Below are 72,089 nucleotides of genomic sequence, written 5' to 3' on the forward strand. Positions count from 1 at the left end.
GTTTTTTAAGCAAGTACTGAGGAATCTGCTGGGAGATGATGAGTAGGATGTGAAATTCAGCAGCCATATCAATTTTTGGAAGGTGCATACGCACATTCCCCTGCAGTAATTAGTGACTATGCTTTCTCAGGCAGAAATGACTCAGTCTGAACCATTTGATAAGGGGAGGATTTTTTTGTTTTAATTATTCTTTTTGACTCCTCAACAAACCAGTGCTGTTAGCTTGTCAGAAACATTTGTATTTAAATCACTGACTGACCCTGCTTGGCCCCTGGGTGCTCAAAGCATCCAACACTGCTCAGCATTTCAGTTCTGCTGCTGGAAGATGCAGAGGCCATAGGAACTGCTCCTGTCATCAGGAGGCATTAAATAAATGAGCTTGTTGTGATGCTGGCCCTTCCTGTGCCTTTGATTTTAGCCCATGGAAACAATTCCCAACCTTGTGTGAGGAGTTACAAGCCACAAGGGTTTGAGTAGAATGATAGTGAATTTGTTGCAGGGTGAAAAAGTAGAATTTTGGGGTTTTTAGAATGGGGGTTTAAGAGGCAAGGTGGAGGAATATGGGCAACAGATTTTGAACTGAAAAAGCTTTGAATAATTGGAAATTTTCTAAATGGCTATTAAATATGTTTGGGGAATATTTTAAAATATAAAGAATGGAAGTTTTAATTATTTTTAATATTTTAATATTTTAATTTTTTTATCAATTTATTATTTTATTTTTATTTTTTATATTTTTATTTTATTTTTTATATTTTTAAGTTTGATTTTATTTTTAATTATTTTTGTTATCATCAAAGACAAAAAGATTACTGCTTCCTGCAATTCTCAGTCCTTCATCTTGTTCTGCAAGACTGAGTTCCCAGTTACCACACTCAGATACGTGTGAGAGTTGTTGTGTGACCACAGTATCAGACAGATTATATTGTGAATAATAATAATAATAATAATAATAATAATAATAATAATAATAATAATAATAATAATAATTTTATATGTATATATACTATAACCTGTTCAGATTACCTAGAGAATGGATTTTTTGGGGTTACTTACTTTCCAGCCATTCAGTTTGGGGATATGCATTTATTTCAGAGCTTTGATTGTTTGTCACCATGATATTTTCTGAAAAATCCCTTTGCCAGGATTTCCTCTCCTGGCAAGATGAGAAGCCTCAGCTCCTCCATGTTTTGCTGCTCTGAATGTGGGCTGGAAATTGTTTATCCAAACATGTGAATTGGTTTTGATTAATGACCAATCAGCATCAGCTGTGTTGGACTCTCTGTGTCAGTAACGAGTTTTTATTATTCATTCTTGTTAAACATTCTGATGCCTCCTTTCTCTTTCTTTAGTATAGTTTTAGTATAGCATTCTTATAATACAATTAAATATAATGAAATATAATATAATATAATATAACATAACATAACATAACATAATAAAATATAATATAATATATCAGCCTTCTGAGAACTTGGAGTCAATTCTCATCTCTCACCTCGTCCTGGGGACCCTCACAAACACCACAATTATTACATGATTATTCCTAACAGAAAGCCATGAAATATTAAGGCTGTTGTTGTAAAGGCACTAAATCCATCCTTTGTAATTCTTTTGATGTGTTCAGCACTTCAGGAGCCAGAACATATCCACAAAAAAAAAAAAAGAGAAATATATAACATCGTGGTAGGTGTGAATGGTGCATGAATTGGCAGTCTCAGACCAATTACTAGACATCAAAACAAAACAAAACTAGGGAAAACTAGTACCTAAAATTCAGTCTGTCATGATAAGGAGAAAAAAAATGATGTGTACAAAAAACCATTCAAATCACTGTAATGAATTTTGGGTTCTTTGTTCTGAAATAGCAGCGGTGATTTTATTGGAGTTATGTACAAAGTAAGACATAGAGTGTGGAAACACAGGAAAATATTGAGAGAAGAAGAAAACAAACAGTTAAACGTAACAGCCTGGGTGTTGCAGACATTAATTACCTGGCTGCAGCCCCTGGGGTGTGAGCTCTGGACATCTGGCAAACAGCAACAAATCTGTGCTTGCAGCCTCCCTTTCCTTACACATTTATTCATATCTCATGTTCATCTTTGCCTGGCTGTGGCATGATGGACATTTTCCATGGGTAAAGCAGGTTTAACATCCAAGGAACACCCCAACAGGGCTTCAGAACAAACAAATGGTGAGACAATTTTTTGAGGAACAAACAAGCAAACAAATGGTGAGTCAATTCTTTGAGGAACCGGCATTACTTCTGAAAGGAGAGCATAGAGGATGTGAAAATCCTGTGGAGTCTTTCTCAGCTGGTAGAATGCCCTGGGCACATTTAAATTAGCTCCTTTGCATATTATTCCTTTGCATGTTCCTCTGGATATTATGCAGAGACGTGCCTCTTGCTCTCCTGGGTAGGAACACAGCCCAAGTTTTGGCATTTGTCTCTCTCCTCCTTGCAGCTGTTATTTTTCTGATAGATTGAGAAGTTTCTGCGGCACTGGGACAGAACAAATAGCATTGTCTTGTCAGAGCTTTCTGTCTGCACTTTAGTATTTGGCTTTGGCAAACAGAGGGGGATCCCTGGATCACACACACTGATGGAAATCCTGATCACTCCCCAGGCACTCAGGGACTGCACAGGAGCTGCTGCTGAGCTCCTCCTGCTCTGCAAAGAGAAAAACCAGGGAGGAACTGCCCATAAAATAGATTCCCTTGGGTAGAAAAGGGCAAAACAGCAAATCTCTGGCCCAAGAGGAGTCACAAAGGGACTCAAGTGCAGAATGAGCTGTAATAATCAGACATAATTCAATAAAAGTCCATGGAAAGGCCCAGCAGATGTCAACTACTAAGACATCTATTAAGGCTGTTGGGAAGAAAACCAAAAGCCAGAAATGCTTGTCCTGGATGAAAATGTTAGCATTCAAAAACACATAATCATGTAGGGATTATATGTGGTGCTTTTTATTAAAGAGCTCTGGGAACCGGGGTATATTCAACCCAAATCTGACTCCGACCATACATCTGAAATGATCATGTTTTATACTCTATCGTTACATGACTTTCATGTTAATTATTAAACTTATATTGTTCTATTGTATACATAAATTTAGCCCCCCTCTGAATTTCCTACATAGTTTCTCATTATTCTTCTTATGGTTATATACTAATTACATTTACTTACTAAACAATCATCACATCTAACAATTATATAATTTATCATACTGCTTACGCAGGTGCAGTTGATCTGGGAAAGCACAAAGCCCAACATTTTAGATTCTACCTTTAACTTTTTCCAGGGCTCCACTGTCAAAAACAGCAGCTTAGACAGACAAGGAAACCTTGGGCCTGGTGAGGGATGAGGGTTCAGCACAAGCCCCTTGAGCTGTTTGAACTTCCAAGTCCTGCAAGCAGGGCCCAGAATAGGTAATTAAAATTCACCTCCCCCACAGAGGAAACACTGGAATAGCTAAAAATGTCTAAAGTGGTCACACAGAGGCTGAGTCACACAAAAATCAGCAGACCTTCTCCAGGGGAATCACTGAGTTGATCTACCAGGTCTGTGATGATTTATTTATAACAAACACGAAGAAAAAAATAGATGGAAAATATTTACACTTAAACACCAGATTATAAAATGGAATGTGTATGAAATCTGAGCTCAATGCTGACATTTAGAAAAGATGTCTGAATCGAGAACATGATATTTTTAGCCACATTTAGGTATTTTTAAATGGATGGGTTGAGTGCTTTGGTCTGAAGTAATCTGTCTATGTGACATCCTCATCTTCCCTCCTCCCTCAATGCAACCACCAATGAGGTCATTAGCAGGGCCCTAAAATAAAGCAGATATTTTCCTGTCCTCTTAATTTATTGCTGCTCTAACATTTCTGGGGGAGAAGGAACACCTTCAGTATTCCACATATCAACAAGAACAGCATTTATGTCCTTAAAATCTTCTATAGTCTTTGGTTTTCCTTTGCAAGAACAACACTTGGACATTTCTACCTTCATGGCCATGCTCTCCAAAGAAGATTTCTAGCACTTCTGAAGTATTTATGGAAGAGGTAAGACCTTGTGGTTTAGAGAAGACACACTCATTGTCCCTCAAAAGAATCAGCAAAATCAAAGATAGTTTCTGCCATTAATGAAACATTAGATCAACACAGCAGCATCTAACACTGATGGGTTCAGTCCTGTTTCCTAACAAAATGAGACATTTCCTTTTCTGTGTGTGTTCATTTCCTTTCATAATCACTGTTGAACCCATTTTGGTCCCATTCGGCAGAAATATGAAGATGCCAGCACTACAAGCTCCCTACAATTAAAAAGAAATAATTTACCAAAAGTAGAATTCTAAAGGAAAATAAGAGAGGCACAATAAGGAAGAAGGAAAAGGGATGCTGATGAGATGACAGAAAATAAGTTTGCTGGCAAGGAGGCATTGGAGACCATGCAGGGGAGCATTGAGATCTCCCAGATCCTGGCCAGGGTTTCTGAGCACAGGAGCCTCAGAGACTAAGATGCATCCATTAACATTCATTATCTCTCTCAATTACCTTAGAGGTCTTTTCCAACCTTGATGATTCCATGATTCCATGATTCTGTGCTAATATCTGATTTTATATTATGAATACAATGATGGGAGTATGTTTATTACAGTATTACTCACTTGAAGACATGCTGGAACTGTTAACCTTGGTTAATGTTATCTAATGCAGATGCAAGTGTATGACATTATAAATCTGCACACATTCCATGTTCTCTTTTGGATCCATACTGGAGACAATAATTTTATGCTAATTCCAAGAAAATTCAAGTGAATAAATTAATTACATTCAGTCTTGAGTTTGTGTGATGGTTGTCAGCCTGTCAAGAAATGAAACCAAAGAAGAAAATATGGGATGGATGAAAGTATCCCTGAGATTTCTTTCTTGGGATAGCATGACAATTGCTTTCTACAGACTCCACTAACCCAAACATCCACTAAACACATCCTCACTTACTTTCTGCTACAATGAGCTCTGCTCGTTGTCTCAATATCATAGAGAAAAGTTGTGGCTTAGCACATGAAAATACACAATTGTCCACTAGTAAATGATTTTGTGGGTATAGATTCTGACATGTATGTCTTTCTCCTTAGGGAAACAACTCTATATGTAAAAGAATCTACATGCAGTCTTCCTACGCAGCATTTACTGCATTTTGTAAATGTATTTTAGTCTATTGAAAAAGCAATATTTATCCTAAAGTAGAATAATCCCCCCCAAAACTGAGGCATATTAAAGCTGAGTGACAAATTTGGGTTACAATATCAGTCTCAGACCCAACATGGGAGTTCAGAACCTGCTCCACCACCCCAGGCGTCAGTCTGCTGTTGTACTAAGCACAGTTATTTCCCAAATATCTATTGTGAGTTTTCTTGGGTTGTTTTCCCCCACCAGGAATAGTTTCTTGATCAAATGATCCATCTGATGCTGCTTTTGGTATCTCTTTCAGTGCTCTAGCAAATGAAAGCATATTCATTTATTTAAGCCCTGTTCAGATCAGGGCAACTTGTGATCTGAATCAATGGAAATTCCCCCCCAAACTTTTCTTAATTCATTTAAAAATAATGCTAAGAAACAAGTCAACAGAAAATGAAGGGCTACTCCAGCCTTATAATATCTGCTTCTGATTTTCTAACTCTTGCAATAAAAAGCCACCATAACAGTCTTCAACTTCTGCATTTCTCACAAGGTTTCTCATGCAGTGAAAAGAGACCTGACCAAGCTGACCCTTGCATAAAAGCTGTTAAACAATCCAGTGATGGTTATCCTGGAATAATAATGTAATGACAGATTAATGACATTAACCATTAATCATCATGGTGATAAAAGACAGGACAACGTGCTGCAGTCACCAATCCTTGGCTGAGTTTGGTGATGGGTGATTGCCTCCCACTCCCCAAGTGTTGCACGTTGGTGCTGGGCACTGGAGAGCTGTGCCTGAGCCCCAGGGCTGGGGGCGTTTCTGCATTTCTGCATTTCTGCTTTTCTGCATTTCTGCATTTCTGCGTTTCTGCATTTCTGCGTTTCTCCATTTCTGCATTTCTCCATTTCTGCATTTCTGCATTTCTCCATTTCTGCGTTTCTGCATTTCTGCATTTCTGCATTTCTGCGTTTCTGCATTTCTGGCTGTGCAGGGGGACAGATGGCTCCCAGCCCTCTGGGATGCTCTGCGTGCACCCCATGGAGCAGCTCTGGAATGCAGGGGAACAGATGTTCCTCTAATGTGTGGGAAGAATATAAGCATCTCCATTTACTTTTAAGAGAAATGTATTTCAATGCTGTTAAATTTGTCCACAGATATACCAGAAAAAATAATTTAAAAAAAATTATTATCGTTACTTTTATGATTTAACAGGCATTAGCTGTTGGGTGGATTTTTATCAGTTTGTTGGGGTGTTTTTCACAATAAAAATACTGATACTAAAAATGAACTAGATTTTAGACGGGAAAGGCAGGATGGAGGAAATAAATGAATCTTTTTTGTAACACAAGAGAAAAATTTCCAGCCGTGGAGTAGTCCTATGTAGTAACTGCAAATCATCTGGTGATTTTTTTATTTTTTTCCACAGTGAAATCTGCAACACCAATAGAACATAGAAACTGACTATTTGCAATTCTAGTCATTTACCTAAGTGCTTTTACCACTAGAGGGCTGAAGGAACAGATTAAACACGAGCTAGAGTATCTGATCATTAGGCGCTATTAGAATGAGCACTGAGAATTTACATGCCTAGAAACAAGATATTCCTAAATTTAAAAAACAAAAACAAAACCTATAAAAAAATCCAAAAAAATCCAAAAGAGGAGAACAAGCTGCTTTGCTTGACCAAGCCCACAGCCACTCTCACGTTGCCTCTGTGGACAAATTCCTGCTGGATTTTCCCATTTTTCCCTGTGATGGTGGCATGGAGTTCCAGATTTTTATTTCAGAAACGCACAACCTGGTCGAGAGGGAGCATGTGGATGTGTGAGTCCTTTACAGCTTGGCATGCGAAATTCGGCACAGACACATCTTTATTATGTCAGCTCATGGACACTACATCTAAATCCTCAAATGGTGTATTCTGCAGTATTTTCTAAATCCTCAAATATTGTATTGTGCATTTTTTCTAAATCCTCAAATTTATGCATTGTGCACTTTTTTCTAAATCCTCAAATGATGCATCGCGCACTTTTTTCTAAATCCTCAAATTTATGTATTGTGCAATTTTTTCTAAACCCTCAAATGATGCATCGCGCACTTTTTTCTAAATCCTCAAATTTATGTATTGTGCACTTTTTCAAGGGATTTGTCCAGCAGTGAGTCGTCCTGACTGAGGAGAATAAGAGAAATCCCACCAAAGGTGTTCAGGAAGTGATCCTCGCAAATCTGGAGGGAGAAAGAGAAAATTCCTGGTTTAAACCAATCTTTTGGACACATTTTTCTGCCTCTTAAGTCAAGATTTGGCACAAGATTTTATTTCACTCATTTCTTTTAATGATAGATATTTTTTTCAATAAACAGTTGACTGAAATAAGAGTTTACAAAGCTCTTGCTTCAACCAGAAAACCTTCTTTCTGGTGGCCTGGCAAGTATGATTATTATTTTGGCATTGCTGTGCGATTTTGCAGTTCCATAGTCCCAAGGAAGGTAAAAAATTGCTTTGTTGTTCAGCTGACATCAAATCCCATTGGATTTAGTGGACAGCTACTGTAAACAGGAGTAATAATTAGACCATAACTCATATTTTTGAGGCATGTTTATGCTGTCCTCAGTACCAGAGGGCTGTGTTACACACAGGGGTTGAATGGCATAACTAAGATTTTGATTTTTTTCCCTGAAGATGACTCTGTATTATTGAGAGCAGTATTCTGTCACCTTTCTGTCAACAGGAATAACAAAATGTCTCAGACTTTGTGTGTATGATCGTATTGAGTTAAAGTAACACAGCTCTGCTTATTTTTCAAAATGAATCATAAAATGAATGTCCATTTATAAATTCTGCTTGCGTGACACTTGGGAAAGGGAAAATTTATTTTGCAGTGAATCAACAGCACAGATAAGGTCAAAAATAGAATTTAAATAATTACTGGTTTTAAATCACTGGTAGGTACCATGATGAAAATTTTAACTCACTGTGTAGTTTTCTTCAGAAAGGCTAAAACTTAAAGAGAAGGGATTTATATTGGAGTATTGGCTTTGAACTTCTCTAAGACAGCTTTACAATATTTAGGCACTATTCTGAGGGTTATCGTAGAAAATTTTGAGATTAGATACATAACAATAAGAAAAAATTAGCTAAGAACCACATCTGAAAGATATTAAATTCTTGCAATAATTCAGTTCAAGTTTTGCAAAAATATCTATTTATAGAAATAAAAAAACAGGTAAATTTTCAATCCTTCAGCCTTCACATGAGCAAGAGTTAAAGAAAATCCAAGGACATGAAGAAAATTGTATTTAATTGCTGTATTTCAGATGAAACAATAAGTTTTCTGTTCTGTGTGAAAAACACAGACATCTGCAGCATCTTGGATTGCACCATGTCATCCCCCAGACATTGTCAGAGCCATTTCAGAGCCACAGTTTTTGCTCAGCAACTTTTGGCTGAATTTCTTTCCTCCTGGTCAATATGGGAACATTCAGCAGTGACCACCTGGGCTAGAACATTCTGCACAACTTCCTAATTTTATAAATATAATTTTAAAATCTATATTTAAATATATTCTGCATAAATTCCTGTTTCCCTTTACCACTGACACCCGTGGAAGGAGCTCACTGTGATCTCACTGAAGCTTGAGTGCACTTTTGTGAGTGGTCTCTCTGTGACAGGTGTTAGCTATAAAAATAAGTATCAATAACAATTTTGATTAATGTTATGTGCTGTTTCTTCTAGAAATGGCTTGTTCTACCAAGGTTAAACACTCAATATATTATGTTTAAAAAGCTGAGAAGACTGTACAAGTTATGTAGAACTAATGAGATAAGTTCACTGCTCTCACTTGAAGCCAAACCAGCTGGGATTGATCAGGACATGACTCAGTAATATCTGAATGTACAAAAAATTTCATTTTCAGACAGCTACAGCAGCAGAGCCTGGTCACTATAGGGTTTCACTGTATCAGGGTTGCTTTACATATTTTATGCCATTAAGGACTGTCTAATTCTCCTCTAGCAAGAGAAACAAGCAGGAATGTGCCATCAGGGTTCTCCATTTTGGTGTGATATGATAAATTATTTATCCTTCTCAAATCAATCATCATTTATTTATTAAATGCCATCGTTTTGCTAATACTCAGTAGCCATAGCATCAGAGCCATGCCAGGGATGAGCTTTCTAAAAAAAAGGGCCAGAACTCCTTGCACAGCATAAATAAACAAAGCCCTGCAGGCTTGAGAGCCTCAAATTCCAGCTCAGGAAAGGACTCAGTGCCTTTCTGAAAGGCTAGAATTTCAGAATCCAACCCCATTTAATGCATCCCTGCAAAACAACTCTCTGTTCCTGCTGCCTCCCAGGGAAATCTATTAATCTGGGTTTCCTTTGAGCATCTGCAGTGGCACAGAGGAGCCGTGAGGCGCTGGGAAGAAGGGCTTATGTAACTGTGCAGCTTTTCCTCTTCTGGGAAAAACCTCCCAGGTTTGCCTTTCCAGCCTGTGACAGTGCTGCAAACCACATCCCAAAGCTGCTGTGACGCACAAATCCGGGCTGCGCTGTGATGGTAATTAGCAACGTTTCCATTTCCCATGGTCTACTTATAATTTCTATTCTAGTGCTTTGTAATTCTTTTTACGGTTTTGAAAGGAATTATTGAAATTCTACGTGGGTCAGCCATTATGGGAATTTCAATATTAAAATAATTGCTCTTGTACACATTTATATGCGCTGTAAAACTTCATTCACCCTCCAGCAGAGGGCAACATCTGAAAGAAATATTTCTATAAACCCAAAGAGCAGCTCCCTTTCGGATATTGCAACGACAAGATCTGTTTTCATCAGGGAATATTCCTTTGAAAATACAGTTTGCATTTGGCTACCCACTGGGCAAGGGAAGGAGCTTAACATTATTAGAAGGACTTGCTTAAAACACAAATTTTAATTGTTTTTCATGTAGCACACTAAAGAAACTTCAAAATGAAATAAAAGAAATATAATGGCTACGACTTAGAAATACTGATTTTTGCATCTTCCGTTTTATTCAAGCAGATGAAAGTTTGTTATTATTAGATTCTGAAAGGAAAAATAATTCTCTTCAGAATACACTCGGTTCATTCCAGTGCTGCAAACACCACAAACCAAGATTGAGTGTTGCAGTGGCCTACTCAGAGGCATGAAAACAGAGGACCAAAAAAGAGGTAGAAAACATTAAATTGCTTTCCAGAAAGCAGTCCCTGATGGATTCCTAACATGACCTTAAAGAGGCTGCGTGAGTAAACGTGGGTTTAGAGGTAAATATACCCATATAAACCTGTATCTATTTACCTATATAAACCTATACCTGAACCTATATACCTGTATAAACCTATACCAATATCGATATTAACCTATACCTGTATCTATATAAACCTATACCTATATAAACCTATACCAATATCTATATACACCTATACCTGTATATAAACCTATATAAACCTTTATATACCTGTATAAACCTATACCTATATTAACCTATACCTTTATCTATATGTCTGTATAAACCTATACCAATATACCTATATAAACTTATACCAATATCTATATAAACCTATACCTATACACCTAAACCTATATCTATATAAACCTATACCAGTATTTATATACCTATATAAACCTATACCTATATACCTGTATAAACCTATACCTATACGCCTATATAAACCTATACCTGTATCTATATACCCATATACCTCTATAAACCTATTCCAATATCTATATAAATCTATACCTATATCTGTATACCCATATAACACTATACCTGTATCTATATACTGATATAAACCTACACCTATAGGAATCTACACCTATATCTATATGAACCTATACATATATCTATATACCTATATAAACCTATACCTATATACCTATATAAACCTATACCTACACACCTATATAAACCTATACACCTATATAAACCGATACCTATATCTATATAAACCTATACCTATATCTACCTATATAAACCTATACTTATATCTATATAAACCTATACCTGTACCTATATACCCATATACCTATATAAACCTATACAATATCTATATAAATCCATACCTATATCTGTAAATCTATATAAACCCATACCTAGAGGAACCTATACCCATATAAACCCATACCTATAGGAACCTATATCTATATAAACCTAGACCTGTATCTATGTACCTATATAAACCTATATCTATATCTATATGAACCTATACCAATACCAATATAAGCCTATACCTATATCTATATAAACCTAGACCTATATAAACCTATACCTGTATACAAACCTATACCTGTATCTATAAACCCATACCTTTACAAGCCTATCCGTGTGTCTGTGTAAGCAGACAGCGGGTGTTATCTGTTCACGGCACCACAGCAGCGTTATTGCGGCAGTGCCCGAGTAAGGCCTGTCCGAGGGCACCGAGGGCACTGTGCGGGGTTTACCCGCAGTTGTGTGCGGGGCTGTGTGCGGGGCTGTGCGCGGGGCTGTGCGCTGTCCGAGGGCACCGAGGGCACTGTGCGGGCTTTACTCGCGGTTGTGCGCGGGGCTGTGCGCGGAGCCGGGCGGGCGCGGCGCTGTCCGCGGTGCTGAAGGGCCGGAGCGCTGGGCGAGCGGAGCCGCGGCCGCGCCGGGAGCAGCGCTGAGCGGACGGACGGACGGACGGACGGGCAGAGGGAGGGGTGGCGGGCGGGGGCCGCGGGCTCGGCTCGGCTCGGCTCGGCTCGACTCGGCTCGGCTCGGCTCGGCTCGGCTCGGCTCGGCTCCGGGGAGTTGGCAGCGCCTGCCCAGGGCGGCGAGCGCACCCCGCCCCCGCCGGGCGCACGCAGCGCCCGCACCGCCTCGAACGCTCCGTGCCGGGCATGGCTCTGCCCGCGGCCGCCGCTGCCCAGCGCCGCCAGGCCCCGGAGGGTCTGTGACCGAGCCCGGCAGCTCCGCACCGGCGGAGGATCCCCGGGCCGCCCGCAGCGCGCCCTCCCCGCCGCCCCTGCCGCTGCCGCACACAGGCGCGCTCCTCGCCCTCCCCCCGGCTCCGCACGCCGTCCCCACCTCGCTCACTCACACACACACTCGCACACACGCGCACTCTCCTCTCGCTCTGCCTTGAGCCGCAGGTGAGCCGATAGCCATCGGATGAGGACGAAAAGTTAAGAGGTTAAAGCAATATGAACCATCGTTGCTCGTAGCGGTGCCGTATCCAGAGCAGAGCATTATCCGGCGAGCATCCCCAAAGGAATGGAGTCCGTAAAACAAAGGATTTTGACTCCCGGCAAGGAGGGATTGAAGAATTTTGCTGGAAAATCGCTTGGTCAACTCTACAGGTAAGAGCGATATCTCCTATAGGATTCTACTTGCCAGAAAAATTCGGAAGCTCTCCGTAAGCGCCCGTTGCTGCAGGAGGTGGAAAGCTTTGGGATTAGCGGTGGCAGGGCTGGGAGCCGTTCTGGTTCTGCTGGATATAATCTAGATGCTGGAAACTAGTGCTGAAGCTGCTCAATATGGCACCCTCGTAACTTCCCTGTCTGACTCGTAGATGGTGTCAGGAAAGATGCAGCAAAAGATTACCCCACCTTTCTTCCACAAAAACGGGATCCCATCTTGAAATCCTAATCAGGAGAGAGCAGCAACCTGTATTTTTGTTCCATCTTAATTTCCCAATGCACCCACAGGATCTTGCCCCCTGCCCTTAACAAATATATTTTAAAAAAATATGGTTTTGATTAGTCTTGTCCTTTGTGTAATTCGTCGTCAGATGAAGGAAAACATGGAGATGTATAAATAATTGATATCCGAACGATTTTTTTTTTCTCCTGAAGCTGAAACATATAGAGGAATGTGTTTAATTATTTATCCCTCTGCCTTTAGAAACATCTGCTTGTCCTATAAATTATATACAGCTGCAATTGCTAAACTCAAAAGCATCGCTTCTCTGTATTTATGCGTGCAAAGAACATTTCTACCGTAGTCTAGCCCTGTAATAATAAACCCAGATTCTTGCATACCCATGAAGTGCATGCTCTAAAGTTCACACATCGTTCTCCATCCAATCTGGTGACTTTAGTGACCTCCACAACGTTTGAGAATAGTCTGTGAAATTCCAACAATTTTCGATTGTTCCGCCTGCTGGAAATTACCCCGAAATATTTGGCTTGGGCTGTTTGGTTCGGTTTTGGTTGTTTGTTTGGGTTTTTTGTTTTGTTTTGGTTCAGTTTTGGTTCTTTACGTTTGTTTGGTTTTTTAGTTTTGGGTTTTTTTTTTTTTTTTTTTTTTATTTCCCGAATTGCAGCTCTAAGGCAACTGCGGATTTGCCTGCCCAGGGTAGGTCACGTAAAAATCTTTTTTCCATACCTATGCGGCAGTGCTGGGCACAGACACCAGGCTGTTCCTCAGCATGAGTCACAACTTCTGCTGCCATTTTAAGGGAAGGGGACATATCAGTGAAGTGATACAGACAAAATTGAGGCTTCCATTTTCGTGGGAAGTGTACCATTGAGAAAAGCCAAAAGCGAAATTAAAGTCATCACAGATGCAATTAATTTCCTACGCTTTTTGGTTATATTTCAGTCATTTTCAATAGCTGAAAATTAATAATAATAAAAAAGGAAAATCCAGAATAACTGCTTAAAATGTAATTTAGGAAATACACCCTTTTTTTCGTTCTTATAGGGTCTACAACATTTGAATAAAACTATTATCTCTACTACTTGCAGTTACACAGTGAATAATGGAGAAACGGTGTTTGTATTTTCCAGCAAAACTCCGTTTGAATTCACACCTCGAGTAACAAACGCGTGATTTGCTAATCTTTTTCAGATCACGGCAATTAAGTACTTTGTTTATTTTTCTTAGAATCTAAACCATTTTCTTGCCTCTTCCACATTGATTTCCAGTCTATTTCCTAAGACAAAACGCCCATTCAGGGGGAAAACACTCCTACCCTTTACCCTCACGAACGAATTTCGAACAGAAACCCACGGTAGTTTATTTTATTCACCACTTTAACACATTTCTCAATGCCGCGATCTTTAAGCATGGAAATAACACGCCCAAAAATGAGAAAAATCAGGAGAATTTCAGCTGAGTAGTTTTTGGAGAAAATAGAGGGATTTTCTCCAGAACACGGATAACCTTTTAAGCCTTATTCTGCTAATTGTTACTGCCCTATCAGCCGGATGAGTTAACCTGAAAGAGATGCTCCTCCGAGTGAGAAAACACTTTACAGCAGAGTCGGGAGGCAGTGGTTGTAGAGTCCAGAGCGTCACGTATTTGCTTCTCAAGTCGGCAAAATTGGTTAATTGGTTTTCTTTTCTAAATTTTAAATATCTCAGTGATTTCGGAAGAAGATTAAGGGATTCAGTATGGGATACTTGCTCTATAAACCTGATTTTTCATGCTACCGACGCAGCATTTAAAAAGATTTTTAAAAAAATAAAATCTGGATGTTCTAAATCACCTTCCCTGGTATTTTCCAGCTGATTGGAAACAGCTGCAAACAGCCTTCAGATTCCTTCAGATCGTTCTCTAGGAGACACAATTTCCAAGTGAAACCGAGGGATTTGGGACAAGGCTGCTCTGGGCAGGTTGAACCTGCAGAGCGCTCCCAGCGTGCAGATCCTTGGGGAAGCCTTCTCCGGCGATCCCAGCTCTTATTCCTGGCTTTTTTTTTTTTTTCCACTGACAGCCATTTTGCAAATGTAAAATAAATAGCAATATCGCCCTCTCCTCCTCGCTCCTCCCCCCCGTCTTTCCCTCTTAACATTTCTTTTGTTCGCAGACCTGGTGCGAGGCGCGCACCGGGATCACCCCCTCGGTGTTTCTGGCACAGAGAGGGGGCAACAAAACCCCCCAGGAGGCAACAAAAACCTCCAAGAGGCAACGAAATCTCCTTTTTTCTGTGTCTGTGCCCCTGGCTGCCCAACATGGCGCCTCTGCAGTGGTTCCAGATGCTGCCTGCTTGGTGCGCCCTACATATCCCAGCACAAGTCTTTAATGATAGATGAGCAATTCCCAGGCAGAGCTCCTCCCTGGGCCGCTGCGGAGGGCCGGGGGAGCCGGGCATGACTAATCCTCACTCCCACAGGTCACTGCTAAAGAACAGCTGAAGGTGAATGGGAAGCGAGGAGCAAATCCTCGAATCGATCTCCGAGCCGGAGAGGAGCGAGGGGTGCGGTGAATTTTAAGCCTCCAAGTCGCTGTGCCTTCAGGCCATGACTTTCCCTTCTTGTGTCGGGCAGAGTGCTAGAGAAGAGGCAGAAGCCCGGGGACACCATCGAGCTGACGGAGGATGGGAAGCCCATGGAAGTGCCCGAGAAGAAGGCGCCGCTGTGCGACTGCACCTGCTTCGGGCTGCCGCGGCGCTACATCATCGCCATCATGAGCGGCCTGGGCTTCTGCATCTCCTTCGGCATCCGCTGCAACCTGGGGGTGGCCATCGTGGATATGGTCAACAACAGCACCATTCACCGAGGAGGAAAAATTATAAAAGAGGTGGGCACCGCTTCCCTCGGGAATGCCACGTCCTGCCCAGCGCAGCTCGCAGTGCGACACCTGGGCACAGGCGGGACGGGGCCCGGTGCTCCCGCTCCATCCCCCTGCCCCTCCAAGGACGGGAATCCCGTTCCTGACGCAGAAACAACTTCTACCGATTATTTCTACTTTTCCATTGAGTTCCTAGCCCCGGTTTGTGCTGTTAGTGCCCGGACAATTCGCCCCACGCCGTGTCTATCCCACACAGCCTTGAAAACCGCAGATATCTCCTAAAATAAACGCAGGGGATGGGAGAAGGAGGGCATCGAATAAGGGGCTGTTGGCGGTCCTAAAGGAGGCGGGGAGGTTCAGCAGGAATGTTTGATAACACCGGGGCTAATTGGCTTTGACAAAAGGCGTTGAATGATAAGAGAAACGATAAGGTTTAAAGCGAGTTAAAGAGCGGTGAGAAAGATGCGGCAAACGGGGGATGAGGCTTAAACACGCAAATCCCTCAGGGCTGGCAGGAGGTGGGTGCGGGCTGTGCCAGCGCTGCCCAGCCGTGCCCAGCAATGCCCAGCCATTCCCAGCCGTGCCAATCCGTGCCGAGCCGTGCCCATCCGAGCGGCTCCGGGCTCTGCTGCTTCCATCGCTGCCCTGGGTTTGTTTGCTGACCTGCCATGGGGGGCTCGGACCGAGGGGCACAATTTCAGCTTTCCTCTCGTCTTTCTCTCCCTCTGCCCCGCTGCCGCGCGTGGGAAGAAAGCGAAGTTTAACTGGGATCCTGAAACGGTGGGCATGATCCACGGCTCGTTTTTCTGGGGCTACATCATCACGCAGATCCCCGGAGGGTACATCTCATCCCGGCTGGCAGCCAACAGGTAACAGCAAATAAATGGTGCCCAAAGGGGATGCACCCCAAATTTAACCCCGCACAGCCGGGGCTCCCCTGCACCCCAATTTAACCCCACCAAAATCTCGGCTTAGGGAGGCAAGGACAGCCTGCAAGCTATCCCGGAGCTCTGCAGAGATGGTGTAATACTTCACTTTTCACCAATATTGCTCATTTCATCAATATTGCCCAATATTCCTTCCTGCAACCCCCCCCGAGCTTGCGGGGGATATTCTCATATTGGTTTCCTTTTCCTTTAGAAGGTCACTTAAGGAGGTTGTGGCAACGATATTCAAACAGCACGTATTCAGAGGCAAATTCAAAGATTCATTATTTCATCAAAGCTTGAGAGGTTTTTTTGTTGGTTTTTTTCCCCCCGTGACTGAATTAAAGAATTTTATGATTTTTTGTTTTAATGAAAAGGAAAACCGTCAGCGGGAATTTTTCATTAAAGCATAAATGAATTTAGAATGGCCGAAAAACATGCCTAAATGAGACTTCCACAATGAAAAGAAAGTGCAGATGGTCCGGGGACTTAAGGACTCGTTTCTATGGTGTCTGGCATTTTTTCAAGCACCCAGGGTGCGATTCTACCTGTTAATTAGATCCACTGAGTATTGGAGGCACATGAGGCTTTCACATCCCCGCTTAATGCCACGGGCTCATGGCTTGCAAAGGTCCTAGCGCCACTCTGCAAACCAGCACCGAGTGCGAATGGATGCGAAACTCAGCCGTAAATAGCTTTAACTCTTGCCAGGAGTGGGCAGCGTGAGGGGTGGGCTGCACGGGCACCCACAGGATGAGCAAGATGGTCTGTGTGTGCTTGAGACTGAGAGGAAGGAGAGAGAGTGGCTAAAGCAAAAACACGGTCTCCTAAATAAATAATTAAATAGCTTTTAGACAGACCTACAGTAGAAAGGAGTGTTTACAGACAGAGAGATGCTCTGCAACTGAGGAAACGCCAGTATCCTACCCTTAAAAACAAATAATTCAAAGCCATGGGCAGAGGGGCTCAGCCTGGTGAGCAGGATGGTTTGGGTGTGCTTGAGACTGAGAGAAGGAGAGAGTGTGGCTAGAGCAAAACATGGTCTCCTAAATAAATAAATAAATAAATAGATAAATAGCTTTTAGACATACCTACAGTAGAAACGATCATTTACAAACAGAGAGATGCTCTGTAACTGAGGAAACAATAATATCCTACCCTTAAAAACAAATAAATCAAAGCCATGGGCAGAGGGGCTCAGCCTGGTGAGCAGGATGGTTTGGGTGGGCTTGACTCTGAGAGGAAGGAGAGAGTGTGGCTAAAGCAAAAAAATAGTCTCCTAAATAAATAAATAAATAAACAAATAAATAAATAAATAGCTTTTAGACAGTAGAAACGAGTGTTTACAAACAGAGAGATGCTCTGCAACTGAGGAAACACCAGTATCCTACCCTTAAAAACAAATAATTCAAAGGCATGGTCAGAGGGGCTCAGCCTGGTGAGCAGGATGGTTTGGGTGTGCTTCAGACTGAGAGGAGGAGAGAGTGTGGCTAGAGCAAAACATGGTCTCCTAAATAAATAAACAAATAAATAAATAAATAGCTTTTAGACAGTAGAAACGAGTGTTTACAGACAGATATATGCTCTGCAACTGAGGAAACACCAGTATCCTACCATTAAAAACAAATAATTCAAAGCCATGGGCAGAGGGGCTCAGCCTGGTGAGTAGGATGGTTTGGGTGTGCTTGAGACTGAGAGAAGGAGAGAGTGTGGCTAGAGCAAAACATGGTCTCCTAAATAAATAATTAAATAGCTTTTAGAGAGACCTACAGTAGAAACGAGTGTTTACATACAGAGAGATGCTCTGTAACTGAGGGAACACCAGTATCCTACCCTTAAAAACAAATAATTCAAAGCCATGGGCAGAGGGGCTCAGCCTGGTGAGTAGGATGGTTTGGGTGTGCTTGAGACTGAGAGAAGGAGAGAGTGTGGCTAGAGCAAAACATGGTCTCCTAAATAAATAAATAAATAAATAAATAAATAGCTTTTAGACATACCTACAGTAGAAACGATCATTTACAAACAGAGAGATGCTCTGTAACTGAGGAAACAATAATATCTTACCCTTAAAAACAAATAATTCAAAGCCATGGGCAGAGGGGCTCAGCCTGGTGAACAGGATGGTTTGGGTGTGCTTGACTCTGAGAGGAAGGAGTGTGGCCAAAGCAAAAAAATAGTCTGCTAAATAAATAAATAAATAAATAAATAGCTTTTAGACAGTAGAAACGAGTGTTTACATACAGAGAGGTGCTCTGTAACTGAGGGAACACCAGTATCCTACCCTTAAAAACAAATAATTCAAATCCATGGTCAGAGGGGCTCAGCCTGGTGAGCAGGATGGTTTGGGTGTGCTTGAGACTGAGAGAAGGAGAGAGTGTGGCTAGAGCAAAACATGGTCTCCTAAATAAATAAATAAATAAATAGATAAATAGCTTTTAGACATGCCTACAGTAGAAAGGATCATTTACAAACAGAGAGATGCTCTGTAACTGAGGAAACAATAATATCCTACCCTTAAAAACAAATAAATCAAAGCCATGGGCAGAGGGGCTCAGCCTGGTGAGCAGGATGGTTTGGGTGTGCTTCAGACTGAGAGGAAGGAGAGAGAGTGGCTAAAGCAAAACATGGCCTCCTAAATAATTAAATAAATCAATTAAATAAATAAATAAATAGCTTTCGGACAGATCTACAGCAGAAATGAGTGTTTACAAACAGAGAGATGCTCTGTAACTGAGGAAACAATAATATCCTACCCTTAAAAACAAATAAATCAAAACGTATAGTTTTTAAACTGGGGTGTCCATTGCCTTTCTGTTTACAAGATAATGGTTCAAAAATCTAAAAGACTCTCTCAATTAGCCATTAACAGCCATTTAAAGGGTTATTTACCTCTTCTTCCTCCTTTAATCATTTTCGCATCTTTACACAGTCTGTAAGTACTCAGGGTTAATTGGAGTTTTGGTTGAGTAAAGGCTGCAGAATCCGACCCAGAGAATCAAAAGCTGTCTCCATTCACTCAAACAACAGCAGAAAAGCCGTTTGAACCAATTCAGATGTAAAGGCATGCAACTCCAGAGATTTGCAAGGCAATGGCGGGGACACTGCCAGGCAAAGTCAGTAGCAGAAGCACACAGGTTGTCATATCGAGTCAGATCTTTCTCCTTTTCACAAACATTCACATTAATGACAGTAGCTGAGGACTACTCCAGTTAGGGTGGGTGTATTTTATCTAGTTGGGTGTTATTGCTGTGGAAGCCCTTCAGGTGTGTTTTATCATTCCCAGACATCTCATTGCCCGTGTGTCCTGTAGGGAGCCCAGGTTCATTAACCCAGCGGTGGTGTGATGAACACTTTCTCTTCTTTTTGTGCTTTCCACAGCCAAGTCGGTGACTGTCACTGGGCCAGTGATGTTTTTCCCCTTGGGGGACTGATAATTATATGATTATCTAGAGTTTATGAACCTCTCGAAGATTCAGACACCATCAGGATACTGCTGATTCTCACTGTGGTCTTCACATTTCATCAGTCATTTGGGGAATATGCAGAAGTGCTGATAAACTTGTGGGTACCACAGGATCCAGTCGATCAGATGATGTATTTACTTTTTGGTTGACTGAATTCTGCTCAATGGATGACACTTGAGGGCAAGGTAACATCAGAGAGGGAAGGACCCCTCTGAAAAGGAGCCTCACTGAGTGGGGTCTTGAGCCATGTGGGACTAGAAACACATCACAAGCTTCCAGCTCTACTAAAGTAATGCTAATGCTCTACTAAAGCAATCAGTGCCATCCCAGAATGTTTATTTGTCTTTATTCAGTGCAATGAGTGTGTTTAAGTCAATGATTTTGACCTCGGATTTTTTGTGGGTAGTTTGGACACATTGATACCAGTATGGGTGTGGAAAAATTAGAGATTGCTTTAGGGATCTTTAATTGCTTAAAAAAATGGCTCATGTGTGCTTGAGACTGAGAGGAAGGAGAGAGTGTGGCTGAAGCATAAAATGGTCTCTAGATAAATAGCTTTTAGACAGATCTACAGCAGAAACAGTGTACAGCAGTCGTATGGGCGTGGAAAAATTAGAGATTGCTTTAGAGATCTTTAATTGCTTCAAAAATGACAATATAAAGAGATGCCTAGTGAAATAAACAGCAAGAACTGTGTATTCAGGATACATGTATATAAAAGCATTACTAGGAGATAATCTGATAATCTGATAATAATTCCACTGGAAGAATTGCTTGGTATAAGTGTATGCTTTAGTCCTCTGACAAGAATCAGCAATTGACAGCCATACAAATGAAAAAAAAGCTTAAATAGTAACAATAATGACTACCCACCACTGGTCCAAGCAGAGAAATTATGTTGTAGTCTTTTTCATTGGGTTTTAAATTCCTATAATGGAGGTTATGTTTTAGCTATTGTGAAATGTTTGCAGTAGAGAGATAAATAAACAAAATACAAGAGATAAACAAGTGTTAAGGGCTGTTGCCATAGTGAATTTTAGGCTACATGGTCCCATCAGTAAGCACATGTTTTGTTTATAATCTAAAAATTTAATAAATGGAAATTATTATTCCCCATTTCACATTCATGCTATTGCAGCTGTCTGTGAATAAATTATCTGCTGTGCTGTCACACACATATGGGAAGGTGTGAAACTGTGCTCAGCTTCATCACCTCATCTCATAATAATTTGAGTATTATTGTATTTTAAACTTCTGATACCCCCTTTAAATATCCTTTATGTTGGAAATCTGTAACAAACCCCAAAAGCAGTACTGAAATGCTGTGGCAGTATTTCCTCACTGATTTCCTAAGTGAACTGTTTAAAGATTTGCTGTAAATCAGGAAAGATTATTTGAAATTAATGGGGCATTGTTAGGCTATGCAATAGAGAGTAAATTCCCAAAGCAGTTACACATTTAAAATAGAAATATCAGTTTTGACTGTACATGCCAAGCATTTTTTCAAAAGTAGATCTGCAATAATCACAGGGTATTTTTTATACAATGAAGCTGAGTAAGGGTTTTAGCTCATTTGTGTCTACTCAAACATGAGAACATTCTGACACAAAGAGACCCAAAGGGCAGAATAGAATGCCAATTTTTTAAAAATTCAAATCACCTGTGGTAATGACATATATTTCCTATCATCTGTCAAAGCTCAAATCCTGGCAGTATTCACATTAAAAATGTAACTACATGACTATACTGCATTTCTCCACAATGTAATTATCTCTCATCTATGCCGAACTCTTTATCATTGTCATTCTAATCTGAATGAAATTATGCAAATTAGCATTTCACTTCAAATTAATCTTTGTTTCTCAAGTGCCATTCTTCTTCTTGTTATTAAAGGCTAAGTCCTTCTTCCCAGCAAGTAATCTGCTAGGATTATTTGTGTGAATAAAATGAATGATATTTCAGACAACTGTCAGTGCACCTTGTCTCAGTCCCACAGATTTTCACTGAAACTGTCATTGGCATGTCTGTGAAATCAGAATCTCCCTAACTCTGCCTTAATTAGGACAAGCATAAACATTTAAGGTCAAGTATTGGTTTAGAAATACAATGGAAAGATGTCCAGAAGCTGACATTTACATTTCCCTATTTTAAAAAGAGAAATTATTCCATTCTTTTAGCAGGCAGGCACGTTGTGTGTTTTCTGCTTTGCAAACAATGATTAATTCACAGCACGAGCAGGGGATTAGAGGCTGATTAACCAAGTGCCAACTTCTGAACTCCTGAGGCCTTGAGCTGACCCTGCACTGTGAGGGAGCCCCAGAGCTGCCCTTGCAGCCCCACATTTCACATCCAGCCCCAAATCCTGCAGGCCTGGCTGCTCTCTACCCTGGCATTGCTCTGGGCTCATCTGCTCCAGGCAAAGGAGCCAAAACTGCACAAAACCCCCCAGGATGGCTCTGTCACCCTGCTCAGTGCAGATCCTTTGAGTCCCAGTGTGACCAGGAAGGGCACTGGGGAGACTGGTGCCCCACATTTCACATCCAGCCCCAAATCCTGCAGGCCTGGCTGCTCTCTACCCTGGCATTGCTCTGGGCTCATCTGCTCCAGGCAAAGGAGCCAAAACTGCACAAAACCCCCCAGGATGGCTCTGTCACCCTGCTCAGTGCAGATCCCTTGAGTCCCAGTGTGACCAGGAAGGGCACTGGGGAGACTGGTGCTGCCTCTGCCATATGGTTCAGGGCCTTCCATTTCTCTGTCATGAGTGATGAAGCTGTTTCCACAATTTAATGATGCAACAAGGGATTTGGGTGGGGGTTTTGCTTGATAAAAGGGGGCCTCAGATGTGTGACAAAAATTAATAATGTATCCAAGCCCTTATTAAACTGGATTAGGTGGCGGGAGGTCGGCTCTTACATATTAATGCTTCATGAAGGGCTCCTAATAGGATTTAGTGTGAGGAGCACAGAGACACATCCCCCTCCTCCCATACACACATAGCAATGAAAATAACCTGCTTTATCTTGATTTAAGAAAGCCAAATAAAGCTGTTGTACATGGCTTCTGGCCACAGACTCAGTTCAGTTTTAAGCAATTCTCCTATGAAGCACGTTCAGCCTAAGGAACAAGTGTTCCTCTCTAATGGCAAAGGTGGATTATTGTCTCTGGTTTTTGGGTGGCTGAGCTCATCTACCACTCCAATATTCATGGCACAATCCCAGTTTTGTTAGCCCTGTGCTGTTTCATGCAAATTAAAGGCCCAATTCAGAACAGAACACTGCATTCTGTCTATCATTTAGGAAAACATAAATTGTCAGGTTGAGCGTTTCACAGGGGGATGTTTACAGGAGATGGGTCAAGAGTCATTGGGAAAGAGCCTGTACTAGAAGTAAATCAGAATGACTGTGTGTGCCACAGAATAGCCAAAAAGTGTCTCCCCATGATGGCTTCAGTTCTGCTTAGTTAATTTGAAATACATAAATATAAGTTAAAGTTAACAAAAGCAGGGTTATTACCACCAAAGGGGTACTGGGGACAGCCAAAGGTGACACAGAAACTCCATCATCAGGAGGCATGAAAAGGCACTTTATTATTAGAAATCTACAGTTCTTATGGAAACAATGGTGGCCCTAAGACCTGATTGGCCTTCAGGAATCTTCTGTCATGCTAGTGGTGAACTATGAATAGCACAATCTGGAGAAACATGTCACAGACATATTTTCTGAAAAATCCGTTTGCCAGGATTTTTTCTCCTGAGAAGCTGAGAGGCCTCAAAGTAAAAGAAAAACAATAATTATCTGCTGCTGTGAAATGCAACAGGTGCATCTGTGATTGGTCCATGTTGGTCCTTTCTAATTAATGGCCAATCACAGTCAGCTGTGTTGGGACTGTTGTCAGTCACAAGATTTTATTATCATTCCATTCCTTTCTTTTCCAACCTTCTGATGTCTCCTTTCTCTTTCTTTACTATAGTTTTAATATACCATTTTCTTTTAATATAATATATATCATAAAATAATAAATCGTGTTTCCTTCTGAAACATGGAGTCAGGATTCTCATCTCTTCCCTCATCCTGGGACCCCTGTGAACACCACCAGAGAATCATATCTGTAAACAACAGTTACAGAAAGAGAGATAATAATTGGTTTTTTTAATTCTTTCTCTGAGCTTTTTCCCAACTTCCCAGGAAATCCTGAGACAGCTATGTCTCTCTCTGTTCAGAGGGTATGTGATTACCACAGGGTTATCAGAGTGATTACAGACTGAAAAAGATGACTAGACTAAGACAAATATTATCAGGAGTATTTAGGTTACAAAGGAAATGATCAAGTGAGATGATAGGTATATATTTTTTAAAAAAATCAATACAGGTAGTGTAACCAAATCTTCCATTTATCCTTGACTAATTTTTTCAGGACTAAATCTAAAATTTTCCAAATTTAGCCCTCCTTGTTGAGATATAACTACAGGAGTAGGGTTATGTTTGAAATTTGAGCTTATTTTTTACATTCCTTCCTCCATTGATGAAAATCCTTTGAAATCTTTATCTGTATAAAATCCACTACACAGCTTTCCTAAAATTACACCAGATAACTTCAGAAAATCCTAGAATGGTTTGGTTTGGAAGGGACCTTAAAAAACTCCCAATTCCAACCCCCATGTCAGGACACCCCTTTCAGAACGAGCTGATAAAGAAACTTCTTATTTATTAGGATTATATCATCCCAATATGTCAATGCTGTCAAATAACTTTGCCCACAATTCTCTTCTAATCCTGAGTTTCCGCAAATCCATACTGCATTAACAGTGATATCTAAGAAATAATTAAATAATTAAATAACAATAATTAAATAATGATAATGATAGTAGTAGTAGTAGTAGTAGTAGTAGCAATAATAATAATAATAATAATAATAATAATAATAATAAACAACTGTCTCTGAAACAAAACCCAGGGATGCTTCTGAGCATTAATAGCACACACTCTGTGCAACAGGTATCCTTAATCACCTCTACTTGCTTTGTTACTTCAGTCCAAAACAATTTGTACACTGGGTTTGATGCAGCAAAATGTTATTTAGGTTGTTTTCATTGCATAAAACCACTAATGTCACTGTCATTGTGCTCTGAAGGAATCTGCCTTTGCTCTGAGCAGTCATAACACAATCAGCTGTAACCTGTGCCCCATAAATCAGAAAACACCCCAAAAAGCAGTACAGATACCCAGCTTTTGAGTCCAGCACATAGTAGTTATCCTCCCAAAAAACTCCAGAAAACATTTTAAAATTAAACCTACAGGTGATTGCTGTGATAAGTGTGTTATATATCTCTAAATCAGTTGATCCACAGCATGTTGGTAAGGTGATTTGAGTGAGACAGCCCTGATTTGAAAGATTATTTAGCAGGTTACATATTTAAAGAGCAAGCTGTCCCAAAGCTAATGAGCTAGAAGGAATGAGTCAGAGCTTTATCTAGACATATATAGAAATAATGAGCTGTAAAACAAAACCACAGGTTGAGAGATTCCCCTGCTGAATTCAGTCAGGAAAGAGGGAGGATTGGTAGGGTGAGCACAGGAATGAAGGAAAAAAGCAAGACAAGGTGTAGAGCACCTGATTTGCTTAGTGGCGCAAAAGAAAATAGGATTGAGGTTGTGGAAACTGAAGTGATTAAAACCATTAAAATAAAACAACATGGGTAGAAGACATATACTGGATATATGTCATATATATATATATATATATATGTATGTCTTCTATATATAGAAGTTATATACTGGATATATGAAGCAAAAAGTTGAAAAAGGAAAACTACTAAGTAGGCCAAATGCTGGTTTCTGAAAATCTGTTTCTGAAAGGATAATGTAATGCACTTGCTGGTAAGAACAACAATTTGAATTTAATGACCCAGGGTTCTTTTACATTTAGCACCCATTCCAATGATGCTGTCATCCAGCAGTGCTCAAGTTTTTATAAAATGCACACTGACATATCAAAAACCAGGTCTGTGGACAGGCAATGAAAAACACAGCCTGAACACTGTTTGTGGGCTTGGTGGAATCAGTGGCATCAGTGGGGTTTGAAGAAGGCAGAAATGTAGAGGACTTCTTCTTCTGGCTTGCTGATTCACGTGGGTTTAATCTTTGCATGGCGTTTCACACCAGTGCTTGATGCAGCCCCTTGAATCCTCTGTTTTGCCAAAAGTCTCGTGAATATTTTGGGGTTTTTTCATCTTCCAACCTGGCAGATCGAACCATTGCAAATTCAGGCCACCAAAATGCACATGTTCTGTATCAAACTCTGAGAAGGCCCTGATCATCACACCTGGTACAGGTAGAAATGTGCTTTGTAAGGAGGGAAATGTGTCAGTTAGGCCCTGAAATTTCCATATATTCAAAGAAAAATCCAAGTTGAGGAGTGGATCACATACTGTCATTAACAGAAGAAAACATTCTGAAAAGCTGCTGTAAGCCCACAGACATTCCAGCTAGGTCCTCTCTTGCTTCTTTCCAGACATTGTGTTTCACTGGAACAAAATGAAGTAATTTAATTCAGCCTTGAGCCTTGCAGCTCCTCTCAGACAAAACATTGTTTGGATTGTGTGAAAATACAGCAGAACCATGTCTGTGTTGTGTACAAGGACTCTCCCAAAAATCACTGTTCAATAAAGAACAGCAAAGGAGAGGCAAAATCCAGCCTAGGTTTTTATACATATTTCATAAAATAAGTCTTTCTTCAATGTATTTAATGTGATTTCTGTAAGGAAAATGGCAAACCAACTCACCAGCTTGAATCCAAATAAATTAAATTTATTTTATAATGGCAGGTTTTTTCATCTAGTCTTTAAACTGTGTTGGGAAGACTTCAGAAGAAAGCTTGTGTTTTCAATCCTCTTTGTTTTCTACATTATTTACCTAACAAATTTACCTAATGAATTTACCTAATGAATTTGTAACTGTGACTTATTTACAAATCAAGTATTTGATCAATACGCATACTTCATCCAATGAAAATAATGTCCTCTAGAATATGATCAATATTCATGTGAAATTGTCAAATCAGAGGTTGTTCAGAAACAACCAGAGTTTACATTTCCTATAGGTTCCTGTTTACAGACAGAGTAGACCAATTTATAATATTTTGAATTTAATTTATTGTAGTGGTGCAAAATGCTTTCACACACATCCCCACACACCCACCCACACCCTATGATTCCCTAGAAAATGAACAAAATAATCAAACTTTCCTACTCAGCAGATAGATGTTCCATGAAATTATGATCAGTGGCACTTTGGAGGGAAAAACTATTCAGTTCCACTCCTGAATTAATTTTCTATGGAAGCCATTGAATGCTTTCTATACTTTTGTATTTTTGAATCCAAATCTGTTCAAATACATGCAATGGTGTTTTGTAGTTGTAAGTGACCAAGGCTTACTGTTCTTTAATTATTTTGAATTTTAATGAAATTATGTTAATAATTCACTGATAGAGCCTATATTTACACTTCTTAAAACTACAGCATTTTCTTGTTTAAAGGAATGTTTAAAAATTCATTTTAAATATACAGAGTTACTTTTCAATCTTTTTTAAAGGACAAATTTAGTTAAGGTACTTCATATGCCTTAGAAAAGATTCATTCTATTTCTATTTCTAGACTGAGTAGACTCAGTCCCAAAAATCAGAATCTAACATTGATCTTCAGTGTTTTGTTATTATCCAGAGAATAGAGACGTCAATATTGTGGAACTCATCAAATATATTAAAAATTGACACAAATGAAAATGCAGGAGGCTCAGATGAGGAATTGATCCCACCACATACACACCTAAAAGGGCCTTTAGTTTTATGTTCCATGAATCCTTTGCAGCAATTTTCATTGCCAGTCCCGGGGGTAGAGGATGCCTCTGATGAGGGCTCCTCGCTTCCAGCTGTCCTGTGTGTAACTGGATATTCCATCCATCTGCCTGTGCCCTGTGCCCGGCTCGCTTTGGGAGCTGACTCTGCTTCCAGCTGCGTAACTAAATCTGTAAAACTCTGCAGAATATCTGTAACACTGCAGAGCGCCCGGGGAATGTGAATTTCCTGACAAAGGAGGATGGCAACAGGGCTGCTGCACAGATGCAGAGGTTAGAAATCCAAAATTACACTTGTTTTTCTTTTGTTTAAAAGAGAAAAATGAGCCAGTTGACTAGGAACCCAAACAGATTAATTCCCCCTGCAACCTCATTCCATTTTAAACCCTTCTCCTGAGCTGTCAAAGTAATTTCCTTTCTCTTCTCCTATCCCAAATGTCTCATATTCAAATATTATTTTGCTGTTATTACTCCTTATATTGCAGGAGGATTAAGTCACAGTTCATGACCTTTGAGGCCAGGGTCAGCAAAACACTGAAGATCAATGTTAGAGTCTGATTTTTGGGACTGAGTCTGCTCAGTCTCAGAGTAGAAATACTTCTACTCTAGAGCAGAAGTAGAAATAGAAATAGAGTAGAAATACTTCTACTCTACTCAGAAATAGAAAAATAAAGCATAATTTTCTGTTTAAGGACTGCTTGTGGTCACTTATGAGGACCAGAATTTATTGGGGTTTTCCCCCTCTCTTTGACACACTACTACCGTATTTATTGTGTTCTTCTGTATGTGTTTATTTTCTTCCAGGTGTAGTTGCACAGTTGCTGATTTTGAGTCAGAAAGGAATTTTTTTGCAAGGCTAGGGGCTGCTGCAGACATGTCATGGCATTTTAATTCCATCCTAATGCAATGGCCAAGAATTATGGCAGGGCCATTGCTCTATCTCTGTGCTATAACTCCAATTTCCCAGAGTTTACCCTCAGTCTGGTAAAGGTTTTGCTTTGTGCCATGGCATTGAAACCTTCTGTGGGGTTTGGAGCGTGCCCAGGATGAAATGGATTTCCAAGGGTGCCTCGGGATGGAAGTGCAGCCTTGGCTGAGCTCAGCCCGGGGACTCCAGAGCCCAGCTGTGCAAACACATCTGGACGAGGCACCGAGGGCACAGCAGCTCTAAAAATGTGTGTCCAGCAAGGGCCACAGCTCCTCACTCAGTGTGACACCAGAACGCCAGGAGGGCAAAGTGGCGCTTGTACAAAATTGTACAAAATGGTACAAAACCGTACAAAAATGTACAGATTGTACAAAACTGCAGTGGAACAAACACTCCTAAACAAACTGGAAACGACACTGGAACCACACACACACTTAATTTGCCATGGCAACATCAGAAATCTAAACTTGCTAACCCACTGCTGGAGTTAGCCTCATAGGAAAATTGAGCAAGGTGCTCTCATTAAACATAAAGCATCACAAATGACTAGCTTAATAGAAGAAAAAAATGTAAGCAAAAAAGAAAAAAAAATAGCACAATTTGAGGGTTTGATGTGTGAGTCAGCAAAATGGTTTAGAAATGCCCTAGGAACAATCAGAATGTTCCATTTCCCAACTAAATATATTAAAATGTGAGCTGCATTCAAATATATTTTGATTGACTGTAGCCCAAAATAAGTTTTATTTGATCTAAATAATAATAATAAATATTGCTAAGTGAGATATTTAAAGCAATAAAAGAGTAAGGCTTTACAAAAAACAGCACTGTATATTGTTAGGTAGTATTTAGTATTTATGGAAATAAAGCTAAGAAGATTAAGGGGCCTTAAGGAGAAATGCTTATGATATTTATGATTGTGTGCTGAGAGATACAAAGCAAATATAGGAAGATTTATTTGCTCTTGATTAAGAGTTATAGAGGAAATGGACTCACTAAAATTGCCATGCATGACATTACTTCTAATAGGGACTCACAAAAAGCATCAAAAAGCCATTTCTTGCAAGAATCATAATTTAACTCTAACTTATTCTGCTTTCAAATCATTAGATTTTTGGGGAGAGAGGGGAAGTCATTGTTATAAAGCATAGTTCAGAGAGAGAATTGGCTCCCAAGTGATGCTGCAGAATTATTTCATCACCCACACCCTGGTGTAAGCGAATATTCACCAGTGCTTGTGTGTCTAAATGCAGGCAGGATTTCAATGTGGAGGAAGCATGTCTCTGACCATTCCTTCAGTCACTTTTTCCTGGTCTTGAGAAGGAGCAGACTCAAGGAAAGATCTTCTCTTCAGTGAACATGAGGACAGAGGCAGCTCTGGGAAAATCAGCTTTCAGCTGTGTGCAAGTAGAAGCTGATTTCTGATACAGGATTAAAAAACTTGAGGGAATTTCCTTGAAGAAGCATTACCTACTGCAACAAATCTCATCCTTGTAAAGAGATGGCATTTTTAAATATTCTATTTTCACGTGGTTTTACCAGGACAAGACACCACTGGAGTTTATGTGAACATAAGGAGGTGTTAAATTCTAAGGAAATGAAGTGCATGTAGATTTGGAGTAGAAATTACACATTAAGAAATCAAGAGTAGAAGACAATTTAGGTCAGAATGGTCCTCACAGTGCAACACAATCAGGTACCAGCAAATGTATGGAAGATGCTGACAAGCAGAGCCAGAAATATTCTGTACAGACAGGTAAATATTGTTTTATTGACCTAGAGATCAAAGGGAGCACAATGAGGAGAGGAGATTTAGGGCTCTTTAGCCCTAAAGATTCCTTACCATGCCCTTTAATATGGTCAAATAAAAGTGGATATACTCAGCTTGCTATTTGAAGATTTGTTTCAGACTGTGATTCTGCATACATGTGAAAAATGCCAATAACTTGTTTTTAAAGTTTTAAAAGTTTAATAGTAATAAAATGGTTATAAAAAATAGTAATACAATTAGAGTAATAATAATTTGGACAATTTGGACTAGGACAATATGAGACAATAGAGAAAAAGAGTTACGGATGTCCAGGTACCTCTTTCTGGGCAAAAGAAGCCCAAAAAAGGACACACATTAACAGAGGATTAACCCTTAAAAGCAGCAGCCTGTTGCATATTCATACACCTCATACATGATGCATAAATTCCATTCAAACACAGGATTCTGTCTGGGCAGTGTCAGCTTCTTCCTCCAAATCTTAGCAGCGTCTTCAAGTTGGGAAGAAGTTCGTTTCTTCTGAAAAGGGAGCAATAAATTCTCTTTCTCTAAAAGATTCAGGTGTCCTGTGCCTGCTATCTCAGTGCGAGTCCTTTCTTTAAAAAAGCACCCTACATAACATCGTTTCTATTTTACCATTTTTTATAACCTACAACTATATTTAACACACTACTTAAGAGAATTAATGCAGCATCACTTTCTAACACAGCACATATAATGTTCATTTCAATATTTGCAAAAAAAGCCAGTCATAAAATAAATGCATTTTTCACAATGCAGAATGTGGAATATTGTGCCTTTGAGGAGGATTTTCATCCTGCATCTTTAGCCCAAGGTCTGTTTCTCAGTGACTCATGGCACTGCACCAGTTTCTGAAGAACACAAGTGGAGGTCAAAGGTTTCTGTCAAATCAGTTCCACATCAGATACTCTGATGTCATATGTCATCAGATTTATATTTGCATTATGTAGCTTTAGACAAAAAAAAAAAAGACACAATAATGCTGGGGAAAAGGTTTCCTCCTACAAGAGGTGGATATTAATAGAATCAAATAAAAATTCAATCAAATCAGTGGAATTGAAAATTAATCACCACGTCATGCATTTATTTAGACTTTGTAAGGTGCTTTATTTCAAATTAGGGTGCTGTGGAATCAAATTGAGAAATTTTCAGTGAGTAACCCCTGAAAAAACAGCTGTCAGAATTATCTGGTTTCTATAGATATATGTTTCCAGATTGATTATCCCTTGTGTGTAAGAAAATCCCAGCTCTAAAATTCTTCCCCATGCTTTTGGCCTGTGTGAAAGTGAATTCTGTTCTGCTTTATAAGGAGTGAATGTATGGTGTCACTTTCTTTCAATTAAAGCACACGAGAAAATCTTTGCTGACCATCTGTTTCAGCACACCCTTTGGAGACAAATTCTAACTTTGTTTCCAGAGGGTGGTGAATTCAACCAGATTTGGTTGAAATTAGTGTGAAAATTAAAGAGAATGTATAGGGAAATTAATAGGGAATATATAGGGAAATTAGAAATAGAGAATATATAGGGAAATTTATAGGGAAATTGATATCTATACCTGTGATTGTATAAGATATATTTCTTTAGGAAATGATGCTAAATAGATGAACACATCCATGTTTGGTCTTACAAAACAGATAATTGCACTAGATGGAAGCAGGCATTTTTCCAGTGCAGTCAGTATATTCCCCATATAAAGAACAGTATCATATCTATATCTGTGATTCTATAAGATATATTTCCTTAGGAAATGATGCTAAATAGATGAAAACATCCATGTTTGGTCCAACAAAACAGATTATTACACTAGATGGAAGCAGACACTTTTCCAGTGCAGCCAGTATATTCCCCATATAAAGAACAGAATAATATCTATACCTGTGATTGCATAAGATATATTTCTTTAGGAAATGATGCTAAATAGATGAAAACATCCATGTTTGGTCTTACAGACAGATAATTACACTAGATGGAAGCAGACATTTTTCCAGTGCAGTCAGTATATTCCTCATATAAAGAACAGTATAACATCTCTACCTGTGATTGTATAAGATATATTTCCTTAGGAAATTATGCTAAATAGATGAAAACATCCATGTTTGGTCTTACAAAACAGATTATTACACTAGATGGAAGCAGACATTTTTCCAGCGCAGTCAGTGTATTCCCCATACAAAGAACACATGTAGGAAACACCCATACTGATACATGAGCATATGTGTGTAGAACAAATCAGTGGGGAGAGCACAGAAGTCACTTCCTTTCCCCTTTCTGCTGCCTTTGCAGGGTGTTTGGTGCTGCTATACTGCTGACATCTTCCCTGAACATGCTGATCCCATCTGCAGCCAGGGTGCACTATGGATGTGTCATCTTCGTGAGGATCCTGCAGGGCCTTGTGGAGGTATGGAGACCTGTAAAACCAGTAAATGTAATAGCGTTTGTTAGCCTTTAACTGGCAGCTGTGGCTCTGCAAGGAAGATAGAAATGGTTGTAAATTTATTACTGATGGTGAGTGTAAAGGATTTCAATGTATGAATTACTGCTGTTTGGTTTTCCTTCAGCTATGAAATGTCATGGGAAAATGAGAAGCCAGTGAGATATGCATTTAGCACTGATGTTTCACTGAACTCCTACACTGCATAAGGCTGATACTGGTGTAATTCTCAACAGTTACTTGTTGGTCAGCATCACAGAGTAAATATTTAACAAAAACCTAAGGTTATATTTTAAGTCCTGGCCATGACATGCTTTTGTTGGAATGAATAAGAGATTTACCATAATTTAAAAGAGGGAAAAAATAATTGAGCCTTTCCCCTTTTTCCATTCGCCTTTTTCCTTTCCCCCTTTTCCTTTCCCCTTTTTCCTTTCCCCTTTTTCCTTTCCCCTTTTTCCTTTCCCCTTTTTCCTTTCCTTTCCTTTCCTTTCCTTTCCTTTCCTTTCCTTTCCTTTCCTTTCCTTTCCTTTCCTTTTTATATAACTTTTATATAGGTTATTTTATATAACCTATATTAAATATATATAGATATGGTGTATATGCATATACCATAATTTGCATATACCATAAATAATCACAAATTTGTGTACATTTGTACATCTTAATCAGGAATTACTGTACATTCCATATAATATCTTCTAAAATTTCAACACCGCTGGTTTAATTTTTCCACTGCTAAGTTAAAGGCTGGTTTTGAAGAGAGACCTAAAAGGTAGCTGGTTTAAAATCAAGTCATATAATATCATTCAAATACTTACTTTATATGCTCAAGTAGGTTTATTAAAGACAGAGGGAAAAAACTTCTCTTAAGGGTATATTTCTAAATGTTTATAGATCTTGTTTTCTAGTTGTAGAGCAGTGTCACTTTAATCAGTATTTCCTAAATTTTTCTTTAAATGTTAGGTAAAGAAAATAAGGGTTGGATAAATGGGTCCTGCATTAGAAAGACTTCAGAGAATCTGTGTTGCCATCCTTCCCTTGACTCTGGTTCTTGTGCACTAATGCTCTTTAATTATTTGGAATTCTTTCCTGGAAGGGGGAGAGCATGTTTTATATTTGTTTAATTCAGTCTCTTTAATGATTTGAAAAGGAAACATGGTTTATATTTGTTTCATACGGTCTCTGTAATGATTTGAAGTGACGCACAAAACCCAGCTTGAACAGATACTGACGCTTTTCTGTGGCTGCGCTCAGATTTTGCTGTAAAGGTGCAAAAAAAGCATTCTCAACCTCTTGCTGATAGCGATTAGAGACAAAAGCTCATGCAAAGACAAGCGAGTGAGTGCCTGACCAGCTTTAGCTAACCTGTGGCACCCCATTTCCCAGGGGGTCACCTACCCTGCCTGCCACGGCATTTGGAGCAAGTGGGCCCCCCCATTAGAGAGGAGTAGGTTAGCAACCACCTCCTTTTGTGGTGAGTAACTCTGCCTTCCTGCCCTCCCTCCATCTGTAGTGCATGAGTGTGTTGAAACTGATTTTTCCCCCCCTGCTGACCCACGTGTGTTGTTTTGCAGGTTCCTATGCAGGAGCTGTGATTGCAATGCCTTTGGCTGGGATTCTGGTGCAATACACTGGGTGGTCTTCTGTGTTCTATGTGTATGGTATGCATTTCTGCTCCTCTCACCCCAGGATCGTGGCACCTTCCTCTACCCTTTCCAAAAATGTAACGGCTACTGTTAAGAGGACAAAAAACCCCTGAGAAGTGGGACTTTTAATCTAAAAATACAGCCTAGAGAAAAGAGCAATGAGAGAACAGAATTTAAAGAGAGGAGTATGTGAGGAAGCAAGACAATGAAATAAGAAAAGCTAGCTCACCTTGAAACCTCCATCACTTTTAGCACAAGCAGTGCAAACTTCTGGGCAGATCTGTAGTATCTCTGCTCACATTAACACCTCTCACACTGACAAAACTGCACATTTAGAGTGCCTGCCCTGAATAAGTTGTCCTGATTTTTATCTGAAGACCTACATAACTTTATCCACACCAGTTATGTTAACCGACACTGACAGAAAAGAATGCCCCAAGGGAATTCAGTCTGTGTTTGTGTGAATTAAGTGGAAGCATTATAGGAATTTAATAAACTACTCAGGAAGTGCATTGCTATGTTGAAAACGTTGGCAGAGTCTTCTATTCTGTAGGTAAAAATTTAGTGCAGTAATCAAACATCCCATGAAGCTGGATGGGCCTTCATTTACAGCTTGGTGAAATGAAATGGAAGCTGTTTCATTGTACCAATTGATATTAAGATCAGTGAATATTCACTTACAGTGAAATAATCCTGTAAACAAAGCAAAGACTACTTCACTGTGCTATAGTTCTACATGGATTTTGCACAAGTATTATTCACAGGACCAAACTCTCTGTTGTAGAGTTATCTCTGCTGAGAGAACTCAGTGAAGAAGCACTGACAAAAATCAAAAATTGCCATTTAAATTTGTTGTAATTCTTCACAGATTTTTCTTCCTTGTTTGCTGCTTTATTGTGCATTTCTTTTTCAAGTCTTTCTTTCTGTTCCCAAGGGAGCTTTGGTATAGTCTGGTACATGTTTTGGCTTTTGGTTTCATATGAGAGTCCTGCAAAGCATCCCACAATCACAGATGAAGAAAGGAGATACATAGAAGAAAGCATTGGAGAGAGTGCCAACCTCCTAGGTGCAATGGAAGTAAGAACATTACCCACACACTGGTTTCCAATCAGATAGTAAGAAAAATAAACACCCCAGCAACCAAATAAAGACAACAACAAAAAAAATCAAACACTCACCTTAGGATTGAAAAGTGTATTTTGAACAATTTGAGCAAATGTGTTCCTGGGGGATGGGAAGATCTTAAATCTGCTGGTGGATTTCTGGGTGGATTCTGCTTTTGCACTAAGAGAGCACAGTTCTTCTGGCAGATGACCCATGGAATTTATGCCTCTTTGTCTACTTCAAATTACAAAAAAGAGGTACAGCTACATTTGAGACTGCAACTTTATTTAGACTTTTCTTATATCTTGAGCTGAAAAAGTCAGTTTCCCTCCTATATAGTAATTTCTGGAAGGTTTTCCTCTTCCTTTCCTTCCTATATAGTAATTTCTGGAAGGTTTTCCTCTTCCTAAAAGCAAACTGCAGGAAAAGCACTGCTCAGTGTCTCTTGAGGTCCCCAGAACACCAGAAAATGCCCTTCCTTATTATTTTATGTTTTGTCTGCCAGAAAAACTGCAAGTTGCAATAGAGCATGCTTTGAGATCCATAAGAACATTTCCCATTATTGCAGGGAACAATTCAGAACAATTCCCATTATTTCTCATTTTGCAGGAGACATGTTACCAAGCCTCTCATAATCTTAGTTCTGTAATGGTTTAGTTCTCAAGAACCATGTATGACCTAAAAACCATGTATGAACCCTGAATTTTCCAGCCACTTAACACTCCAATTGTGCTAACTAATAATCATCTTATTTCTGTAACTGTTGAAAAGTTTTAAAGAAACTATTGCCATGGTTGTTCACTGACTCAGGAAAATAAAAAAATAAATATTTAAGCCTCACTTCATCTGCTTAAATTTTTACACCACTCATTCCCAGTAGACCCCATCATATTTCCTATTTGGTCAGAACACTGGTTCTTGATTGAACTCAGGAATTAACAATTTTTGACTTAGTAAAAACTTGGTTTAGTATTAAAGAAGGAACTGAAAATATTACAGAGTCATTTTTGATAGCTGAAATTTTTAGATGCTATTGAGGGCCTGTCTCAGTTGCCATTCAACTGCATTCAGTAGGGCTCATGGTTTTGAAAATCTGATATGAAATGAGTTACTTTGAAAGATGCCCACACAATTCTAAATTGCACTGTACAATTTCTATTTTTTACTGTGGCTTTTTGATTAAACATTTTTTTCAAAGTGATTATCTTGTATCAATAGTTTGGTTGCTTCTAAAATATTTAAGCTGAAATTCTTCCCATTCCATCAAGTTTGGGAATTAGATTTTCTGGCTGGCTTCTCATTAATTAAGTCACTTCATCCTTACTTCTCACTTAAGTGTAATTTAATAGATATACAAGGTGTTGCACATATCTATCTATAGGCTGTTGTTTTGTTTTTTTGGTTTTTTTTAAGAAAAGGCAGTATTCAAATCAATAGTACACTGAATTCAGCCTGAATTCTTGCTGGAGTGATTTTCCAGCCCTTATCTGGGTATGGATCCTGTGTTTGGATCAACACAGATGGGTGGAAGCTTGGACTTGTGGACAGGTGCTGGGACTCAGCAGGGTTCTCCATCTGCCTTTCTTTATTTTTTTCTTTCTGCAATTTATTTTAAAAATACAATAATGCAAACAAAAAATATATTGACCAAGCAGTTTCAGCTGAGACTTGATTAAAAAAATAAAAAGGTAGAATACTGCAATTAAGGTTTAAATGCTAAAATACCTGTTTGCAGTAAATCTGAAAGAAATAATGTAGTTAGTGTCAAATATAACTGTTTCCTTACATGCAGCAATATTGTCCTTTAAAGACATTATTATTTTAACACACTCTTATTTTGGTCTAGTGTTTATGTACATATTTATATGACTGAGATTAAAGCACTTGTACATGAGAGTTGTGGTACAATTAAGTATCACCGAGTTTCTCCATTTGTGCATTTTGTGGTAACATTTATATGCTGTGCATAGTTGTGCTTGTTGGACCACAGCTAAAGAAAAGGGGAAGGAAAGATGGAGAGCTGATAATGGCCATCATGGTAACTGGGTCCCATTTCTGTGTTTCAGAAATACAAAACACCATGGAGGAAATTTTTTACATCTATGCCAGTCTATGCAATAATAGTTGCAAACTTCTGTAGAAGCTGGACTTTTTACTTGCTGCTAATTAGTCAGCCTGCTTACTTTGAGGAAGTGTTTGGATTTGAAATAAGCAAGGTATGTAAAAAGAATGTGAAGCTTTTACCCTAACTAAGTAAATATCAGAGCTAGTATTTGTAGCATTTATTAAGAAGTATTGTAAAAAGTATTGTGGTATTACTACAATTAAGTATTGTAGGATTTATTAAGAATAGGAAAGTTTTACACATCTTTATGATGGATTTACACCTTAAATCCTACTCATCCCAGTTCCTGTTTCCTTGACCAGTATGAACAAGTGACAAAGAGTGGGATAGGGAACGGTGGAGGCAGAGTGAGATTTAGTGATGATTTAAAGGGGTTGCAAGTTAAGTGCTCAAACCCAGATTGTGCCTTGTATTAGAAATGTGTCAGCAGACCCATCACACTCTGTCCCTGATGCCAGGGGTTGCGGAATCCCACCAAAGCTTCTAGAAAACGTTGACAAAGGGATTTTTCCAGGTGTCTTTTAAAAAGCAGGGCCATCTTGTTCTAGGAAGACAGTATAATTTGTGTATATATATATATATATATATATATATATATATATATAACCTTTGTATGGTTATATATATATATATATGTATATATGTGTATATATGTATATATGTGTATATACATGCATACATGTATGTAATGTGTGTATATATATATATACATATACATACATATATATATATATATATATATATATATATATATATATATAATTTTAACCTTTCTATATGCGCCTTTAATGTGGTGAGAGCTGCTCCCCCTTTCTCACTCAGGAAGGAGCAAAGACAGAGGCAAAGTGTGAGGTGTAGGGGTGATCTGAGGCTCCATGGGGTTCGTGTGAAGTTTGCACCAGACCTGGGAGGTAAATACGAATAACAGATATATAATCTATTGGAGAAGTCCATATAATCTATTGGAGCAGCCATCACAAAAGAACTACCTCTTGTTTTGCCATGTATGCTGAGCACTTTGAATACCACCAGTGGATATTCAGTATTTTGTGTTTCAGTACATACAAAGCTTTTCAGACACATCTTTTGCCCATGTACACTTTGCAGCCTGGTCAGAAAGCAAAGACAAATGGCCATTGTGTGATGATGATCCACAGGGAATCTGTCTGGGCATGTGAGCCTTGCTGCAAAGCTGCACTGAGCGCCGAAAGAAATGCAGCAATTCAGTTTTACACCTTTGATTGTGAATTTTCTGAAAATTCTGACACGAGGACTGTAAGTGAGGGGGAAAAATCTTTAACTTAAATATAAACTATGAAAACAATCTATAAACAACAAGTGTCATGGCATCAGAAGTTCTTAAAAATTCTCACTGTACTTCATAAAATAAAATAAAAGACTAAGTTTTAACACAGAGTGTGATATTGAAAAGAAATAATTAATTAGCCGCTGAATGCTTCAGAAAATGAAGAATCAAAATTTTCTTATGGTTTGTACTTTTCTAATTCTAATTTTAATTTCAGGTGGGTATCTTATCTGCTGTGCCACATTTAGTGATGACAATTATTGTCCCTATTGGGGGACAAATTGCTGACTTTTTAAGAAGCAGGCAGATTGTTTCAACAACTAATGTGAGGAAGATAATGAACTGTGGAGGTAAGTCTTTCTGTTTTACTTAAAAGTTTCTTGAAGGAATTTGATGCTCATACTGTGTTCTGTGTAGAATAAAGAGACAAACTGCACAGCTGTATGTTCTCTGGAGGAAACACTTTCTGCATTTTTTATGCAGTGCAGATGTGGTTACTAAATAGAAGAAAACACAGGTGCTCTCACTGGCCATTTCCATAGAGTTATTTGGAATTTGGAAAACTATTTGGACTATTAAAGAAATAGATGAGGTTTTGGAGGGGAATTTGCCAACTCTTAGCCACTTACTCAGCATTAGCTCCTAATTTAAACACCCTCTGCACTGAGAGAGCCCAGACAGGTACCTGAGATTTCAGCCTTGACTTCTGAGGTGCCAAAGCCTCTTTAGCTGTGGCAAGGGCTGGAAAATTCACACTCAGGTTACCCATGAGAGCTGACTGGAATGGCCCAACCACATCACAAGTATTTATTTTCATCTTACAAATGACAGAAAGTGGCAATAAATTAGCATATAAGGAGTAAAATAAGTATTATTTGAGAAAGGTGGAACATGAGTTTTTTAGAGATGAAAGAAATACCTGATTGTGTCCCACTCTGAAGTAATGTTTTATTTGTGTTCCTATGGAATGTCATGGCATCCTAAGGCCTGCAGTGTTTGAGAGGGAATGTAACTCCATGTCTGGTTTTATTTAATATTTCACCAGGTTTTGGTATGGAAGCAACTCTCCTTCTCGTGGTGGGATATTCACACAGCAAAGGAGTGGCTATTTCATTCTTAGTGCTTGCTGTAGGCTTTAGTGGATTTGCCATATCTGGTAAGATTCTATTATATTAAACTATTTTATCTTAGGAGACAAAACATCTATCTTTGCTTTTATTCATGGATAGTAATTAAAAAGCCCACTCACTTCGGAATTCCCAAAGGACATTATTTATTTAAATATATATTTATTTAAATATATATAATATTTAAATATGTATTATTTATTTATATTATTTGTGGTCATTATAAAGGAATGTACATTTGGTATTACAGATTTTATATTAGATTATTTCTGTTCAAATAATTCAATCTTTTCCATGTTCATTGCAGTAAATTAGACTCTCTTCTCATTAAGATGCTAATGTACATTACAGATTTTTCTTGAAATCAAACATTAAAGACAAATGGACTGGTATTACATAATACCCTAAATTTACACATCTTTGTTTAAATAGAAATTTGGGGGTTTTCCCACTGTATACTGGTTATTTCTTTGTTAATACTGTATTATTTTATTAATTTGGGGCCTGATAGTATTATATTATTTTGGGGCCTAAATACTAGGATTTGTTTTCTGAATTAAAGTTCAGCTATTGCCCTTTCCTGCTGATTCATCAACCCTTTGCCTTCCCCCTTTCCAAACCCAAGTCAGCTGGCCTCCCCTTGTTTTCCCACTGTGATTTTTGTATCCTCTCCCATGCTGGCTCCTTATGTCCCAAACAGGCTCTCTTTCATTTTGTGCCAAACATCCAAAATCTCCTCTAATCAAATCTGTCCTTAACGTCACACATTCTTCTTTTGGACAATTTGGGAAGTGTGTTCCACCTTCCACAAGCTGACCACATCACACTGCCTGCCCTTTCCATTGTACCATCTGTATCCAAAGGTTTGGGTTCTGTGTTCACTTATTTAAGTATTTATTTTGGGAACAATTCATTCTGTCTCTTTATTTAAATAGTTACTGCATACATTTTCAACAGAACTGTGCTGCTGAAAATGTAAAAGAACAAGTAAATATCTTTCAAAATCAATTAGTAATTCAGTTATAGATACTATTTTTTTCCTCCAATTTAACACTGAGGAATAGAAAATAACTCCCTTCTGCTGGTCTATATAACAAAAAGAAAAATGTGGGCAATAGGAAGAGAGCATGTTACACACAGGAAGAAGAAAAGACATGTTATTTACAGCATGAAATAGTCATGAAAAGGACAGTGAAATGCAAATTATTTCCTTGCCTAAATATCTTCTGGGTTCTCAACTCCACACAGACACTGCTGGGAGGTTTTGGGGTTTTCTTCTGTAGTTTTGGGTGAAAATTAACCTGGTATCCCTTTAAAATATTTCCTTCAAAGAAAATGAAAACCCAGAGTCTCTCTAGGAGTATTTAAGCATTGTAAGTCTTTTAGAGATAAAGAAATGCAATTAAGCAGCCCAAACATGTTATAGCAAAAATGTCATGTCACTTTTCTCAACTGAAGCACTGCTCTGCTCTTGGTGTGAACACTCACTGACCTTTCTATTGCAGGATTCAATGTCAACCACTTAGACATTGCCCCAAGGTATGCTAGCATTTTAATGGGCATTTCTAATGGAGTCGGGACCCTGTCTGGAATGGTTTGCCCTATAATTGTTGGAGCAATGACAAAGAACAAGGTAAATGGAAATACCATTCTCAAACTTTCCAGTTTGGTACAACTGGTTTCAAGAGAAAGACCTTTCTATGATACAGCTTGCCAGGATATCCTTGCTGGAGTCTGGGACTTGCATCCAGGGATGCAAATTTGAGGCATGCTGCACTGTATGCCCATTAGGTTGATGCTTTTGTGGGCTGATGAATTTTTCAAAGAAAGATGGACATAAATATTTCTGAAATGGACACGTGAGTGTTTTAGCTGTGCTCTCACAAGCTCAATCCCTAATTTAAATCTTGCAGCTCAGAAGAATTAGGTAAATCTATGTGCTACTCTGGTTGGGCAAATTTCCTCTTTACAGACATGTGAAGACTGGCAGTATGTCTTCCTCATTTCTGCTTTTATTTCTTCTTTACAGACTCACGAAGAATGCCAGTATGTCTTCCTCATTTCTGCTCTAATTTCTTCTTAACATATTTGTGAAGAATGCCAGTATGTCTTCCTCATTTCTGCTTTTATTTCTTCTTTGCAGACTCGTGAAGAATGGGAGTATGTCTTCCTCATTTCTGCTTTAATTTATTCTTTACATATTTGTGAAGAATGGCAGTATGTCTTCCTCATTTCTGCTTTTATTTCTTCTTTGCAGACTCGTGAAGAATGGGAGTATGTCTTCCTCATTTCTGCTTTAATTTATTCTTTACATATTTGTGAAGAATGGCAGTATGTCTTTCTCATTTCTGCTTTTATTTCTTCTTTGCAGACTCGTGAAGAATGGGAGTATGTCTTCCTCATTTCTGCTTTAATTTATTCTTTACATATTTGTGAAAAATGGCAGTATGTCTTTCTCATTTATGCTTTAATTTCTTCTTTGCAGACATGTGAAGAATGCCAGTATGTCTTCCTCATTTCTGCTTTAATTTCTTCTTTACAGACTCGTGAAGAATGGCAGTATGTCTTCCTCATTGCTGCTTTGGTGCACTATGGAGGTGTGATCTTCTATGGCATATTTGCTTCGGGAGAGAAGCAGCCCTGGGCAGACCCTGAACAGACAAGTGAAGAGAAATGTGGCTTTATTCATGAAGATGAACTTGCTGAGGAGACAGGGGACATTACTCAGAATTATGTAAATTATGGTACCACCAAGTCTTACGGTGCTACGACCCAGGTCAATGGTGGCTGGCCTAATGGCTGGGAGAAAAAAGAGGAATTTGTACAAGAGGAAGTACAAGACTCATACAACTACAAGGAAAGAGATTATTCATAACAAACCTAAATATTTGGTATATTTTGTAGTGTTTGTGATTAAATTCATTGTGATTGTTTGCACACAGAAATAAAATGTGGTATAAACATGTAAACACATATCAAACAGGAAGGTCTTACTGTAAAAAAAAATACATCAAAGTGCAATCTGTATGAGTTGTGATGTTATCACTTTCATTAAGTTATATTTGTTCTATAAACATTAGAGTTTTAAGGGTTTACTGGTCAAAACTATAGAGGCAAGTAGATACTTTACAGCATACAAGAGCTAAAACTCATAATTACAGATTAAAGCACAACTAAGCAACCAAGTTGGCACATCTAATGCTCTTTTTAGAAAGCCAAAATTACTTGATCATTAAAAATGCACTTATATATTTGTTACACTGTATTGAGGCTGTGTTAAAGACACACATTTACTCAGTGCAATGTAGGAGTTGTGTGTTTCACCCAGGACAAGAGCTTTCTTGAGGAAGAAAGGCTGAGTCCCAGGCGGTGACGAGGATTGATCCAGTTCCCTTGCTGGTAATTGCATCAAGCCTAAAGAACAAATAGGGCATATTGTGTGTTTATGGTGATTACATGCTGCAGGCTACTCTGTGATAAATAAAGGAATTATTTAGGAGTTTTATACTGAATGTTTTGGGCACAAATCTTTATTTCTGTCCTTTACAGAATGTCATGAAAATATAGACGTTGTCGTGTTCTTCCCTGCATTTATCAACTAATATAAAAACAGTATAAAGTATTGAGTCTGACTTTTCAGGCAGCCTGGTAAATCCCTTTATCAAAATACAAGCTTTATTATTCTATTCTTTGCAGTATATTCTGAATTTGTACTGGTGTCTTTAAAAAGAGAAAAAATAACCCAATATAACATAGAAAAGAATATAGTATTTTACAAAATTCCAAAGAGAAGTTTACTATGAGCAAATAGCCCTATAAAAAAAGATGCATTTGTTTTGCAGGATATTTTGAAACCAATAGAAGAAACAGAGAATAATTTAACCCTTATTCTTCCCTTAATAGCTTTCATATTTTTACACATTGTGCCACAGTTGTATACATAGATATGTTTATTGAAGATACTGTAATTATAGAAAATCTTGTTATTTTAGAAATCCCTGAAATAAAAGATGTATTTGTCTTTCAATCAAACCTAATAATAATAATAATGGACACTGAATATGAGTAACATAAGGTCTCACACTAAACCAAAGTGGTAAATAACTAGTGTTGGGTTGAAAGAAGCCAACAAGCATCACGCTTGTCCTTTGAGCATAACTCAACAGTGACTGCAACATTAGTGTACCAAGCAATAAGTGCAATGCATTATGAAGTGCATAACCTTCTAGATGATATATTAACCTACATTTAGCTTGTTGTATATACTTGGGGTTGTTGGGATTGAACCAAACTGAACCAACTGGAGTTAGCAACGCCAGACCACTTCTTAATACTCTAAAATAACAACAATGATCCATTTCTTAATCCAATCCAATGAATATTATTGTATGTAATAATCCATTCTGGATTCCTGGTCTGTTCATTGTATTGTGCTAGTGATTGGAAACCCTGCTACCGCAATATACAACTTGAGGATTGTTTTTTCTCCTTTTTTTTAAATGCAAATCATACCTTGACCTTAAGAAAAGAAGTATTTTGCTTTGTGCCTCAAAGTGATGTAAAACGTGACCATAGCTTTTGCTGTGTTTAATGAAAAAAGATGTGGACTGTGTCACTTTTGTTGCTGCAAAAAGTGTTAATAAAATGCTCTATTTATCCTTTTATATAAAAAGGACCACTAGAGTTTCTTGTAATTTTTGAATGGGTTTCAATGTAGATGACTACAGTTATAGTGACTGCAGAGCACATTCTGCTACTGACATGGAGAGAGTTTCTCAGCTGGGAGCTCTGCTCCACACCCAAACTTTCACATTTTCTGTTCTTGCTCCAGCCCTGTGGTGGGAGAGGCACCTGTCCCCAGATGTTTGTGCTCCCAGGAGGATGGCTGGCATAGGTGTGCAAGGAGGATCAGTGTGAGAGATGCAGTGAACCCAGGAAAGGCAGATTAATCTGTGTTAGCGAATAAGATGGCACAGATGAAAGAAAATTAAAAGGCACGCATTGCTGTTTGCGAAATTTTTCCTTTTCTCGATTATCCAACAAGGCTCCTTAACTGAAATATACTACTTTCCATCCATTTTCAGATAAACCCCACAGCAATCAGTAACTTTAAGAATTCCTATATTAAATAATAGGTATTTTTCTAATAAAATTTTTGCTTTTCAATAATTTTCTTTCACCAAGTAGAATAATGCAGAAACATCAAACTGAGCAAAAGGCTTCAGAACACTAACCACAGCAGCAACAGGCCCAGTGCTTCTCACCTGAAAGATTCAAAAGTAGGACAAGTAGGGGCTTCAAAATTACTGCTGCATTTACAGCTCAGAAAATACAAACTAAATAAAAATCAATTCTTCTTAATTTTCAGAATCTCACAGGTTCTCTATCCTGGAATTATTTAAATAATTTCCTTTCATTAAATATAGGTAGGGGTTTTTTTCTTAGCTTGAGACCTTTGAATTATGTAGAACAAAGGAGAGGCTTTAATCCAGGCATTAGACACTGCACTGTTCAGCCAGCTACACCTCAGTAAGGACCTGAAAATTGCCTGTGAGTGCTGCATTGCTCAAGGAATCTCCACTTTCTTATTTTAGCTTTCTGCTTCTAACGTCTCCTTCACTTCCTCTTTCAATGGCTGAGCAGAAGAACCCATTCTTTTGGGAGGAAGAAGGAGCATGATAGGTCCTAAGGTTTTTCCTTCTTCACAGATTCCTATTCATGTGAAAATGCAGGAAGCAATTATCAGGAACATGACAGAGAAGGAAGAAGGGAAAACAGAGAAAATAATTGGCATCTTCAAAGACAAGCATCAGCAGCTCTGTGTGCTTTGGGAACAAGGAGAGTTGAGGGGACATGACCCCTCATCTAATCCCCTATATTTCTTCTTGGTAAATAGGTTTATGTTTTTCTCTTGCCACTTCACTTCTATAAAGTAGCATTGCTAAAATGCACCTTTTCTGGGCTGTGCCCTTTCTGCTCACAGGTTTCTCTTCTGCAGAGGTTCAGAGGCTTGCTCTGCAGGCCTGTTGCACGTGTGTGGTGTTGTGCTCCCCTTTTGGAAATCTCAGAAGCTCAAATCCCCCTGTTTGTCAATCAGACCATGGTCACAGTCACCTCATGGTTTGGTCTGGTCACCAATTTCTGTTCTGCTCCCCATCTGCTACTCCCTGCTCACTTAATATGTTAAAAATAAATTGAATTGTTCCTCACATTTTTATTTATTGCTTGGTTATCTTTTCAAGGAGGCAAGTAAAAGGAAGGGGTTGAATCCAGGCTCCATTTAAATTGTTAGGAAACTTTACGTTTAGGTGGGCTGGAATAACACCTCAGATGTTCATCTTCATGTCCTCAAATGATTCCATACAGACAGCATCAGCCAAATTGACAAGTCTTAAAATATTTGAATGTGCCTCAGTGGTATCCCTTCTGTTAACACATCCTCTTTGTTGCAGAGATAAAGCTATCATAAAATGTTCTTTACTTTCAAAAGTGATCATGAAATTCAATTGATCAAATTTAAAAAAAAAACTTGCCTAAGGGGAAAAAGAAAAGCCTCAAGGTAAAGGTTGGATAAAAGTTACAAAAGAATGTCTGCAAATACGAATTAAATTCTCTTTCAGCATGAAGCTAGGAATAGGAATGAGGGTGAAAGTCAGAATAAATGTCACAGTTCAAAGCTGTGCGGTAAGGAAGATAACATCACAGTCTCAGTTGCTGCCTCTGAGAGATGAAATGCTTTGTTCCTTTCATGATAAGCTGTGAAGCAGTTTAAAGGCTGGTATAAGTTTAGATTAACTACTCAACAGCAGCTGCTTTTGTACCTATTTGAAATTTGTGTCTTTTGCACTAATAATTTTCATTGTGCTGGGAGATTTAAGAGTAAAGGACCTAGAACTGCAATCAGATATTTTAATTAGTTATCTATGGATGTCCTCTCTATTCAGCTAGTATATCTTATGTTGCTATTTTATCTTTGCTTGATGTCTCCTCACTCCGCTGTAACCCCAAGCACAGCAAAAATGAAAAGTATTTTCTGTTTGCTTATGAGCCACTACAGATCCTGTGTGCTTAATTATACTGCGTCAAGTGCTTAGACAAAATCTGCCATGTTCAGGAATTCATGTTCAAAACTATTGTCGGCAAATGTCTCCTTGGTAAAATTTTAACATTAGAAACATATAATCCTTGTGATTTTTGGTTCAGGCGAAAGAGTTTCTTTCAAACACCACAGGCGAGAGGTTAGAAAACAATACAAAATTACATTTTTAGCAAAGGCTTAACCTGTGGCAGGCTCTAATCTATAAGAAAGTAGGTAAAGAATAAGTTTGAAACAGACTCAAAGTCAGACATAAAATACATGGATAATCTAGAAATGGCAGGAAATAAAGCATTGTAGGAAACTTGAGGAAAAGCTTACAGAAGAGCTGACAAAATTCCTCATGTTTTCACAGAGAATCATAGAATGGTTTGAAATGAAGGGACAGTGAGGAGAAAAAAACATAAGGACAAAGTCCTAAATATGTGGTCACCCTCTCCTGAGGCCAAGGCGGGCTCAGAAGTTGTCACATTCTGTGGCACCCAGCCCTGTGTGTGACACATTCTGTGCCAGGGCCACGGGGACACCCACACACCTTAGCTGCCCTCAGCATCCTGCACTTGCACCCTCCTCAGAAGGGATGCTTGGAAGCAGAACATGAATGATGAGAAAGCACATGGAAAATAAAATATTGCATTGTTAATATTGGAATGTTGCCATTTAATTAGAGCTTGTATTGTATAATCCATTGAGTGTGCCAACACTGGCTAGGTGCCACCAATGGGCCTGCACTAAAAGAGTTTGTGAGGAGAACATAATTATTTTCTTCAAGGTAACAATCAACAAAACTCTTTCAATTTTTAATCTATAAAATTCCATTTTTTTTCTTTTTTGTTTTTTTTTTTTTTTTTTGTAAATGTTGCTTTGTGGAATTAACATTGATTCAAGTAAAGGCAAGGTCAACTTTCCTCTCAGTTGTGTTTTTCTGTGGAATTATGTCTGATCATAGAGTCAATAAAGCACAAACAGTTTGCCCTGCATAGAGGAACCACCAAATGAACTGTGATGCATGTGATGTGCAATATATAATGTGTATATATGTATATACATATATATACATATATACATATATACATATACATATATACATATATATACACATATATACATATATATGTATATATGTATTTATGTATATACATATGTATGTATGTATATATATATATGTATATATTGTGTGTATATATGTATGATGAATGCATGTATAAAAGATGCTGCTTTGCACATGCATGCATGTGTCACTTTTGAAAGTCCATAAATGTTGGAGTCAGAAAGTGAACTTCCCTTCTTCTTACCTTGGAGTTCCAGTGTTCGCATCATTTTATTTTGTGTCCTATTGTGATACAATTAAAAAATATAATAATAAAAATAAATAAAATATAATAATATTTATAAAAATATAATAATAATATCAGAGGAAACTCTAATTTTTTTGGCTCATTTTAAATAACCTGAAAATGAAATAAATTCTAAAATTATGTACATAAAATATCTTTTCCAATATGTGTTTGAGCAAACATATGTTTGATATTTTTTTCCATATATCTTAATCATACTAACCCCATTAAAGACACTTCTCTCTCATTTTTGTATCATTAAGACATTCAGTTTTGAAAAAGACAGAAATGAAAATCTAAGAAATCAGAATTAAATTTTAGGCAAATTATTTTAAAGGACATTTTTGTGTGTCTATGTATTTAATATGAGTAAAGAGAAAAGGTAATTTTCTAAAAAGAACTTCCTATTTCATTTATTTTCTTGCCTTAGAATTTTTTTATTAGCCTAGAAACTTGCTCATACAATGCCAGCCTTATGCAACAGTAATTTACTATTTATATTACTAAATGTAAATACCCCATGTTTTATTTAGAATAGAATCCTTTTGGCCATCAGAGGCTTATTTGGTCTTGTGCATTAATTTGATTTGAGAGGACACAAAAACTACTTAACAGAAAGCATACAAGCCGAAACAATTAGAGTTGCGTTGAAACAGCAACGTTTCTAATGTTAAATAAAATATATGTATTTCTTTTATTTAATGTATTTATCATAATGTTAAATAAAAAATATTTAACAGTAACTATTTAACATTTAACTATCGGCACTCGTTTAAGATCAGTTCTGATACTGATACTTCATTGCACAGACTGACACTTTGGAGAATCAAGTGGTGCTCCTCTACCAAAATATCCAGTTCTGCTCCTGTGGAGGCAATGTGTTTTGGTGTCACTACAATGAAGATAACCCAGGTTCCTCAGAATTGTCCCTGTTTCACTGGGCAAGCTCTGAAATTCTGCTCTGGAGCTGTCACCACCAGCTAAGAGGATTTCCACAGTGTTTCTGCTCACTGGAATTCACTCTGTGTTCCCTTTTAACAGAGCAGAAACAGAGAGAAGGCCCTTACTATGCATTTTCCTCAAATTCAAAGCTCCTGGAATGTGCTAATTGTCTGTTAGAATGGAAGATTTATTTTCGCAGTGAAGTGGGTCAGCTTGAGAGCATCCCCGGGCTGTGGCTGTGGCTGCAGTGAATCCAGAGCCCCAGATATCAACCAGTGTCTCATATTCCAAGGAATGCTCAAATCCTTGTCATTGGTCTTCTGCAATCTCCTGTCTCTGCTCCTCGCTTAGCATGAGTTGGTGAGAGCATCTGAAGCAAAGAAAGCAGAAATTTGTGTGACACAGAGCAGAAGAGGGGAAGGTCTGGCGCTTGCTCACCTGGGATGTGTCCGTCTCCACTTGCCATGGTGCCCACATGACAGATGTTCCAGATGTGTTGGTTCCAGCACCACTTGGGTAGCGTGCCTTAATGCTCACATAAATTTCTGTCAGTAGTAAAAAAGGTAAGTCATGAAAGAAAGACAATCCCATAAATAATTAAACAGCTCAGAGCAATATCAGAAAAAAGCCTCATGATTTGACTAACAAGTGATCTGAAGCCCCTGCTTGGAAATGCTTACTTTATTATTTTGTTATTGATTGATTCAATCTTGAAAATATATCGCTTTTGATTATGTTATAAAAATAAAACAGTGAGTCCTAAACAAGTTTTTAACAGCAGGATGTTGGTAGCATGGCTTAACCATTCCCTGTGGAATTGCTTCTTTCATTTCAAGCAGCTTTGGCTTTCCTGCCTTTACAACGAAATCACATACCGTGGGATTCTTCCTGGAATAATCGCACAAAAATCTCACAAAGAAATGCAGAAAAAGGAAGGTGTGAGAAAGAACACGACAGAAAAGAATACTCCAGATGATTCAGGGGAGAGATTGAAAGGTCAATATCAAAACAGGCTGCAAAACCAAACATCAGAGAAGACAATAAAATCAATTAGCAAAAGTCTATTGCTGATTTTGAAAGTTAACTATCTTAATAACAGGGTATAAACCTGTCACATATTCAAACACTTTTTGGCAACTTCATTCACTTCCAGAATAAAAGGTCCATGTACTTTTTATTAGGAATTAAAATGTCTTTAAAAACCTTTTTTGATGAGCATACATTACAGTTTGCATGAACAAGAAGTGTTTACAGAATAGATTGAAGCCTGGTGTGACATTGTGGCTTTGCCTCTGTTGCCTGAGCAGACAGTGCAGGATCCACCCCATGACACCTAAAATTGAATTATGTGGATCTCCTGAGGAAAAATACTGCAGTCCATCACTTCATTTGGTGTGTGTGGCCATTAATTTGTGATTAATAACAAAGTACAGGAAGAAAAAGAGATGAATTATTGATCTGCTTTTGGGCACTAATAAGAACAAGTTTACAGTTAAACTCTAAAGCGTGTTTTATCTTGCTGCAGTAAGAAAAAACAAATTTAATTCATCCTCTGTTTTTCTTGCGCTCAATAGAACGTATGACAAAAATACCAGCACCATATTCCTAATAAGGCATTTATGAATGCACACTTTGGTTTGCAGATGCCATTCTCCTCAGTCGTCTGTAGAAAGAAGAGAGATTGTCAGTAACAACTTTGACAGCACGGTTTGGGGTAAATTTTGCAATATATTATTATATTTGCAGAAGATAAAATGCTTTACTAAGAAAATACAGGCACACTTTAAGATTTGAGCTCATGTTTTGAACTAACCTGTAACAAGCCACATTACCAAGTAAGCAATCCTAAACTTTCAGGAGCATCCCCTTTTGCCAATCCTACCTTCACAGCCCCTGGAGGTGTTTAGGAAAAGACTGGATGCAACACTTAGTTCCATGTGGAAATATGGAAATGGAATGACATGGAATGACACGAAATTCTATTTCCATATTGGAAATGACATGCCATTCCACCCCATGGAATTCCCAGTGGAATGACATGGCAGTGTTTGGTAATAGGCTGAACTTGATGATCTCAGAAGTCTTTTCTGACCTAATTGATTCTAAAAGCAACATATTACAGGTAATCCTCCACTCTGATATGGCATGAAAAATGTGACTTAATTTGTGTATTAAATGGAAGAAATGAAGATGCCTACATGAAATAGCAGTTCTGATTTTAATTTTTTAAAACTCTATTAGTTCTAGTTAAACTCACCTTATGTGCTTTGCTTTAGCCTTTGCAATCCCCTCACTACTTGTTTTTGAATTTATTGTAACCTAAAGAACAGAAAATCACTCCTTTTTCCCTTGAGGCTTTAAAGGAGGGTAAAGTCCACAGACAGAAGAATGAACCCACATCCAATTCCTCCTGTCTTCTGCTGCCCCCAGATGATGCTCTGACCTCAAACTGAACATGTGCATCAAAGAGTCACTGGAAATTCAGGTTGCTACTCTCTATGTTTATACGTGTGTGTGTGAAGATTGAAGACAGCAAAGGCAAGTGCTAGCAGTCAGGAAACATCAGAATTCAAATTTACATGTACAACCTCGACTGGCTTCTTTTCCACATACATGATGAAAAAATGCACAATGAATTAATACAGGTTTTCATGACATCTCCACGTCACTCAGTACAAAAAGCAATAGCATAAACTAATGAATGTGTTTTCTTCTCCTTGCTCAGTGTCATCAGCCCATTTAAATCCTAATTTGAAGACAGAATGATTATTTTCCTTGCCCACAGTTCAGTAGTACTCATCACTAGAGTGTCCTAGTGCTTCAGACATTGATCTGCATTTCCTCAGCACCCGTGCACCAGGAGTGCCTGGAGTGCATATTTAATAGAAAAAAAGATCAAAACACAAAAATGATAATTAATTTACAGGGCACTAATTTGAGAACTTTAATTGTGATGTTTAAGAGCAATTTGTGATAAATTAAACTTACGTTTACAACACAGCCCCCATATCAGCTGCAGTTACAAATGCTCTATTGCCATCAATCAGATGCACGCTGTGACCAGAATCAGGCTGCATCTTCTCTATCATGCCAGAAATAAGAAGTACAGTTATTTAATATCTATAAGGAGTTTTGCTTCTGTTCTTTTAATGGCTTGTTAATTTTCAGTCTGGAAATTCTGGAATAAGAGCAAAAGGAAATCACTTCGTTGGGGTGGCATTCAACCACCTCAAGGTAAACATCATCTCCTTTTCCTACTAACTTGCTGACAGTCCTCTGCCTCAGCCAAAACACATTTGTCAATTAATGGAACAAGTTGGTTTTTCTTCATCTACACGAGCTGTTTTCTGTGTAATCAATTATTCAATGATCTTTGTGTGAGAGCAGCAGTGCCCAGTTCCCAACCTGTGCTCCTTGACTCACTGCCCAACAGCCAAATCTGCAAAGTGCAATCACCAACCCAGATCTGTTATCTCATCTTCATTTGATTCCTTAATCCAGAGAACCATCTGAACAGCAAAATGTTTGCCTCTACTCTGTCCCTACGCCAGTCCTTCCTGTGGCTGGTAAGAGCAGCCACAGTGCTCTCCATCACCCATGGGATCTTTTCCATGGGGAGTCTCCAGGAGCTGCAACTCTGCACACAGATAAATATTTGTGCCTTTCAGTACAACGAAGTGGAGCATCTTTTTTCAAAATTTCAGTAGACAAATGTAATGATTGTACACGCGACCCTGGCGCCCAAATATTTCATTACTTTCAAAAATTTCAAGTATTGCATGTTGGTTTAACTCTCCAAATGAGTCATTATCCATTTCTGAAAGGTTTGCTTTCTATTCTGTGAAAGAATATTTTCGTTTTTTCATGTGTGTTGCAGAAACAGGCAAAAGGGGATGGGGATATGTTGATAGAAACAAAGCAGCAGGGCTGCAAAGAGATAACCATGCAACTTTGGTAGAACAGCTCTACTCTATTCAGGTGACTCAGGTCAGCTTAATAAGTGCAAGTGCTCCATACATCTGTAATTTAAATATTGGAAGATTTCATTTATGCACATTTTTTAATGAGTTAACCCACAATGAATAAAAAGTCAGGCAAAACCCCAAGCAACAAATCAGTTTGAAAATGCATATCATGAAACTGCTGAACTACCTTATAAAGAACTTCTGTCTTCAAATATTTGGGTCATTTTTCCTAGCTATTTACTTAAGAATCAAAGCCTCTATATGCAGTATAGCAAATTTAGAAGAAAAACCCCTTAAACAAACAGTGAATCATGAGCAGTTTAGACTGAAAAAGGCAACTCCACAAGGAGCCACTAGAGTATAAGAAATTTCACTTATTTGTAAATTCATGAGAGATACAGTTAGCCAAATCCAGGCAATGAATTATGAATGGTTCTGAGCAAAGGGGGAAAGTTGTACATACTGCACACCTGACAAAGAGCAGTTTGACATCCAAATGCTGAGAAAAATACTGAATATAAAATAAATAGTAACTGAGAATATATTTTTTTTTATCTCACAGCAACCAATCTAGGGGTGAAGTATAGAGTTTGAAGGTGCTGCCCTTTGTTTAGATAAAGAATGAAATGTTTGCAGGAGCATGATCTATGTTATCTATCTCTCTCTGGTATTGCTGAGTTGCCTGCCCATCTTTTAGTTAATAATATCTCTTTTTTCACACACCTGTTTTTAAAGAGACAATTTGGCTACCAGCTCCATTTTCTGAGTGCACAAAAAATAGCAGTGTGGCTACTCTATTTGATAACATCAAAGAAGATCTGGGACCATGATGGGCCAAACTCTCCAAGTCTAGTTGTGTACTTGTGGCCATTCACACTTTGCACACTTGGGCTTGTGCCTTGTATCCTTTATCTCTGATTCCTGAAGGTTGCCTATCTACCCACTCTGGGTCAGGCTGATTGGATACAGAATTCCATAGAATTCCATATACTTAGAACAAGCACCATGACAGAGGGGCTGGAACTAGATGACAATTCAACCCAAGCCATTCTCTGCTTCTGTGATGGGAGCTTGCCATGGCAACTATTAAGATTTTCCTTTGGGATTTTCAGAAGAGAAATATTCGCCTGACTGAACATTTTAAACAGAATTCAGCATTAAATATGGCAAGTGTGTTGAGTTTCATTTTTATTCTTTCATGAACACCTGTTTCTGCTTGTGTCGGAAAAGCTTATTAAACCAAATCTTTCTCCTTTTTCTCCATTTCAAAATATTTCTGGCACAAAAAAGGCCTTGCAAATAGACAGCAATCTATTTTTTTATGTTCACCACCAAAGTTAAGCATGCACATGTGACTTTTTCTCTGTCCCCCTAGTCATATGCTCTGCTCATATAACAAATCTGGCATTTGGAGGAGAAAGAATTAGTCACTGGAGCAGTGGGGGAGAACTAAGGATTCCTTGCAAAAGCTGTGTCTTCAAACCATGTGTCTGCTACTCACCACTCCCTTCACATGGGAATTCTAAAATGTGTGGCATGTTTTATGGGAAGCTGCCTTTTTAAAAAATAAAATCATCATAATGGGAGCAGTCTAACATCTGCCCCACGGTTTGGAATATGGATACTGCCCAGTGGAGGCAGATGAGAGGACAAAATACAGATGAAAAGGGGAAACATGAAAGGTTATTATCTTGAGCACACAGAAAACAGTTCATGAAGACGAAGAAAAACCAGCTTGTCCCATTAATTGACAAATGTGTTTTGGCTGAGGCAGAGGATTGTAAGCAAGTTAGTAGGAAAAGGGGATGATGTTTTCCTTGAGGTGCTTGAATGCCACCCCAATGAAGTGATTTCCTTTTGTTCCTATTCCAGAATTTCCAGGCTGAAAATATGTAAAACCAAAATTACGTGTTTAATGTGTAGTTGTTTGACCTGAAATAGCATTTAGAAATCTTTAGAAAAGGTGATGAAACATAATAATAACAAAGAAAACGTCACTAGTTTGTGATATGTCATGGCCCTGAGATGAGTTCAGCTGGTCAGAGTGTTGTACTGATAACACCAAGGTTGTGAGTCCAATAGGAGCCATTCACTCAAAAGTTGGACTTGATGGTCCTTGTGTGCCCCTTCCAACCCAAAACATTCTGTTAATATTCTGAGAATATTTCGTATTAGGAAGTAGATTAATTACATACAGAGGAAAACCTTTGGATGAAAATGAATTTCCTTTGTTCATAAATTATTTTTTCTATATTCTATATATATATTTCTATATTCTTTCTACCAAAGCCTGCACTGTTATAAAATCTTTTTTTTTGTTTTTTTTTTTGCTGTAATTTTTTATTTTCAGGAACAAATACTGAAAAGTGTCATAATTAGCCAACTATTTCTACTGCATGGACAGTCTACAAGCAGAAATGCACCATCACTCCAGCCCCATCAGACGCTGCACAGAGAACCTGTGGAAGCTGCTGGGAGCCACTGTCAAGACTGGGAAATGGGATGTGCTGTGAGATCACCAGGAAACATTCCTATTATTCCATCATCTGATGAAGAACACGTGCAGAGCAGCCCATTCCTCACCCAGCTTGGCAGAGCACAGTTCCTGCAGCAAATGAAGAAAGCTGAATGCCTCTTGGCTCACACTGAGCCCCTTTCAGGATTACAACACACAGAATTTTATGTTGTAATTTTTAGTGGCACCAACATACTGTCCAAGGATTTATTCCCCCCTGACACTGTACAAGGCAAAGTCTGCTAAAACCTCACACAATGTGAGATTTCCCACTTTTTTTCCTTTTAAAGGTACCAGACACACAGTAAATATGTTGTAGAAATGTTCTTAAAAGAATGTTTTAATTAAGCACGTGACATTTAGGAAATAGATGAGGTAGACATGCTTCTGGAATGTCAGTGTGTATATCCTTCTGTACATGTATGATAAGGTTTTTTAAGGATCAGTTGGTACATGTGGTGCTGATTTTGCACACAAAATGTACAGAAGAACAACATTGCTAAGAGCTTTAAAGCTATTTTAAGTTCTGCTTTTTCAAGTATTTTAAATCCTAAAAAAGGCAATATTTAAATAGTAATTTTAACATATTTTTGTATGGTAGTTTTTAATTTTTTTTTGGCAGTGTTTTCTAATGTTCAGTAAAAGCATTTCCATCCAGAGACGCTTTTATCACTCTGAACCTCCCAAGAGGATCTGCAGACTGAGAGAATGATCAATACTGTAGAAAACATCAGACACATGGAGCTTCCTTTTCCCCTTTAGAGCATTAGCACACAGGGTATGTAACTTGATGCTCAAAAACTTCCATTTAGGTCACTACCTCTAACAATTCTTGAGTGGGAGGAGAAGACATATATTAATAAACTAATAGTAAAATGTTTTTCTCCAAATAAAATTCAGTGCAAAAATTTATTTCTATGTGTTTCTATGTATTTCTATGTATTTCTATGTATTTCTATGTATTTCTATTTTTTGGAAAAAAAAAATTCATAGAAATAAATACAGAGTAGAGACCCACTGAGCAGAGGCAGTTACTGTGCACTGCCAGTGAGTGCTGTCAAGATAAATAATTTCATTGCTGGAACTAATGATGAGAAAACTCAGTTGATTATTGTCTTACACAAGGAGTGACATCAGCTCATGGCTCTGTACTGTAAAATAATGAAGCTTTGTGGGGCTTTTCAATCTAGCAGGTGGCAGACTGTGATATTGACTGGGAGCAAAAGATAGTTTACTTTTAATATCAGAATTCTTTGTTGAAACTCTGGCAAGATGTAATATTTTGTTATTTCATTTTCTTTGCCCTCTGCCTGTTTAGAATTTACATGGAGGCAATGGTTCCAGCTTCAGATGTGGAACCCGTGAAGTTTGAATTTTATTATGACAATATCTTTCAAGCAGCATATGTGAAATTGTAACAATACTGATATAAAACACCAGCACCAGCACAAATCACTGAAAGCAGCATTTATCATGGGTTGGAAAATCTAAGTTCAGAAAACTACAAACAAAAAGGACCAGGACACATTTATGTGGTGGGCAGAGCTAGAAACAGTTCCCAGGTTCTAGCACTGATGTACTGTAGAACCGTGGTTTTGAGGAAGAATTAAAAATAGACCCATATTTGGATTAATTGGATTGAAGTTCGGTTAATTTCAGCCCAATTTAATTATTGGTTCTCATACTGCACTTGACCCATGATTTGTCTGTGGTTGAGCTGCAGGGAAATACATTCTCTACGCTCATTTCTGTAAATGGCACTGAGTGCTGAGTACGTCCAGCAATTCACATGACTTAAAACCAGTTGAAAATAATAATTTGATGGGGAAAATTGTTTCCCTATCTCCATTTAGGAGTCTCCCTTCTAAGGCACAGATTTTTTTTTCCATTTATAATATTTCTCTTGTTCTCCTTTCAGCCGTGAATTGCAAGAAGCAAGATTTCACCGGGCCCTTCAATGAACATCTGTGAGCTTCTTAGCTCTGCAGATTTGCAGTGAGTGAGCAACAAATGCTCCTGGAGGGATCAGAACAACCTCAGGGAATGAGATTACATGCACAGGCTGCTGCTGTGTCCTGGCAGCACTCACACAAAACAAGATATTAAAAATTATTAGAGGCATAAACAGCTATTATCTCCTGAAAATCAACATCTGTATTTCAGGTTCTACACCTCTCAAAGTGTAGCTGTTATCTCCTAAAAACCAACATCTGCATTTCAGGTTCTACACCTCTCAAAGTGTAGCTGTTATCTCCTAAAAATGAACAACTTCTATTTCAGGTTCTACACCTCTCAAAGTGCAGCATTTCAAAGAAAAATGCTTTAGCAATCATGGTAACCCTCTGTAAGAAAATGAAGTTTTAGTGAATTTTCTGCGTTCATATTTCTCAAAGAGCATTAAACATGAAATATGTATTTCCCTTAAGGGATAGGAGTCTGTGAATTCCTTTTTTGAGAAATATATTCATTTCCATCCAAATGCTACAGAAGACTGCAGAAAGCCTAATAGTTTATCCTTGAGATTAATGAGCAGAAGACCCCTTCACTTTCTCTTTCCTAAATGCAAGCAAACGTGTTTCTCAGAGCCATAAATCACAAATATGCAAGAAATCAAAATTATTTTGCAATAAAATATGCCTAATTTAGATTTCATGTATGAAACAGAAACATTCTATATTAAGACAACAGCAATGCTTTTATCACAGTGAATGACTTAGCTACACAAACCAAGGGTAACTTGTGTTGCCAACCAACTTTCACAGCTTTTCTTACCTTCTCATTGTGCTGTACAATAAGAAATGCATCCAAGCAGTTGCCATGGTAATTCCTGCACCACATGGTAGCCAGAAACTGTTGCAGAGATACAGAGTATTTCCTTAAAGAGGCGTGCATGGATGCACATAATTTACAGAAAATAATTTTTAGGTAAGTGTCCTTGTACAGCACATCTTTAATTCCATCAGGTGTGAAAGTGTTAGCAGAGAAAAAAAAATCATGTGAAGTCTTATCAAGCTGCACAACTGTAACAGTGAAAACACATTTGCACATAACTACTTCAATGAGCAGAAATTATTAATTAGATTTTAAAACTTTAGGACAGAATTATTTTTTCTTTAGCAGAGCAAAAAGTATTGCACATACCTTGAAAATAAATGTAACAAAACCTGCCAATTATTTCCTTTGTAAAATATGCCTGAAAGCACTTGACAGACATGGTAAGAAGGTATCTGCATGGGTTAAACGAAACTCATTCAGTCACAGAGAAACAGCAAAATTAATCTGATTTGGAAATTCTGGATTTTTTTTTCACATGTGGAAGTAATAACTTTCATTAGCTAAGGTCTTTTAGTCTTCAGCGGCAACCTAAACAAGTGTGAAAAAATCCTCCCAATTCTTCAAACAAAATACAGCATTTCAGCCCAAGGGGCAGCCCTTCCTTCACCGTGTGAGAACAGAGCTCTTGTCTTCACCTGTGAAGCAATCTTTTGTTAGAAAACTCTCTCTCTAAACTTCTCATTTGGGCTGATCTGAGAAAATGCCTGGTGTGTGACCAGGGAAGGACATGTCCCATCAAGATCCTAAAACAACTTTCTGTATGATTGTTGAGGGGAAGAAACCTTCATATTTTTAAGATGAAGCTTGACCATGTAATGGAAGTGAGTATGCAATGTGTTTGTCTGAAGAGCACCAGAGTACATATCTGGATTCACAAGTTTATCTCTGGTCCTCAAAGCATGTGAGATTACTTCTAAAAGGAAAAAAGATACTTTTGGGAAATATTCTTAATGCAGGCTTCTCACATGACATCCACAATATGATGCTATTATTATTTTCTTTAGTAAGCTGGATTCTGCTATAGAAATTATAGTCTTTGGCTTTCTTTTACAGTGAATTTCTAAGGCAGAATTCCTAAGAATTAATCTTCAGACTGAATAGGGCTTGCTCCAAACGTTTCTGACCAAGTGATTATTAAAAGTGGGTCTGCTTGTGCTTTGGACTCAACGTGCATGGCTTTATTTGGATTTCAGGTCCACACCAAGGATGGTAACAGCAGGCAGCTTTCCATAACTGCTGATTCAGACTGGCAGGTACAACAGTATCTGTTCTCTTTTTTGCCCATATGTTTTCTGGTGGTGAAAAAAATCTTTTAATCTCTAAATAACCAAGTGCATCTTCTGAGTTACAGGAGTATGAAAAACGTCTGTGAGGATCAAGATGAATCATCTGACCCACACATATCTCAACAAACACATGGGCGTACACCAGAAAGTTTTACTGCTCTTAGCTTTTAGGCTACAAAATTATCAGGTAACAAAATTATGTCATTTGTTCCACAGAATTTCCAGTAGCAAACTCTGCTGGACAATGACTAAAGAATTATTCTGAGATTTGAAAGATTGAAACTGAGCTCCATAGAGTTATATAGGCTTCTTGCTGTTCTTGTGCATGTTCTGAGGGTCATTGAAGTGGGATTGAAGGAATCCACCCTTTCTTTTCTGTATGAGGATATTTTTTTTTCCAGTTTTTCCCTCTTTACTGCTGAAGCAGATCCATGCACAAGGAAGGATCACAGAGGACAGGAATTGCTGTTCTTGTCAGACCACATCTTTCTGCTTTGGCTCCAGCAGTGAAGAAGAGCGAGATCCTTCACTGCTGGAGCTCAAAGAAGACAGGAATATGCAGAATTCCCCTGTCTATACCTTTCCAGCTTCCAACAATTTTCATATTGGAAAATTCCCAAAGCCTGCTGCTATTTGTTCACTTAGTAATCGTCAATTAATCTCTCTCCCAAATGCTTGTTACTCCCCTCTTGGCAAAATACATTTTGTCATCCAAGATGCCCTAAACCAAACAATTTCACAGGCCTAATACAACTTCCTTCTTGCTTTTAATGTTTTGGGATTTTTTTGTTTGTTTGGGAGTTTTTTGGGTTGGTTTTTGTCAGCCTCTCCTACCCTAATATGATGGTCCTGATTTTCTTATGTTGGATAAGGCAGTTCACTATCCTACACATGATTTGAAGATTTCTGCCTTGATTAAGCTGCCCTAATTTCCATGTTGAAGATCATTGTCTATTTGAGTTATTCTATTCTTTACAACTCCTTGTCTCTGAAGGTTTTCCAGTTCCAGTATATATTTTGTGATGTCAGAGGACCATAACTGTCCATGACACTTCTGGTACTGAACCATGAATGTATTCAATGGTTTAATGCTGTTTTCTTTCATTATCTTTTCCTATTCACGTAATTCCCAATGTTTGATTTTCTTTTTACCTTTGCTGAGCACTGGACATAGCATGCATCTCTATATTATGATTTCAATGTTCCTAAATGTCCTTGTACCTTGTAATAAATGCCTTGTTCCTAAATGGTAGTGCTGATCTCAGAGCCCATCATGTTCCACATGAATGTGGAACAATCCTCCCCTTATGTGTGACACTTACCACATAAATAAACTCAAAGTCTCACAGGCAGTTTATATATATAAATAATTCACTCCAGAAATGAGGGCCAGAAATAGTAACACATCAGCGTCACGTGGAGAAGAGAGATCAGGTTCCCAATATCCACTTCAATAAATAATTAAATTCTTATATTACTTATTGATTGGAAAGGGGAAGAAAATCTCACCCTCCCTGACTCGATGCTCTCCCTGGACTGCAGGCTCTCCCCTTGTCTCAAACCTGCCTCCTCTCTTGCAGACCCCCGTGAAATTTTAATTGTTCAGCACAGCGTGGGGCAGCAAAGGCAACCATGGGTTATTGTACAGGGTTTTAGTGGCTGGTGGCTAAAAACAGAATGAAGGGAGGGAGAAACAGAAAGGGGAATGAGAAATGGGGAGAAAAGAGAGGGAAAAAGAAGGAAGTAAAGGGAGAAAGGAAAGGGAGGAAGGAAAGGAAGGAAAGGAAGGGAGGGAGGGGAGGGAGGGGAGGGAGGAAAGGAAGGAAGGAAGGAAGGAAGGAAGGAAGGAAGGAAGGAAGGAAGGAAGGAAGGGGATTGGAGCCTGTAGCCCACATTAGTTGTAGTTATTAGATTAATTTTTGAGCACCTGCTTCTGCTGTGTTCTGAAAGAAGATTGGCCTCAAGTCAGAAAAGAAAAACCTGCAATGCTTGATTCCCATGGAGAGTTTGGGACTGAACTGAGGGAAGCAATGGATCAGTGTGCCTGTCAGCTTTTTAATTCCCAGAAATGACATGAAGTTCAAGCTATGTCTTTCTCATCATGATTTCCTCTTGGCATTTTACAGCTCCTTGGTCAGTACCTCAGCCTTTGCACAGCACATCATCACTAAGCATATCATCACTGACTTTTTCTGTGGTGTGCCAGTCCCAGGTGACTTTGTGATTCCCACACATTGGCAAAGCAAACAAGTTAGGAAATGCCAGGCTGGCATCATGAGACCCAAGGAACCCTTGCCACTGCAGTCTCTAAGTGGAACTGAATATAAAATGGCTTTCTGCTCAACAGTGAGGATGTCAAACTTACTGGATTCCTATTAAATACAAATAAAATGGCTCATTATTTTTAAAGTAAATAATTTTTTTTTTACATGGCACCTAAAATCCCAAATGAAGCAAATCTTGGCAGAAAGGATGAAGCCATAATCAGTATTTTTAATATGGGGTGCTTTAGGAGCCTGCACAGCAGCTCATTCAGTCTGCCATATGTGAGCTTATCAGGGCAATGCTTTCATTCATGTTTCATTTCTGGGATTTTTTGCTTTCTTGGGGGCATGGATTATTCTACACTGTATGTACAATTCTTGCTGTAGAGGGGTCCTAATCACAGTTATAGCCTATAGTAGCTTTAGCAATGTAGTGACCACTGTTTAATTTATAAATGAGGCTTTTTAGTCACTAGTATATACTTTTATTATGTTTTTCTGTCTTACAGAGAGAAAAGTACTTTCAAGATTGTGATATTTCTGGGCACCACTGCTAGTATCCTAACTTCAAATATTTTCTTCCCTAAATGGGAAAAAGAATCATGAATAAAATTAGCAGTCCCTCAAGGTGCTTTAAAAATCCAGGCCTTTGGCATTTATATGTTCATTTGCAATTTAAATAAGAAGGATATAGTCAAATACCCTGTGCAACTCTGAAAACTATATCTTAAGATTTATGGCAATGTATAAAAAGCTGCAAAGGAAATTGTTTCCCCAGCAATAGTAAGCATTATTTATCGGTGTATTTAGCTGTATTTTCATTTTACAGCAAAGAAATAAAAGTGCTGGTAAGCCTACTGGCTGTATCAGTGAAATTCATGTCAAATATGGGACTGTTTTCATGAATGGTAAAACTACTTTTGCTCAGCTTTGTGTTGTGCATGCTGTGCTAAGCTGTAATGCAAACTAAAAGCTTTTTTTAGGTATTTAAAATAGTTCATTGTTACTAACAGTTACACACAACCAGATTTAGTTAAAGAAATACGGCTGGATTTAAAGATCACAGAGCCTCCAAAGACCTAAAAATAATAAATTCTTTAGGGGGTTCTGGAGCTTTTAAGTCTGTTTCTGCAGTGCAGAAATCAGATGTGGATTATAAACAGGAAACAGTGCCCTAATAGCTTACAGTATTATTTTGCATCATCAATGTGTAGACTGCATGGCATGATGCCTAAATCTGCCCTTCTGCAGGTCCTCATTGATTTTATCATTGTTTAAGTACCTCAAAACATAAAGAAAATTACTTTAAATTTTTTTGGGCTATAACATACTTCAGTGACATGTATGGTATTGGTATATTCTACGCAACACAGCAAAGTTTTCACAGGGGCCAAGTCCGCCTTTGGCTCCAAAGATGGAGAGGCCTTCTGGAAGTGAACCAGGGCAGTTCTGCTAAAGGAAGGATTATTACTTTTGAGAACCCTCACCAAATTAAGGGTCATTATATTTTAGCACAATATTTGAGCATACAGAATCAGAGAATCCAGAATTTAATATTTCATCTTCAGCATTCACAAAGCACTAGTCAAGCATCAAAAACTGAGTGTTTACAGGGAAAAAAGTAAAACTTTTTGTGAATCAAATATTAGTTTAATCAGGTTTTTGCCTGTGATGAAACTTTTCACTTTTAACTTTCTGGGCCACAGCAATGCCATTACATTATGCTGTCCAGCTTTCTTCCAGATCTGTGGGGACTTGAAACTGGCATTTTTTTTCAATAGAAGTTGGTGACTCTCACAGAACTGCCTGAATTAGAAGGCTAGACCAAAACCAAAACTGCTAAGCATGGTTCCACTTTCACTGCAATGCTGACAGTTCAAAAGAAGGTGCTCAAATGAATCTCTGTCGCCGTGATATTTTCTGAAAAATCCCTTTGCCAGGATTTTTCTCCTGAGAAGCTGAGAAGCCTCAGAGGAAAAGAAAAACAATGATTATCTGCTGCTGTGGAATGCAACAGGTGCATCTTTGATTGTTGGTTGTTTCTAATTAATGGCCAATCATAGCTGGCTCTGACACTCTGAGAGTCACGAGCTTTTGTTATCATTCCTTTCTTTTCCTTGCAAGCCTTCTGGTGAAATCCTTTATTCTATTCGTTTAGTAAGTTATAATATATCATTTTCTTTTAATATAATATATATAATAAAAGAATAAATCAGCCTTCTGAAACATGGTGACAAGATTCTCATCTCTTCCCTTGTCCTGGGACCCTCAAACACCACCCCAAACCTCAGTGCTGCCCCTTGCAGGTTCCCAAGGTGGATGTGCTCAGGCCACACCACTTTCATTAGGGTTCCACCTCTTCTTGGTCACCCTGAGGTGAGACCTGGACTTCATCCAGTTGGGGTGTTCCCAGACCTGAGCCCAGAGTTTGTGACGCGTGGTCACAGCTGCCTCCCAGCGGGGGTGTCTGATGTGCAGCAAGCCGTGGAAAGGCTGGCACTGGTAAAAGGTTCCTACAGAGGGAATGTTCATTATTTTCAGAGTTCTACAGAGATGCTCCAGGACTGCAGCTTTGTATGCAGGCAAGCGCAAACAATACATGTGCAAACCCAGGGCACACAGGGAATATTTCTGTGTCTGCTCTGGGTGCCCTGACCCCCAGGGCAGCGCTGACTCTGACCCTCATCCATGGAGAAAGTTTCCCAGAGTTCAGGATAGACTGGAATCCACAAAAGTGTGAAACAGACTATAGAGAGCAGTGTGGGTGTATCACTGGGTGAGAAATTGAGGGTTTGGGGTTTTTAGTGTGTTGTGGATGGCAGCAAGATGGAGGGCACAGGGTGTCATCCTGGGTTTCTTCTTCAAGCTTCTTCTTCCTCCTTCTCCATGGGTTTGGGTGGCATTTTGTATTTGGGCAGAAAAGTCCCCATTGCAGCTCTGTGGGATCAGTTATTGGGTTAAAAGGGGAAATAATCCAGGTGTCAGTGCTTAATTGGATAGTTTAGCCTTAAAAGATCTTGTACTAAGAGATTGTTGGCCATTTTGTGCCTTCTAATGAAAAGCTGCTGAACTCACAGTACTGAGGCTGTTTCACTGATAAGAAATAATAAACAGAGTCTGAACATGAATTACTGTCTCAAGGGCCTTCAGTCCAGCCCCAGAGAAACTGACAAATACAGAGAAATTAATGCAGCCCTTTGAGGGCACCTGGCACAGAGCCTTTCTGTGGAGTCACACCCAAAGGTTTTTCAGCTTGCTTCCAACAGCGGAGCCCAGACATGATGGATAAAAGATTTTTTAGCAAGGACAACGAAACCAAATAGAAATAAAACCATCTTTTAAGAAAAAGAAAATAACTATTTTGCCTAACAATGCCTTTCTCAGCCAAAAGCTGGAATACTCTGCTTTCATTGACATACCATTTAGCTGAAAGTCAAAAGAGGCATCAAGAATAAAGCAACCTGTTTTGGCACTTCTGATCTGAAAGTTTGTAGTTTTTCTTACACACCGAGTGGAAACAAAATAGAATGTTTCAAAACATCTGTTTCCCAAGACTTTCATTTAAGAAATTCTGAATTTTAGATGCATTTTCCCTAAATTGAACAGGAATAACTGCTGAAGTCTCCATTTTTCTACAGGCTGAATTTCCAGTCTTCTGTGTAGCATTCAGAGTGTTCCACCTGCTCAGAAAAGAACAACCATCTTTGGTCTACAGCCTCACTGGACTGGTGTGCTAAGAAGTAATTAAAAACCTGTTTTATTGAGCTGCCATTTCCACTATCCTGGGAGAATGAAAAAAAACCCCCAAAACCATTAAGGCAGTAATACATCCAGCAGAGTCTCAATAATGCTTTCAAAAGTGCTGTCACATAAGGCAGTTGTAAGATCTGTGTTATATTTGTTGTTTGGCATGCCCAGGATCAGAAAAACAAACAAACAAACAAACCCACCAAAATTATGTCTTGAAATATATTAAAATAACAAGACAGATTAGGCAATCTGGAGAGAATCATGGTATGCCTTCATGGTATCTTGTAGTCAGTTCTTGCACACCTTCGTCTTGCTCACACAAATAAAGGCAGGCAGCTTAAGGAAACCTTTGCCTCAATGCATAAAGAAAATACTAAATATGTACACATTTATTAAGCCAGCTTGTTCGGCCACACCTCTGATTTCATGCTGTTTGCTGCAAATGCAGAACATATGTAAGGAGAATAAAAACGTGTAGATTTGTGCACTCTGCATGTTCATACAGCTAATAAAAAGAGATTTGTGGTTCAACATTCATTTAAAAGAAATATAAGTTAGCATAAAATAATTTTTAAAGAAATTTTAAATAGTAGATGGTTCTTGTTGGAGGAACAGCTATGTGACAAAAGCCACATAAACATGCTCTAAATAACTAACCAAGAATTGGACACTGTGTCCTTGAGCATAGCTGTGGTCCGATAACTAGATGCTGTAATTGAGAAAGAGACATGAGAAAAAAGAGATGTAACTCCTAAGGAACGAGGAAGAGCTGATATCTGTAGTATAACCAATAGACTGCTTGATTTGCAGAATATGCATGAGCTAATTACTTATTGTGCATAAATGTCTGATGCGCTCTTCAATAATCGAAACTTGCTGATTCTCATGTTGAGCATCCCGAGTTTCCCTCACCGTGACAGGTTCTAACATAAAAAGATAACATAAAAACATAATATTCATAAAAATTGATATTAAACAACATTTTTGTTGTAAAAAAAAAAAATTAGGTGGGTTTTTTTTCAGTTAGGCAGAGAGATTTTGGCAATATTTACTTATCTTATGTTCCTGCTTTTATGTGGGCAGCGTAGGTACAAAGCATCAGAGCCAGAGCATCCGCTCCTGTACATTCTCTGATGCTGGCAAGCCTTGCTCACTTGTCAGGATGCTCTGTGCTCCCCTTGGTTTCACAGCGGCTCCAGAGCCATGGCACAGCACAGATATTTGTGCACACAGAGGGATGGAGGCCAGGGGAAGCTGGGAGAGGGGGGCTGCTGCTCCCACCTGGGGAATGTTCCATCACTTTGGGATTCTGATATGGAACCTGGGAGAGGGGGGCTGCTGCTCCCATCTGCAGCTCTGCTCGTGGAGCCTGGCTCTGGCCCACAGGGGACACCCACACCAGTGTAATGAGGTTTCCTACACATCTTGTTAAGCCAGCATTAGGCTGAAAAATGCCAGTTTTCATCCACATGTCACCATCTCCTGAGCCCCGAGCTTGTCCTAAGAGCTCATAAAATGCTTGCTTCCACCTGTTTCCACCAGTATCCCCTGGAGTTCACCGTGGATTTAATTGCCTGCCAGTTTTTATGTCTGCTTAAACTACAAGACCTTTAAATAATTTATGTCCTAATTACTGTTCATCATTTTTTAACTAGAAGGTTCTATTCCATTCACACAAAAGAAAATTCATGGGATTCATTCTGGGGAAATACTTTCAAGGTGCCACATAAAAATAGCGAGTGTGATCACAGTTTTGAAAAATGAACTTAAACTGGCTCAAGTAAAATTTCATAAAAACATTAATCATTCCCTTCCGATATGGATCATATTAATTTTGGCACAGATTCTATTGAATAATTTAATGTAAAATGTAATACCTCAGATTTCTGGGAGACCTTATGTATTGATCACCCCATTCAGGGCTACCATTGTGCTTGCAATTTGTACTCCTTTTCCCCAAGCAGCAGGATTAAACCCAACTAATGTTTCAATCAATCTCCACTAACACAACCCCAGGCTATCAAATTCATCTAAGATAATTTAGAGCAGAAGCCTGCAATGCCTCTGAGCTACAGTTCAGAATCAAAATTCTCTTTTTGGAAAGGGATTTTCAGTGTTTTTTTTCAGGACTACAGTATTTTCAGGGATAAGCTAGTAATGCCTACAGTTGCTCTATGATTTGTGACAGGGCATCTTAGGGAGAGGGGAAATCATTTTAATGGAGTGCTGTAAGTTTCTTGAGTTCAACAAGTTAATGGAAGACACATGTCTGGAATGATTTTACTGCTAGCATTTTGTCTGAGAAATATGCACAAAGGAGAAAGAGAAGATGAAATTATAGGACAAGGGCAGACGAGAGGCTTTTTGAAGTTTTACTGTGGCTACCAGGAATAGCTGTAACTCTTTTACAGGTTTCTGGTATTTCTGTTAAGCAAATCCTGGCCATTATGCTAAAAAGTCTGATTGAGTATCCACACACAATTGCTTCTCAGGTTTTGCCCAACTGGGTCTGTTTAAGAGAGTTGGGGCCAAGAATTCCAATGGTCTATGCAACCAGAAGCTCTAAAAAATTATTTCCTTGTGAATTTGAAAAATACATGCCTTTGTAGACAGAATTAGGTGTTGCAGGAGACATTTGGTTATTAAAATAATCACTTAAGAAAACAAAACTGTTAGAATATGACCACTTGAGGAAAAAAGAACAAAACGTACTGCTCAGATATATATTTGTATTAGTTTACTTAAATGAGTGGTACAGCATTTATGAGTGAATTTGGCAATATATGGATGTCTTTCCTGTGTTTGTGTGCTGGATCTGACTAACTAGTGTAGTTCAACACTAATCTCCAATTCCTTCTTCCCTGGAAGCCCTTCAGGCACAACCTTCAGGGTCCTGAAATGCCACATTCCTGGGCAGAGCAGGTGCTCACAGCATCACTGAATGAGACTGTTGAAACATATGTATTAATGAAAATAAATTAATTATTATTGCATGTTTGCTGTCGCATGCCCTGGTGTCCATGCACTGCACGCTGGTGCCCCGTCTGCATCGGGCCACATAACAAATACCCTGCAGGCATGGAACTGGGGAAAGAAGCTCTTCAGTACATGGCTCTTCAATATTTTCAGGACAGAAAATATTGGCATTTCCTTATACTCAAAAGATTATGCAGAACTGGAACAGATGGGGGGAAAAAAGCACAAAAATCTTCACGTCAATCCACTCAGTTGTGGAATTATAAATTATATAGGAGATAAAAAATTCCCATCTGATTTTCTGTACGCGTTTTGGAGCAAATGTGCTATTCTCCACCCTCACCCCTCCCCAGAAAATCAAAAACCAAAATAAAAAGCTCAGTACAATCAAAGACTGCATATTTAGATTACAAAAGTAATTTCTCACTTGCCTACATTGAGCTTGTTTTACTTAATACCTCATCACGTCTGAGCTTGGCCAGCCTACCTAGGAAGTGCAGTTCAGTTTTTCATCTAATACTGAAAGAGGTGGCAAAGACTTCTGAGCCAATTCTCTTTCCCAGCCTCGTCCAAAGACCTAGCAGGTATTCTGGTTTTTCCCTTCAGCTGAGGCCACATATGGAAATCATAGAGGGCAGATATCAGTCCAAGGCATTTTTGTGCTGTTTGAAAGGCATTTTTGACTGCTCAGGAGCGATTCCTGACACAGTGCTCTCAGCTGCTGTGCTCCCCTTGTCCAAGCAGGCAGTTCCTGCAGCCCAGACAGGGCAAACACAGTGACCCAAATACCCTGTGGCCTGACAGATCAATGTCTCTGCCATCCCCAGGCACAGAGCATCTCTGTGGGTATCTGTAAGGAACCAGCACTGAGCCGCCCACGGCTGCCACCGTGATATTTTATGAAAAATCCCTGTGCCAGGATTTCTTCTCCTGGGGAGCTTCTCCCTGTTTTGCTGCTCTGGAATGTGATTTGGAGAATTGTTTACCCAGCATGTGAATTGTTTTAACCTAATGACCAATCCCAGCCAGCTGTGTTGCGACTCTCTGGTCAGTCATGAGTTTTTATTATTCATTCTTGTCCGGCTTTCTATCTGTATCCTGTCTCTTTCCTTAGTACAGTTTTAGTATATCATGAATAGAATAGAATAGAATAGAATAGAATAGAATAGAATAGAATAGAATATCAGCCTTCTGAGCACTGGGAGTCAAATTCTCATCTCTTCCTTCGTCCTGGGGACCTCACAACTCCACCCATGGCAGCTGCATTCAGTGCAGTGTCTGGGCCCTGGGTGACACTGAAATCTTTCAAGGATGGCTAAATGTCACCCTATTGCTCTTCACAGAGAAAAGCAAGGCATGACTTAGAATATTTATGGGATTCACATTCTCTGAACCTCAGAGAAAGGGAAAACACAATTCTTATCACTTGCTGTGCCTGTGTTTGTGCCACAGCAGAATGCAATATGGAGATTGTTCACCCATAGTTCAGTGCAGAGTGAGTGCTTGGCAGATTCAGTTTAGATGAAATGTAATATATTGTAACATAGTATAGAATAATATAGTATAATAAAGTAATTAATCAGCCTTCTGATGAGATGGAGTCAGATGCATCGTTCTCTCCCACTCGTTGGGGGCAAAAATATAAACTATAAATAAATTCTTTCCACCTGTTCCCAGAGAAACACATGTGTGCACAAAGCACCATCAGACTCCCACTTCCACATCTTCTTCCCAAGCTTTAAGCATTCTGCCTTGCAGGAGCATGTTCTGCATGATTTCAAGCATACAGAGGGATAACTGGAGCAGTCCTTAAAGCCAAATAAATAATTTTATACTAACTCATGTACAAACATCTTCTCTCTCATCATTAAAAGGAAATATGTTCATTGTCAAATTGCCTCAAATACAAGATTTTTGCTTCCACCATACTATTGGTTCAAAATCAGATGGTTGTATTCACTACTGAAGGTACTGATGTGTAGTAATGACAGGAATGACAATATGCAACCTCCTTAGCAATGCTAACATTGCTTTGCCAAATGCTTCATCCAAATAATTTTTATATCAACAAGGGAAGTTCAGAGGATGCTGCTGCAATAAATTATTCCTCATGAGGGAGATTAAAGCCCTCTGACAGTGCCCCATGTGTTGTAATAACTGTGGGCTGTAACAGTTTCATCATGCTGTGGTATCCCTTGTTGATTTATTACCCAGCTAATGCTCTTCAGAGGGGAGACTTGTTAATAATTTTAATTCACTCCACACCCAGTTCAACACAGAGAGTGTTATGTGCACCATCACATTGAGAATTCTAACAGCCCAAAAGCCTGACTGAGCACAGCTCTCATTTACAAAGAATTAATCAATAGCTAAAGGCAGGGATGTTTTTCAGGAGCATCCATTAGGATCCTGAGTTGTGTCTCCTAAAGCAACACAGAATTTCAAAATCCTTTCAAAATCTCACACAGCAACAACAACAAAAGCCTAACTAACTAGTTAAAAAGACAGAACTCTCTTTGTTGCATGCTAAGTCTTTTTTCTTTCCAACAGAACTCTTCATGGAACAGCTCATGAGCTGCAGAATCGCAATTTCTGTGAATATTTTGAAAAACCCTAACAAATTAAGTATGTGCTTAATGTTTATTAAAAATACTGCTGGGTCTTGGGGAAAAAATTGTTAATTTGTGCAACACAACCATGGAGGATCTAAGGGGGTTTTTATTCTCTTTAGGTGAATTG

The 72,089-nt window shown here is 38.7% G+C and overlaps 1 protein-coding gene across 1 annotated transcript; it reads left to right on the forward strand.

The window, feature by feature from the left end:
• Positions 1-12,166: 12,166 nt before the first annotated feature.
• SLC17A6 (solute carrier family 17 member 6) lies at positions 12,167-45,059 on the forward strand. Its single transcript, XM_054283610.1, has 12 exons — positions 12,167-12,531; positions 15,445-15,697; positions 16,439-16,557; positions 32,929-33,043; positions 34,463-34,550; positions 34,651-34,737; positions 35,657-35,799; positions 37,893-38,042; positions 39,475-39,607; positions 40,303-40,413; positions 41,890-42,017; positions 42,927-45,059. Exons 1-12 carry the CDS (start codon positions 12,446-12,448, stop codon positions 43,257-43,259), a joined length of 1,746 nt encoding a protein of 581 aa, XP_054139585.1. The 5' UTR covers positions 12,167-12,445; the 3' UTR covers positions 43,260-45,059.
• The last annotated feature ends 27,030 nt before the right edge of the window (positions 45,060-72,089 follow it).

This window comes from Melozone crissalis, unplaced genomic scaffold (genome assembly GCF_028551555.1).
Source record: "Melozone crissalis strain CALT ecotype California unplaced genomic scaffold, PUWL_Pcris_2 ptg000038l_1, whole genome shotgun sequence".
NCBI classification, from domain to species: domain Eukaryota; kingdom Metazoa; phylum Chordata; class Aves; order Passeriformes; family Passerellidae; genus Melozone; species Melozone crissalis.

What these genes read in the sequence shown, in the direction of transcription:
- SLC17A6 (XM_054283610.1), top strand. Translation starts at nt 12,446, where the DNA reads ATGGAGTCCGTAAAACAAAGGATTTTGACTCCCGGCAAGGAGGGATTG. An exon ending in TCCCGGCTGGCAGCCAACAG is followed by an intron (nt 16,558 to 32,928) that starts GTAACAGCAAAT and finishes CTGCCTTTGCAG; the next exon opens with GGTGTTTGGTGCTGCTATAC. An exon ending in TTGGATTTGAAATAAGCAAG is followed by an intron (nt 38,043 to 39,474) that starts GTATGTAAAAAG and finishes TTTTAATTTCAG; the next exon opens with GTGGGTATCTTATCTGCTGT.